The sequence below is a fragment of the Bidens hawaiensis genome, unplaced genomic scaffold (genome assembly GCF_021521415.1).
Source record: "Bidens hawaiensis isolate Kalapana, Puna unplaced genomic scaffold, B.hawaiensis_p1.1 tig00034763_1, whole genome shotgun sequence".
In the NCBI taxonomy this organism is placed as follows: Eukaryota; Viridiplantae; Streptophyta; class Magnoliopsida; order Asterales; family Asteraceae; genus Bidens; species Bidens hawaiensis.
Genome location: NW_027496045.1, coordinates 1 through 72,089, shown reverse-complemented (window position 1 = coordinate 72,089; position 72,089 = coordinate 1). Strand labels below are relative to the sequence as shown.

At 36.0% G+C, this 72,089-nt stretch overlaps 2 protein-coding genes across 2 annotated transcripts; both read right to left on the bottom strand.

The window, feature by feature from the left end:
* Positions 1 to 5,582: 5,582 nt before the first annotated feature.
* Positions 5,583 to 6,476, bottom strand: LOC143586673 (uncharacterized). Its single transcript, XM_077068157.1, has one exon. The coding sequence runs from the start codon at positions 6,474 to 6,476 to the stop codon at positions 5,583 to 5,585; it is 894 nt and encodes a 297-aa protein (XP_076924272.1).
* A 34,790-nt stretch (positions 6,477 to 41,266) lies between these two features.
* Positions 41,267 to 61,416, bottom strand: LOC143586675 (cysteine-rich receptor-like protein kinase 2). The gene is made up of 8 exons (XM_077068159.1): positions 61,037 to 61,416; positions 59,019 to 59,425; positions 58,776 to 58,895; positions 57,922 to 58,028; positions 57,603 to 57,810; positions 56,872 to 57,103; positions 41,965 to 42,118; positions 41,267 to 41,521 (listed from the first exon to the last, which is right to left on the bottom strand). The coding sequence occupies exons 1-8, from the start codon at positions 61,414 to 61,416 to the stop codon at positions 41,267 to 41,269; spliced, it is 1,863 nt and encodes a 620-aa protein (XP_076924274.1).
* Between the last annotated feature and the right edge of the window lie 10,673 nt (positions 61,417 to 72,089).

Genomic DNA, 72,089 nt, shown 5'->3' with positions numbered 1-72,089 from the left:
TGTAGATGGCGCTCTTAAGCTGGGCGTAGGTTCATTAACAGTTAATCCATCTTGTATGGCTTTTAAGTGATGACCTATCAAGTGCTTAGCCATTAAGGTTGAGCTCAACCATTACCCAATCAAAACGAAACCAATCACAGTCGACCATGTGTTACTTATGGCACTATGTGAGGAAAACGGTAAAAGCAGTCGGGAGCAGATCTGGTACCACCAGGAACACCACACCATGACAATGAGATGGAGCGGTGTGCGGTGGAGGTCATAACATCCAACCTTCGTGAGGGACTCCTTTCTTCCAAGTAGCTTACCCTTCACTTCATATTTCAATATGTTTATCTTATACATCCATTTGCATTCACTTTATTATTGTACATATAATATACCTGTTAGATCCATAACAGATATGTCGACTTAAGAAAACTTGTGATCTATTTCGATGTCTTAACGATAACTTCGATAGGCTGACCCAGAATTGTTCATTTCACTCATCGAAACCAAACATTATTGATCCACCTCGCGACAATATGTTACCCGTGATCTAAACCTCAGTTAACAACAAGATGCGTAGTTAAGTCAAAACAGCATAAAATTGACCTCATAATTTAATGTATAGAAATACATTGTACACATTTATAGTTCGTATTTGTTTCTAACTCGAGCATTGTTTAAAGGTGAGCGAACAATATCAATAGGACTTCAAGCATATGTGTGTATAGTGTGTTGCTGTGTATAGACACATAAAGAATATATTAATAGTAGCTTGAGACCCATGTAATACACTGAATCAACCAGTGAAAATAAGGAAACCATATTCACCAGCATATATATTATATAATGAACTCTAGGAAAATCTGTAACTATTACGAGAAACAAGAAGCAAAACTAGCTGAAGTTTAAAATTTTGGAACGGAAGTGATTTAACAAATTTAACATTAAGACCACTGAATAGTGAATAGTCAAATGGCATGCTTACATTATTGCAACCAAATATTTGCCATCCCAAAAACGCAATGAACCATGAGATGGAGACAGTTCGCAATATTTCATGATCCATAGCGGTTCAGAGAACCCGTTTCTACTTATCTGTGGTGAACTAACTGGTTGAACCATTTCTACTTACCTGTGGTGAACTAAGCCCATTGCAGCAGAAAAAATGAGGTAGCTTGACTCGCCCACAAACCCTGCAACAATGCCATGCACAGTTCAGAAATTGAATTATTTGCAGACAGTTTTCGAGCATATGATAATTATAAAAAAAGAACTAAAACACTTTTGACACGTTTTTTCTTTTTAGGTATGACTAGGGGAGTAAATGAACCAAGCTGCTCATGATCTACTCGAGATCAGCTCGCTAAAAAACTCGAATCGCGGAGCTTTATCGAGCTCAAGCCAGCTCGCGAGCCTGAATGAGCATTTTATTTATATAACTTTTATTTGTTATATTAAAAGTTATATAACTATTGCATATAAGTTATGAGAAAATAATTATATTATACTACATATAGAATTTATAAATATAAATTAATAAAAAAAGAAAATATATAAATAATTTAAGAAGGAACGAGCCAAGCTAGAACTTGGAAAACTACTCGCTAAGCTTTAGTTTTAGAACTATAGCTCTAAACTAGCTGAGCTCGAGTCTAAATGAACACGGACACAGCTCATTTACAATCCAGACATGACCCGTATAAATGCAATATTTCAAGACACAAAAAACTGAAAAATAGGGCTTACTTGCAATGTATGCCTTTGGTCCATTTCTGATTCCCCGTTTGTGCAGAGAAGTCTGAAATTATCACCCACAAAATATCACTAATAACTCTACATTGAATATGATGCCTTGCAAATACTACAAAATTAAGCTGGAAAAACTTTGAAGAAAAAAAAATGACATTAGCAGAAAAATCCAAGAGATATTTGGCCCAACTGTACTAAATTCAATAACTGCAACTTGTACCTGCGATAATTAGTTAAGGGTTTAAGAAGCTACATCTTAATGGTTACCTTTTAACTATTCAGACTTGAGGTTGTCTTTTAATCATTAAGAGGTTATGAGCTATTAAGATGAGGTACGTGGTCTCTTAATGACTGTTAAGAGGCTACCAAACAGCCCCATAATAATGTATAATATGATTATCTAATGACACCTTCTTAAAACTTAATTTGAAACTTTTACAACATCTCTGATAGAAATTGGATTGTTAAACAATAATATGGAAACGATTTCTTAATTAATCTGAATGTGATTGTGATGATTTTACAAAGGACCGGGGAGGGGTATTTATACCCTCCGATGACGATTATTTCCGGTGACGGTTATTCCGACGGTTATTCCGGCAAGGGACGCGACTGTTCATGAAACGTCGTATCGGTTCTTTTCATATTTACATTTTTCTCACAAACTATCACTAATTTACAATTTTGGCACTAAACTATACTAACGGTATTTTCTAACAGAGTTAGTTAAACTTAACGGGATCGATGATTAACTAACAATCACCCCCTTAATCTCGATCTTGTATTGTGAGGTCCTTGACGCCTAGTAGTTCGCGCATCTCCATGAAATTGATTCTTGGTAATGCCTTCGTTAGTATATCTGCCTTCTGTTCCTCGCCACTAATGTGCTCCACTTCGATTTGTTGCTTCTCCACGCATTCTCGTATGAAGTGGTATTTTGTACTTATATGTTTGCTTCGTCCGTGAAATACTGGATTTTTCATTAATGCTATTGCTGATCTGTTATCCACAAACAGTGTCACTTTCTCTTGCTTCCAACTAGTCAAGTCTTCTAACAATCCTTGTAACCATAAGGCTTGACATGCAGCTGAGGCGGCTGCCATGAATTCTACTTCACAAGATGATAGAGCAACTGTAGTTTGTTTCTGAGTGTTCCATGCAATCGGAGCATTACAGAAATAAAATATAGTTCTGGTTGTGCTCTTTCCATCATCAACGTCCATGTTATAGCTACTATCACTATAACCCTTTAGTATTTTTCTGCCTCCTTTCTTGTACTGAATTCCATATTCAATTGTACCTCTTATATATCGTAGTAAATGTTTCACGGCTTTCATGTGAGCTACCTTTGGCGAGTGCATAAACCGACTTGCATACCCTACTGCAAAGTTGATGTCTGGTCTTGTATGAGTTAGATACCTTAGACATCCTATCAGCTTTCGGTATTCCGTTGCATTTGCTTCAGTTCCTTCTTCATTCTTTGATAATTTTAGACCTGCTTTCATCGGGTATCGCGTAGGATTACATTCTAACATCCCAACGTCCTTCAATAGCTTCTTTGCATAACCCGATTTCTTTAACGTCATCCCTTCTTTGTTTTGTAGTACTTCGATCCCAAGATAGTACTTTTGTTCTCCAAGGTCACTCATTTCAAATGACTTCTTCATTTGCTGCTTGAATTTTGAGATTTCTTCTTTATTGTTTCCTGTTACGATTAAGTCATCAGCATAGACGCCTACTATTAACTTTCTTTTTCCTTTTTCACGTGTATACACTGCTGCTTCTCATGGACATTTCTCGAAACCAAGGTCTAAAGTATTATTCAATTTAATATTCCAAGCTCGTGGTGCTTGGCGTAGTCCATATAATGCTTTTATTAGCTTGTAGACCTTGTTTTCAGCTCCTGGTTTCACAAAACCTTTAGGTTGTTCTACATATACTTCTTCGTTTAATTCACCATGCAAGAATGCTGTCTTGACATCGAGGTGATGAACAGTCCATCCTTCATGTGCAGCTAGTGCGAGTAGTAATCGAACGGTTTCGATTCTAGCTACTGGTGCGAATACTTCTTCAGAGTCAATACCATGTCTTTGTACGTATCCTTTTGCGACAAGACGTGCTTTATATTTTGTTACTTCACCTTTCGCATCTTTCTTCAACTTAAATACCCATTTTAAACCAATGGGCTTGTGTCCAGCAAGTAGGTTGGTCAATGTCCATGTTCTATTCTTTTCTATCGAATCTAACTCGTCTTGCATTGCTTTGTCCCATGCATTACTCCCAGTCGGTTCTTTGTAATTCATTGGTTCGTCGTGCATCAATAGGAGTTCACTTCCATACATGTCAACTCCTTGAATTACAAATTCTCCATGCTCATTCATAGCTGGATCTCTTTCATATACTTCTGCCAAATTAGGTAGACCTTGAATTGGCGTGTAATTTACGTTAGGGTCTATCTCTTCACTTTCTGTGTTTTCATTTACTGATTCAATTTGTGAAAACACAGGAGATTCATCTTGACCTGGACTGGATGAGTTAGAGTCTATTGAGGGTGTACTTTGCCCTATCGACTGTGATCCTTGGCTTGGTGGGGTACTTGGGGTCTCTGGTTCGTCAGGATCTTCCCCATAGGTCTCATCTTGATTATCATCGGTTGTGGTTAATTCTCATTCGACCAAAAAGTCTACCCATTCGAGTCCTTCACCGGCGTTTGTGAGATGATTCTTCCAATCCCACGCCTTGTTATCTTCAAATTCCACATCGCGGCTCACCATTACTTTATTTGTGTTTGGGTTATATAACCGATATGCTTTACTTCCTGGTTCGGTACCAACTAAATGGCTCTTTCACTTCTATCATCAAGTTTCCTTAAATTTACTGCAGGAATCTTTGCGTGAGCCAAGCAGCCGAACACTCTTAAGTGCTTTAAATTCGGCTTTCGCCCTGACATTGCTTCGTATGGTGTTATGTTTTCAAGGGCCTTTGTTGGTGTGCGGTTTAGCACGTACACCGCATGTCTCACTCCTTCACCCCAAAAGTTTTGTGGGACATTCATACCTTTTAGTAGGCACCATGTAGTTCCGATCACGGTCCTGTTCTTGCGTTCTACCACTCCATTTTGTTGTGGAGTGTAAGGGGCTGTGATTTGTCGTAGTATACTGTTTCTTTCACAAAATGTCTTGAACTCGTTTGAGGTAAACTCTCCTCCTCTGTCGGTTCTCAAGGTCTTAATCTTATGACCTGTTTCGGCTTCGACTACTTCTTTGAACTTAACGAAAAAGTTCAATGCTTCATCTTTAGACTTTATGATATATACCCACATATATCGAGAGTAATCATCCACCAATAAACACACATATTTGTTACCGTATTGTGTTGTTGGTGAGATTGGTCCACATAGGTCACCGTAGACTAATTCGAGCGGTTGCTTTGCTCGAAATTGTGCTTGAGCTGGAAATGAGTGTGGTGTTTGTTTTCCAACTAGACATACATCGCATACTTGTGGCTGATGGGTAAAATTTGGTACACCCTTCGCCATATTTTTCTTAACAATCATTTTAGCATACTCGAATCCAATGTGTCCGAGTCTAGCATGCCACAACATTGACGTCTCGTTTGTTTTTGTAAGAAAACACATTGATTTTCCCATATCAAGCTTTACTTTGTAGAGACGATTTTATGATCTTTCCACCTTCATTAGGAGATCACCAGAGTCATCATATATCCATAAAAACTCGTTCTTCATTCGTATATCACACCCATTTTCAGTAGCTTGTCCTAAGCTTAAAATGTTATTTCGAAGATCGGGTATGTAATATACGTCGGTGATCGTCTTTTCTTCACCATTATTGCAATTTACTCGTATTGAGCCTTTCCCTCTTATCTTCACATGCAAACCGTCTTCGAAATTTTACTTCTCCATTAATGTCTTCATTTAATTCAGATAAGTGAGATTTAATGCCTGTCATATGGTTGCTTGCTCCGTTGTCTAAGTACCATATATCTTTGTTACTTGGTTCGTCTTCTGATTTTCTTGGCGTTATCTTTTCTTCATTGAGGAAAATTGCATCTTCTTGTTTGGATCTGCAACAAGCTAATAGGAGAGTTTTTATTACTTGTTCAGTCTGAACAATATTGGCTTCTTCTTTATTCTTGGACTTTTGATACTTGGATGCGTAACGACCAAGTTCATTACATTGGCAGCACTTCACTTGACTTCTGTCTTTATACTTTGACTGGTTCTTTCGATCATTTGACGTTGATCCTTGACCTCCACGGTCTTGTCTGAATGGCTTTCCGTACCCACGGCTCTTTCCACGGCCGTTATAATTATTACGATTTTGTCCTTGCTTAGGACGATGACCAGCTTGCTGCTTATGCTTTCCTTGTGAGCGAGTAAACAACAGTTTACTATCCTTTATACTTGAGTCGTCTTTTCCTTTGATTTGTTCTTCATATGCTTTAAGTCTCCCTATGGCTTCTCCTAACTTCATGCTGTCAACATCGTAGCATTGTTCGATTGTTGCAACGATTTGAATAAAGCGATCTGGCATGGAGTCAAGGAGTTTCCCAACCATGTCAGATTCAGCAATTGTTGCGCCAAGCGTTACGGCTTTGGAGACCAGCCCGTTTAATTTTCCCAAAAAATCATCGATGGTTTCTCCATCTTTCATCTTTAATGACTCAAACTCAGCCCTTAGAGTTGAGAGTCGTGCCTTTTTTACTCTTTCGACACCCATATTCCTTACTTTAATTGCCTCCCATATTTCTGTAGCTTGCGTATATTGGGCTACTTATAGTACCACGTCCTCTGGAAGTGCTTGATAAAGATAGGCTATTGCCATGTTGTTCTTTTTTAGGTCAACAGCTTGTCCTTCTTCTGGTTCAATTGCTTCCCATAATCCATGAACGTTAAAAATTGCTTTAATTTTTACCGCCCAAATTGTATAGTTCGTGGAATTTAATATGGGACATTACAATGATAACAACGTGTTATCCCTTAGGTGGTTGGGTTGGCTATTCTGATTTGTCGAGGTTTCTTGTCCACTTGACATCGTGCGATCTTTTCTTTAATCGCTATAAACGGGTCGGCTTGCTATCGTTTCTTCGATGCAAAAATTAATCTAGACGAAAATTTTCCCTTTCTGGTACTGCTTCTTGATCGGTATAATCCTTCGATCGTGCTTAATCGTCTTCAAAAATTTAAATAATAAAAAGAATTATTTAAACTTGTAATCTAAAACTTTAGATTTTAATTTGTTTTAATTTCCTTTATTATAGGAACTAAAATAAAAAGTTAATGACTTTTCCTTTCTTCACAACGTTTCCAAAAACCACTTTTAGGTTTTTCTTTTCTTCACCGGCCTATGGCGCCGATCTTTCTCTGGTTCCTCAAGCCACTATCTCCGGCTTCAATTAAATGCTCCCTCTTCATATCGCACCTCTTGCGATTCCTATTCAATCATACACGGCCTAATGGTTTAGCAATAAACCGTAGCCTAATTTAATCTTCAGGGCTTCGACGATCTGGGATGTTGCAGATTTCAATCTAATGAATTCACTGTCCTTCGGAATTTCGGTTTGGAACCGGTAAGCGTTTTGCCCTCTTTTGTCAATTTTAGGGTTAGTAAAATTGAATAAGAAACACTCGATCTTCTTCTTGTTTCTGTCTGCTCTCTCTGATACCAATTTGATAGAAATTTGATCGTTAAACAATAATATGAACACAAAATAACATGGAAACGATTTCTTTATTAATCTGAATGTGATTGTGATGAATTTACAAAGGACAGGGGAGGGGTATTTATACCCTCCGATGACGGTTATTGTCGGTGACGGTTATTCCGGCAAGGGATGCGACTGTTCATGAAACGTCGTATCGGTTCTTTTCATATTTACATTTTTCTCGCAAACTATCACTTATTTACAATTTTGGCACTAAACTATACTAACGGTATTTTCTAACAGAGTTAACTAAACTTAACGGGATCGATGATTAACTAACAATCTCACAAGATTTATGTACTTATTTTCACAAAAAAAAGGTCGTCTTAATGCATTGGTTCTTTGAAGCTTAGAACATGCTAAACATTCAAACATCTGTCATCACACTATTACAACTTTGAATATCAAAGTGCATCGAAAAACTGTACCATTAGCCTGTTTATTATAGATGATTTTCCTCATTCGGATTATTAACATCAAAACACGCACAAACGTCACGCTATCAGTTTTAGGGTGTTCTGGCTATTTGGCAATCCATAGTTATCTGACAGGAAAACTGGAGGTTAAATTTTATTAAGTTCATTTTCAATCGAATCCCAATTTCAACCCATGATTCATAATCCCAATCATACACTAAAATCAAATTTCTACTACTTGTTGACCATTGCATCTGCATACCTGTGTTATATTTGCAAGTTTGACGGGGAAAAAAACACTAGGTTTTTTTTTATCATTCGAAGTTCTATGAGACTTGTTATATTCTAACTTGTATCTTGATTACCTCCAAGATTTTACTGTCTTTGTCAACTGTTGATCAGTGTTAACTTGGCAAAGAAAATATAATCTTGAATATAATCTAAATACGAATTAAAATATTACAATGCTCATAAAACAATGAATGCTTAAAAACCTAGTTTTTTTTTCGTTAAACTTGCCCCGTATAACATGAAGATATAAAGATGCAAATGTAATGGTCAAATATTAGTAGTTAGTTAATATGATCTTAGTGAATAATAGGTTAAAACTGGTATTTGAGTGAAAATAAGAAAAATTAAACACGAACTCAATTCATTAACACAATTTGTAAAAATAGAAACTGAAAATTTGGGTTTTAAGAAAGACACCTTCTTTTTAGGGACGGCCATGAGCTTCATAGATCCACTTCCAATATGGAAAGAAGATCCGAACCCATAGTGAATTGTGTCTACGTCTCTCTCAGTTGAGAGATGTCGTGGATATACCTTTCCAAGACCGACGCGTAAGAAGCTTTGGTGTCTAGTTCTCACAATATCCGACCTGAAGAACGCCATTGTTGCACTAGCAAGAAATGGGACTAACTAGAATTTTCAAAAGACGGTCCTTAGACCATGGGTTTATCAAACTTGCTTAGGAGGGTAAGCCCCCGAACCTGGGTACCTACTAAAACGCTTGATTTACTTATAAAAACAGTTCTAAATACAGTAGAAACTCGATAAATTAATACTCGACTATTTAATAAACTCTCTAAGATAATATTTTTTGCCGGTCTCGACTCGGGGATAGGGTGCTAAATTAATAATTCGCTAAAATTATAAGATAATACATTTTTGATAATTTCTTTAGACCCCATATAAAATATAAATTAATAATTCCTTATATATAGCATATTACATGAATAATTTATGAAGGTTTCTTAAAAAATGACTCAATTCTCTTTTGTTTTTGGTTGAAATCAATTTCCTCTTGAATCTCTTCTCTAATTTTCCTTAGCATGGTAAGAACTTTTGGTGTTGTTTTCTCATAGCTCAACAAGAAATTGTTCAATGTGATTGCCGCTTTAATAGCTTCGTTTCGCGAAGGGGGCTCCATTGTAGAACTTTCATCATTTTCTTCATCGATATCATCTTTATTAATTCCAATAACGCTTTCAATAATTTCTTCATCAGTCAACAACTGTGCAACTATATTTTATTCTGGGTGAGTCAGAACATTCTACTATAAATTAATAAAATATTAATTAATATATAAATTATTAATTATTAATTTATCGATTAATTAATAACTCTTTTAATTAATAAATTTTGGTGGTCCCAAGTGTATTATTTTATAGAGTTTCTACTGTATTAGAGTGAATTAAATGTTTTCGCGAAACAATAAAACTTCAACCAAACATTACATAATCTCACTTTAAACAAACATTCAACATGCCTTTAAGATTCAAACATCACAAAACATCATAATTTCCTTCTTCATATGCTAGCTGCTTCATCATATTTATCTACGTGCATACTAAAAGTCAGCTACACTGAGTGAGTTCTAGTTTAACAGGCAACATATATACATTCACATACTTACGCATACGCATCCGAAAATACACATTACATACTTAACCTGTTTACATACATACGTACGTACGTACATACGTACACACATACATACATACATACATACATACATACTTTCATATCTTACTTACATTATTTAATAGTTACTTAATCATTCTATGTTTTAAAGAGCCTCTCACCCTATAACCTTCACATATATTATTGGGGTCTATCACCCTCTTTTAACAGAAATTTTTAGGATCTATCACCCTCTTATCACAGAATTATTAGGGTCTGCCACCCTCTTATCACAGAATTATTAGGGTCTGTCACCCTCTTATCACAGGATTATTAGGGTCTGCCACTGTAAGGCCCCTATCCCAGGAGCCCTACTTTGCATTGAATTTATTCATAAACACAGTTCTAAATTCAGAGTTAATTAAAATTTTCACGGAATAATTAAAACTTCATGCATTACATTACAAAACATCGATTCTTGTCTTAACAAAAGTTAATTCATCTTAAAACATAACATAAATGACACGTGAATCTTCTTTCCTTGACGCCTGTCTTCACTTTATTGCCACGTGCCTCCCTTCAAGCAACCTGTCGCGTTCTATTCACCTGCGTACATACTAAAAGTCAGTTATGCTGAGTGAGTTCTAGTTTAACAAGTTATAGGACTATTCTTACACATTAATTCATAAATATTACATGGTACCCTTCTTACATTAGTCTTACACTTTCTTACATAGCATACAACTATTCTTACATTCTTGCAAAGATATTATAAGGGTCTTGCACAGATATTATAAGGGTCTGCCACCCAAAATCTTGCACAGATATTATAAGGGTCTGCCACCCAAACTCTTGCACCGATATCATAGATTCGGCCACTCTATTCTTGCCCAGGTATTAGAAGGTCCTACCACCCTGACTCTTTCATTATATTCTTATTTGACTCTTACAATCACATTTAGTTATCAAACTAAACACATACAAATTCTTACCACATTCTTTCATTCTTGCATTAGTTATTCACCTTCAGCATATATGTATATAACTGTATGTATGTATATATATATATGTGTGTGTGTGTGTGTGTGTGTGTGTGTGTGTACTTCTAGTCTTACAAGTATGCGCACAGCCCCTAAAACATTTTAAGAGAAATGGGGCTAAAACTCATCTGAAGACAATTCCTCTTTGAGTTTATCGTAATTCCTTTCCTTAACTGTGCTCGGCTAACTATGTAACAAGTTACGAGTATCAATTATCCATTACTACTACTTCTTACATCTAAGTTAATGAAACCTCAACTAACGGGGGTCTGGGGGCAGCGCCCCTGGTTGCGGGGTCTAGGGGCGGAAGCCCCTAGCAGGGTCCAAGGGGCAGAGCCCCTGGCTAGGGTCCAAGGGATCTATTTTATTTTCATTAATAGGTCCTTTATAAAAAATGCATCAAAAAAATGAATCGGGTCACGTTTTACAACAATTTGAAAGAATTTACACGAAGAATTCGCTTCGCATGGCCATTCGCTTCGCATGGATCATTCGCTTCGCATGGCATGCGATGCGAATCCTTTTTGGGCGAATAGAATCTCCTTTTCTTCATTTTTACCATTTTAAAGCCATATTACTACTTGACTCTTCCTTAGGACCCGATTCTATCCTTTTTATGGGTTTTGGGTTGTACCAACTTTGTATACCCGCGTTTTACATAGTACGAACATCACCTTTTTGTCCAAAAACGAAACCATTAACACTCAGCCCAACAAGTTTACATTTTTCTTACTTCTTACAGCCCGATCTATCATTATATCATATTGCATGCCAAATCCAACTTTAAAAACTTAAACCTTTTTGCCGAACTCACCTTTTTGGTCTCTGGTTCGGGTTCGGATTTGGTCCACTCGTGGATCTGGACGTGTTCTTAGGGGTTTGATGGTTCTTACACACGAGATTTGTCCTTCCTTGGCTCAGATTAGAATCTGGGTTTGAGAGAAATATGTGTGTGTTCTTGAGTGTGTGTGTGTGTGTGTGTGTTGGGAGGAAGAGAATGGGGGGAGAAAATGGTGTTAGTGCATAATGTCAGTAGTTCATAGTCTAGTGTCTGTAATCGAGTCTGTAATGTTTAATTATGTTTTGTATGTTTAAGCGAAGTTACTGACAAGTTCGCTTAACAGGCGAACTTGTTAGTCAAGCGAAGTTATGGACAACTTCGCCTGAACATGCCAGGCGAAGTTGTCGTGTATAAATAGTCCTAGGTTACGGCTGTTTGTGGGAACTAGTTGTTGGTGTTAGGTTGTTCGAGTTGTTATGAGAGCTGTAACGTGTGTCTGTAATAGTGATATCGTATCACGTGTTTGAGTTATTATATAACGTGTGTTCTTTTCGTGTGTTCGTGTGATTCGTGTTCTATACTCGTAACGATCTACGCAGGGATTCCGCACCTGAGTAGATCGAGATATCTCGTGCGATCCATCCAGTGAACCTACAATTGGAGAGGAGGAATCGGTTATCATGAGGTTCCACCACCTTATAATCACAATTACACTTTTAACCCTAGTGTTCAGAAATCTGTTGACTTTGAGGTTGCTCGGACAGTACCAGTTAAAGTAACTTGTAAAGAACCAAATGTTAGTGGAGGCGAAACAAGTTCGCCTGTTTCAAGTGTTCAAATTTCTGATCCAAGTCCAGTCTCATCGGATTCGGATAAGTCATCCGAGTCTGGTAAGGCAAAAGAGGAGGTGGTATTACCCAATGGTGGAGAGAAAGAAAAGACGAATAAAAAGAGTACTCCACTAAACCCGTACGTCCCACCATATGTGAAACGAATGGGCGGTAATAAAGCCTCGACATCTAAAACACCGGTTGATAAAAAAGTTGAGCATAGGTGTTGTTTTAGGTGTAATCAATTAGGACATCTTGTTGCAGATTGCCCTCTGAAGCAGCGATTCAGAGGTGTGAGGCCTACTAAAACTGAGAATAAGCCTAATAGTAATTATCATACTGCTAAAAATGAAAACCATTCAAAATTCAAAAATGTGACTAATTCAGGTTTTCATAGAAACAAATCTCAGTTTTACACTGCTAATAACCAAACCACAAGCTATAATTCTTTCAATTCACAAAGGTTTGGAAGGCCTCACAATCAATCTACAAGGAGGTATACTAATAGGACTCACAGAAATAATTATACAGAGACTAACTTTGGAAAGCCAAAGTTTGGGATGTATAGATCCAAGACCAATTGGTCTTGGGTCCCTAGATTCTAATCTTTTGCTTTAATCGTGCAGGAATAGTTGAACAGGGCTGCCAATAATCTTTGGGTTGTGGATAGCGGCTGTTCCCGGCACATGACGGGTAACAAATTCTTGTTACACGATTTGAAACCTGTTCAAGGAGGGAGAGTGAGCTTTGCAAAAGAAAGTGGAGGCAAGATTACAGGAATGGGAACGGTGTCTAATGGAAAGATGACTCTAGAAAAAGTAAACTTTGTCGAAGAATTGAAGCATAATCTGCTGAGTGTGTCGCAGATCTGTGATAAGGAGTACACCGTTCATTTTACAAAGAATGAGGCGATTGTGTTGCAACCTGGTTTTCAGATACCAGAGGAGTGGATTGTGATGAAGGCTCCACGTGAGAGGAATACGTACATTATGGATATGAGGTCGACTGAAATGGCCACGGAATAATCATGCCTTATGACAAAAGCGAGCGAATCGGAGTCCGAATTGTGGCATAGGAGAATGGGGCACATTCATCTTTGGAAGATGAAGCACATTGTCAAGAATGGACTTGTGCTGGGCGTTCCCTTGAAAAGTTTCAATTTTGAAGACAAATGTCTACCGTGCAAGAAGGGAAAGCAGCACAAGAAATCCCATCACACCAAGAAGGTCAATTCAATTGCCAGTACCCTAGAATTGCTTCACATGGATCTCTTCGGTCCCGTGAATGCAAAAAGTCTAGGAGGTACTTCATACTGCTTGGTGATCACTGATGACTACTCACGATATTCGTGGGTATATTTCCTGAAATCAAAAGATGAAACGGCTCAGATGGTGAAGAATTTGATTACCAAAGTTGAGAACGTTATGGATAAAAGGGTTAAGTTCATCAGGAGTGACAATGGAACGGAGTTCAAAAATTTTGAGATGGAGATCTTCTGCCTTCAGAAAGGGATTGAACACCAATACAGCGCTCCGTATACTCCGCAACAGAATGGAGTGGCTGAGAAGAAGAATAGAACGTTAATTGAAGGAGCCAGAACTATGCTGGCTGATTCGAAGCTTCCTGTGGTGTTCTGGGCTGAAGCTGTTGCTACAGCCTGTTATATCCTAAATAGAGTCTTGACGGTTAAAAGACTTAATAAAATGTGTTATGAGCTTATGCATGGGAGGAAGCCCAACTTGAGTGGTCTTGAACCATTCGGGTCCCCTTGTTCGATTTTAAAGACAAATTCTAAATTTGGTGAAGTAGCCGATGAAGGAATCTTAGTCGGTTATGTTGTTGGGACACCCAACAGACGTGTCTTTAATACATCGACCAACAAGGTTGAGGTGGTGTGTAACACCGATATCACAAGTTACCAACCGCCAAAACCAAGCAACGGACCTGCTGAGTTTTTCGACTATGATAGACTTTTTAAGTCTTTTAACATACCGTTTTTGGATAGTGCAGAAGAAGAAGAAAGAGTTGCTACGAAGATGATCCTTGATGAGGAAGAAAATCTAGTCCAAAGACAGCTGTTTGATAAATGTCAACCTTCCTCATCAAATGCTGTCGATACCCCTGTGCCTCTACTGAAGAAGAATTTTTCAATCCGTTTCACTCTCAGCAAGAAACAATCATTGACGAGCTCTCTTCTAACTTGGAAGACAATCTGCATGTCGGTTCTGTTCCGACCACGAGAATTCATAAAGATCACCCTTTGGAGAATGTGATTGGTGATGTGTCCTCCGGTGTACAAACAAGACGTAGCTTGAATGAGCACACCTGTGTTTACACAAGCATTAAGGAGACATGCATAATCAACGAATGCTTGTACACTTGCTTTATCAGCCAGATTGAACCGAAGAACTATCAAATGGCTCTAAAGGACAGCTCGTGGGTCGAAGCCATGCAAGAAGAGTTGGCTCAGTTCAAGAAAATGGAAGTATGGGATATGGTTGAAAAACCAAAGAATGTGCATGCGATAGGCACAAAATGGGTTTTTAAGTGCAAGAGAGATGAGAAAGGGATTATTATAAGAAACAAGGCAAGGCTAGTCGTTAAAGGTTTTAATCAACAAGAGGGGATTGATTATAATGAAGCGTTCGCTCCTGTGGCAAGATTGGAAGCCATTAGACTGTTTTTGGCATTTGCTGCTTATAAGAAGATGAAGGTTTTTCAGTTGGACGTGAAGAGTGCGTTCCTAAATGGGAAAGTTGATGAGGTAGTGTATGTTGAGCAACCTCCGGGTTTTCCTGACCCAGACTTTCCTGACCACGTGTACAAGTTAAGCAAGGCGTTGTATGGACTACATCAGGCACCTCGTGCCTGGTACTCAACTTTATCAGATTACTTGCTTGAAAATGGGTTTGAAAGAGGAAAGATTGATAGCACACTGTTCTTCAAGAGAGAAGGAAGCGACTTCCTGCTGGTGCAAGTCTACGTGGATGACATTATTTTTGCTGCATCAAAAGTCTCCATGTGTCAAGATTTTGAGGCCGTCATGAAAAAGAGGTTTGAAATGAGTGCTATGGGTGAACTAACTTTCTTTTTAGGTTTGCAGGTTGATCAGAAGAAGGATGGGATGTTCATTCATCAGACCAAGTATGTCCATGATGTGCTCAAACGCTTCAAGATGGAGGACAGCACTCCATTTGATACTCCAATCTGCGTCAACCATAAATTGGGTGCTGATTCTGACAATGACGCAGATGTGGACCCAACTCAGTATCGGGCTATTATAGGTTCTTTAATGTACTTAACTGCTTCTAGGCCTGATATTATGTTTGCAGTTTGTCTTTGTGCTCGTTTTCAAGCAAACCCAAAGGAATCTCACATGAAGGGTGTGAAGAGGATCTTGCGGTATCTCAAAGGCAAACCTAAGCTGGGGTTGTGGTACGCAAAAGGAGGAGACTTGGAGTTGGTCGCTTACACAGATTCTGATTATGGAGGGTGCAATCAGAGTCAGAAGTCAACAACTAGAGGATGTCAGTTTCTAGGTGGCAGATTGGTGTCGTGGCAATGCAAGAAGCAGACTTCAGTCGCAATTTCAACATGTGAGGCAGAATACATGGCAGCATCCAACTGCTGCTCCCAGGTTCTGTGGATTCAACAACAGTTGCGCGACTATGGTCTGAATTTCTTACTTACTCCTATTTGCATTGATAACACAGCTGCTATCTCAGTAACTAACAATCCCGTGAAGCACAGTAAAACTAAACATATTGACATACGTCATCATTTTATACGGGATTGTGCTGAGAAGAAACTGATTGTGCTTGAAAAGGTGGATACGCTTGATAATTTCGCTGATTTATATACTAAAGCGTTTGACAAAACAAGATTTCAAAACCTTATTGAGCTGAATGGGATGATCAATCCCGAGTAACCATGCTTTTTATGTTCGTTTAAAAAAAACGTTACTATCGCTTAGAACTATGTCGGTTGCCTCAGTTTGAAGGACATGTCTTAGGATATGTTTGGTCCTCTTTTCTACTTGTAGAATATGAGGATAGCCATTAACCAGATGACTGAAAGTGACCGGGGCGGTTTATGATGAGTTTTCATTCTTTCGCTTAAAATTAGTTGATCATACTTAGTTAGAAGGACACATACTAGTATGTGGTCGGTCCAGCTGATCCATTGGATCTTCGGGATAGCCGTTTACCTGAAGACTTTGTTTTGGTCGGGGCGATTGATGTTAAAATTTTTTTTAAGGGAAATGAAATTATTTTTCAAGTCTACTACTTCGTAAGAAGTTCGTTTGCTATGTTTAACAGAAAATTGATCCAACCTTGGAAAATGATAGATATACTGATTCTGTATGCTTAACTAGTGAAGTTATTAGGCTTAAAAGGCTTTAGAACAGTCATTGTATGTCATGGTAACTTTTTATGGTGCGTAAAAGTAGATGTGATACAAACTAAATCTACTCGATTTTACGTGGAAACTCCTTAAGAGTTTTGCTTGTCTTCATATATATCTTTCCGAATGATAGGCAGAAAAGCAATTACCCAGTCATACACGAGCCCGTGAGTGTTCTGATTCCCGTGAAGATAGCGTTTCAAGAAACTGCAGTGATCCAGATTCGGGACTTGCAGTTGTTTACTACTCTGAAGTCTATGTAAATGTTTATCGTTAAAAAAAAATACCTTATGAGTTATTGAAACATTTTAGAGCTAACAATGTCAAGACTTCTCAATCATGAAGTACGAAAGAGAGCGGGAAGTAGATGAAGAGTACTTACAAACTTAATCAGACACTATGGGTCAAGGTCAAATCGGGGTGACTTGGGGAAAGCCAAATACGCTTTGAGAATAGATAGGAGGCATCATAATCTCTGAGTTGTTGCCCACTTAAATTTTGAGGCATAATTGAACCTAACTCGTATCACAGAAATGATGAAAACCATTTTAAGTTATTTACCTGCCTACAACCTGTTTCTTTATGTCATAATACAGCTAAACACGGATCTATGTGACAGTCACGTAATTAGTATGATTCCTGTTCGGATCTTTTCTAAAATGTAGTAGTCCCTTGTAAAGACTGAAATTTGATCCCTTAAACTTTAATTGTTAAAAGTTTTCTTTTTATGTAGTTGTATGCTTTTATATCTGGTTACTTGGACTTGATCGTGTTATTTAATTCTTAAAGGGAAGTTTAAAAGTTAATTGAAAAATGTTCAAATTATAAGGTTTGATTTTGTAAATATAGGCGAAGTTGTTAAACAGGCGAACTTGTGAATAACTTCGCCTAGGCGAAGTTAACCGTAACTTCGCCTGTATAACAGCGCCCCTATATAAGGATTTTCAAAGGTCATTCGTTCATTATTCTCAAATATCAGCGAACTTATACTCTCCGATTTACCAGCGAACTTAGCGATCTTACCTGTCGATTCATCTTTGTTATCTTTCTTCGATTTCAATCAGTATTCAAGGTGTGTTTGGGTTCTTATATCTGATAATCGATGTTCATGTTGTTAATCCTAGGTTATTTCGACAACCGGTTAATGACCTCGGATGATCGATCCTTAAACCCGATTTCAAAACTTGTCTTCACGTGGTCATGTACAACCTGGTCGTCTAGTTATCCTTAAAATCTTGTGTTTAAGAGTCCTAAATCTTCACATTAACCAGAAACATCAAGTTTTGGAAATTTGAAACGATCTTACTGTTGCCGTTTCAGATTCAGGCGAACTTATAGGTTTAGCGAAGTTATCCGTAACTTCGCTTGATGCTTAACTTCGCCTGAGGCGATGTTGTGGTGAGGTGAAGTTATCATTAACTTCGCCTAGACCTTTTTTTTTTACTTATTAGTTATTAGACGAACTTAAAGATGAAGCGAAGTTGTTCCCAACTTCGCCCCAACTTTAACTTCGCCTATACAGATTTTATCACAACTTCGCTCATGGTAACAAGCGAACTTGTGTTATGCCTTAACGTTTATCTAACTTGGTTCGTTTGTTGCAGATATGGCTGCTGTTGCCGGTGCTGGAGGAGATGACGGAGATAATCAGAGGCAGTTCTTCCCGGGTCACAACATGTATATCACCTTAGACCCGGAAGCGAGCGGTGTTGAGGATTACCGCGAGATAATCACATTCCTCCTTCGCTCGAGGATATTCCACGCAATCACTACGACTCTGCCGATTTCCTTACCCAATATTGAGGATTTTTGGCAGACAGTGGAATACGATTGCCGCGTTGAGCCCCCGGTTATGCGAGCAACCGTCAACAATCAAGAAGTTCAGTTCTCGTCTGAACAAATTCGGGTGGCTTTACGTTTTGGAGAGGAGACTAGGGATGACCCTACAGAGTTTGTTGCTCCGTTCCGCGATGGAGCATTTCTACGAATGGGCTATTCTGGTCCATTGGGCGATACACAACGGAGGAAGGGTTTCCTACTTGATCAGTGGCGCTTCCTCATGCACGTAATGATTGTCTGCATGTCTGGGAGGAAGGTGGGCACTGATGGTATGGGTGCGACCAGCAGTTAGCAATGACTGCTCTGACTTATAACAAACGTTATAGCTTTAGTCAGATGGTCTTTTATGAGATCGATAGACAGAGGAGAGCGATGGCTCGTGAAAGTTTCATCATGTATCCAAGATTCATTCAGATGATCTTGAATCATGTTGCTCCCACGTTGCCTCAAAGACGTCCAATAAGATACGTGGAGAGTGTGAGCAAACGTATCTTCGCTCAATGCTGAACATCCAGCGCGAGGAGCAAGCCTGAACTGCGTCCAAGGCATACTCCACTCTTTGGGTACTTAATAAACCCGGGGTATGTGCCAGCTCGTGGGGATGAGTTCAGAGACCCGGCACCACAACAGGCAGGAGCATCTCAAGCTATACGTGCTACTCCTGTTGTGTCACCGGAAGAGGAAGTGGACCTTGATGCAGAATTCGGAGGTCAAGGATTTTTTGATATGGACCGGTTTGATCCGCAAGAAGAGGTGCAGGTCTCTGCTGCACAGGGTCCGGATATGGATGCTACTAGAGCAGCTACGACGGTGGCTGACTCAGATTTTGATGATGTAATGGATGAGGCAAGAAGGATGTTGGTGACTCGAGAGAGGACGTATGGGAAGAGAAAGAGGACAGATGACGACAGTGAGTCAGAAGAAGAAGAAGATATTCATAAGTTGATCAGACGTTCGAGACGGGAAAGGACAGGTGCAGGTATGGGAGCAGGTGAGAGTTCTAGAGTTATACGTTTCGCTCCACCCGAACTGTCAGGTATGTCGATTGTCCCTACGTCAGTACAGGTTACAAGTTTAAGCGCCGCGGATGTTCCCGTGGTGGCTACATCATCTTCTTTCGGCATCCCACTCACTACTTTCCAGCTGACGACTCTGGAGATTGTGTCTTTACCACCTCCAACTCTTACTCCTTCAGAGGTGGTTGCACAATTTGTAGAGTCCACAGTCGTTGCAACTGCAGGGTTGTCGGTCACGATACCACCTGCGGTTACGTCCACAACTACTTCTGATGTCCCGGTTACATGTGAAATCCCACCTCAGTATTCTCAAGACATATCTCACATGAGGTTCGATTTCGATGCAACCCTATCAGACTCGGAGAGAATAGCTGCACTGGAACGGGTCGTGGCAGAGCAGTCAAGGGTGAATCTTATCCAGACCCAGGCTATTCAGCGCCTAGTAGCAGAAAATCAACTACAGTCGTCCCTCCCTGTTGAACATGGAAAAATTATAGATGCTATGAAGGAGTTCTTGGCATCTCAGGGGGAGACGAGCTGTAAAGGCGACGAGCTCAGGACAAAGAAGAGGAATGACAGAGACGATGATCCCAATGCATCGAAAGGTGCAGGTGGTGAGTTGCCAAGAACTACTCAAGCTCTTGGGACTTCCACAGCTCAAGGGGAGTCTGCAGGTGCGGCTGGCAGTTCTGGTGGTGATGAGGTGGTGATGGTTGATGATGAAGAAATGGGAGATGATGTGATTGATGCTTTGAAAGAATTAGATGATGATATGTTTAGTGATGATGTGTTGTTTGATGATGATGTGCTGCCAATTGAGGAGATTGAGAAGATTGGCGCACAGATTGTGATTGAAGAAGATGCTGAAGAGGGTGAGATAATTGAGGAAAATGTTGAACACGAGATCCCAGATGTTGAGAAAGCTGATATGGGTAATGAGATGGCAAATGATGAGACTGAATGGGAGGAGCAGCCTAGGTGGAAGGAATGCTATGCTCATTGGTTTATCAAAACTAAGAAGCCTGCTGTTCCAACCATGTTCAAAAAAAGTTATAATATCAAAGGCTACGCTGAGTCGAAGAAAGGAATTATTTGTTGGCTATATGATGAACAGCTAAAAGTGTTCGTGGTGAAAAGATATGATGGTATTCAATACTTTAAGAGGACGTTGAGATCTCTCAATACATTGCCTGAATGTGAGGTGAAGGATTTGGCTAGATTGGGGTTGATTAATAGAAGCGACGACAACATGGCCAGAGTTATTGGGAAGATAGTATGGAAAGAAAGTATTAAAGAAAAGAAGTTTGAGTTATTAAAGCCACAGAAGGGAAAGCTAGTGGAAGATAAAGAAAAGGGAATGAGAGCAGATGGCAAACCTTGGATGGTAATGAAGTACAAACCGATTCGGTGTCTTAAAGATGTGCCGATGAAGACAATGCCCAAGGATATGTTGAAGAACCTTAAATGGTGGTATGTTGATTTCCAGACTGCTGAAGCCGTGATGGAAGACGAAGATGAACAAGAAGTGCTAAGAGTGTATGATCCGATGCATCTTGTTAACTTATCGAAAGCTGATCTGCAGGTGTTAAATGAAAAGAAGATATTTTATATTCCTGCTTGGAAAGACGAAGCGAGGAAATATCAGCGAGTAGTCACGGTATGTGTGAGAGAAGGAGTACATGCATGAAGACAAAGAGATTGAAGGTTACAAGACACGTGCTTGAAGATCAAGACATGAAGCTACTGCCAAGGGGGAGTCTGTTGGTGCATAATGTCAGTAGTTCATAGTCTAGTGTCTGTAATCGAGTCTGTAATGTTTAATTATGTTTTGTATGTTTAAGCGAAGTTACTAACAAGTTCGCTTAACAGGCGAAGTTGTTAGTCAAGCGCAGTTATGGACAACTTCGCCTGAACATGCCAGGCGAAGTTGTCGTGTATAAATAGTCCTAGGTTACGGCTGTTTGTGGGAACTAGTAGTTGGTGTTAGTTTGTTCGAGTTGTTACGAGAGCTGTAACGTGTGTCTGTAATAGTGATATCGTATCACGTGTTTGAGTTATTATATAACGTGTGTTCGTTTCGTGTGTTCGTGTGATTCGTGTTCTATACTCGTAACGATCTACGCAGGGATTCCGCACCTGAGTAGATCGAGATATCTCGTGCGATCCATCCAGGGAACCTACAAATGGGATTTGGATGTTTGAGGTGGTTTATATAGGGGTTCCATGGGCCCTAGGGCCCATAACCTTCTCCTAACCCTTCCCAAGCCCGAACCCAACATAATCCAAACACTATCACACAGTTACATTAACGACACACATGAAATAATAAATTTTCTCTTATCTAATAATCTCAAAAATACGGATGTTATAGCCACCCTCTTATCACAGAATTATTAGGGTTTGCCACCCTCTTATCAAAAAGTTATTGGGGTTTTCCACCATCTTATCATAGAGATATTAAGGTTTGTCACCCTTTTATCATAGAGATATTAAGGTCTGTCACCCTCTTATCACAGAATTATTAGGATCTGCCACCCTCTTATCACAGAAATTATTAGGGCCTACCACCCTTCGTAACCGTACAACCATGCATACATTTCTTTATATAAATAAATATATATCTATAAACATCTTTAACCTTTCTATATTCATACAACATTCACATAACATACATTTACTATTTAAAGTGAGTGTATTAACTTATCACATCGAGTATGCATACAACCCAAAAGCATAAACAGAGAAAATTGGCTAAAAACTCACCTGGATCCTATTTCTTACTGAGCAAATAGTAACATCTCTCTTCAGCTGGGCATGACTATCTGTGTAACAAGTATACGTGTTAATCAACTATATTTTCTAACCAAGTCTTTCTATCTAAGTTAGTAAACCAAGTTAAGTTAGTCAATGGAATTACCGTTTTCCCCATCGCATTCGCATGTTACCAGATTTGCAATCGCATGGGTCCTCTAGATCGCAATCGCATGGGTCCCTTGGATTGCAATCGCATGGGTCCACGGATCCCAATCAAATGGGTCCCCGGATCGCAATCTCTTGGTTCCATGGATCGCAATCGCATGGGTCCACGAATCTCAATCGCATTCATCCCGATGCAATTTGCACTGGGTTCGTTTCTCGTTTCGGTTCAACCATTTTTTAGGAAAAAACAGAGTAAACAACAGAGTTTTGTTTAGTACTTGATTCCACAACTTGATATATCAAATTAAGCTTCGAACTTTGTTTCTGAATTGATAGTTAGATCAATTGATGGGATCATTTTTAGCAAGCTCTAACAATGAACATACTAAACACATTGATAGAACAGTAAACAACTAATCTAATCCTTTGAATGGATTAGTATCACATTAATTGATTTCATATTGAATTATGAATCAACTAGTATTATCAAAGTAAATTAACATCAGAAAGTAACACGCCATTGAAGTTTTCAAATGGAAGAACAACTTTTCATTAATTATAACCAAAGATTACAATCTACTGTTTCCCCTCAACCTTGGCTCATCATTCACTGATTTAGTACAATTGTACTCTGATTATGTGAATGTGTGATGTGTAAAGTGTTTATGAAGAAGAGACTCTCTTCTTCATTTTATACAAGTGTTAAAAACAATTGATGAGCATAAAGGTGAAAACGGCATCTAACTAATTCTTTTACGAACTACTGATGAACTAATCTAAACAACTATCTATTAAAGAATCATATGAAAACTACTGATCATGTTGAAACAATTGATGTTTAATCCATCAGTTGTTTGTCTTCAGTCTTTTGGATCTTCAATAGTTTGACGAGTAGTTTTTTTTTCTCCAGTTCATTATATTAGCTGTTTGTCTTGATCAGATGCTTGAGAGTAATAGTTTAATAAAACCATAATGGAGAACAACTGTTGTTTAACCCATCAGTTGTTTGGTTTATGACCATAAGTTATTTGCTAGGTCCAACATGCGTCAAGTTTTAGCTTGAATTGTGGATCAAAATATCAAAGAGTGGGTGGTGGTGTCGGTCGAAGGGAGGGAAATGGAAAGGGATAAAAATTTTTTGAAAATTTTACAAACTAATCCCTGTGATTTGGTTACTGATCAGGAGGTGCAAAAAAAAAAAAAAAAACTGTATGTAACGGTTGATTTCGTATATGTGCAATACTTTAAATAATTCATTAATGATCAAAAATAAATTCAAGAGTAATAGATTAAATTCATCATTTTATTATTAAATGAGAGGATCCGATTAGTAATGATACATTAAACAAATACATTATTAAATAGAGAAAAAGATGAATATCACACCTAAAGTGTTTAGGATTGACATCCGATCTTTACCTTCTTTACTACATTGTGACGGGTACATTTACCGATTGTGTATAGTTTAGATTGGTGATTCATTTTTAAAATCGTTTGTGTGAGTTTCATATTATTATATAATACACACATAATTAGCCCTTAAACTTCTTGTAATTGGCAATTTATCCCTTAACTTCAAACTTTTGACACTCTTTCCCTTAAACTTTCAGCTTTTTTACAGTTTAGACTTAAAGTTTTCAGCTAACAGTTTAGCTGTTGAACTTTTTACGACTGACACTATAGCCATTTTTTTAGCTATTGACAGTTTAGCCTTTAACAGTTTAACGACAGTTTAGCCTTTAACCTTTCAGCTTTTAACACTTTTCTCCTTGATCTTTCAGCTATTAACAGTTTAAAACTTATCCTTTCAGCTAATGCCAGTTTATTCTTCTAACTTTTAGTTTTTAAAAGTTTATCCTAGAGTTTTTAGCAATTGACACTTTACCCTTGGATTTCTAGATATTGATAGTTTAGTCCATAAACATTTAGTTCTTGACACTATAGCCCTTTAGCTTTCAACTATTGACACTTTAGCTCGGTGAAAACTCATCCAAACGTGTAACACCCCGACTTAGGGCCTAGGTGTAACATCCGTTAGTTTGTATCTGTTTTGTAAATATATCAGAGTTGCGGGTTTGTTTTAGCAGAAGTCTTTAAAATAAAATAATCTTTTATAAAACGTCGGGTTAGAATTACCCATTTGATATTAAATGATAAAATATAGGCGGAAGTCTAAATAAAATATTAATATATTGAAAACTTGAGATTTGAATACCTATTTAATATTTAAAATACCTGTCTTTTGAAAATATGAGTTTTTATAATATTCTAATAAAATATCTGAGCCCTTAGATAACGTCTAATGACTATATCACCAATTGTCTAATCTTCCTTGTTTGCCAAATCTAATCTTTCCAATTTCCCTGAAATGTGGGGGAAAATACGTCAGCACATAGCCGGTGAATGACGCTGACTCTTTTGTAAAATCTTTTCAATACCATTGTGTAATCAACAATAATACCTTTGTAGCAACTCATTAGTCACCCAACTCAATTGGGATAAAATTATCCTAAGTACACGTACAACTAAAAGATATACACAATATCATTTCTCTAAAAAGTCTAGTAGACTTCCAAGGCATGTTTGATTATATGCATGGCCTCGAGGAACTTCGAATCATCATGTAGGAATGGATCCAGACACATATATACTCTTAATCTGAGTATGCCCGTTTCTTATTATTGTAACACAAGGTTTTAACGATTCATAAATCCTATGCAAACAGTGTGACTCTAAAAGAGTTTGTAAAACTTTAAGGCATATTCACCTTTTTTATTGTAATCAGTTTTTGACACTGATTCCTGTTTATGATTTCTTATTCTTGATTAATTGATTGTTATCTCAGACCTATAGTACGAGAATCACCTTTGTATATATGTCTAGATCAACGATCTAGCTTCTGACTCGTAGTCGGTTTTGTATAGCTTTAACCTTGACAAATCATTTGTTTATATAAAACATTTGAACTTTTAGTCCTTTTGTTTATTCATAAATTATATGCTATGTTTCTTCTTCACAAACAAACATATATGCTGGGTTTCTTCTTCAAGAAGAAACATTACTATACCCTTTTACGTGTGAATATTTTATTTCTTAATTATAAAGAAATATTATTTTAACTATACTCTTTGTGTGTGAATTCTTACGTTTCTTAATTATGAAGAAACTAATAATTTGTCTATAACCTTTGCATCTGTAATCACGGTTTGGGCTATACCCCCGACTATTATCTAAGCCATTATAATATTAATAAAATAATACTTAAGCGTAACCCCTAGCTCACACGGGTAATTGGAGTTAGATGACTAAGAATGATCGAGCAGCACTTCTACTCTCTATCACGTTCTAGAACTTAGACTGTTAGAACTTCGGAGCTTGGCACGTTCTACGAGGTTGGCACGTTTCCTGAGACTACACGAGTGTAAAAATGGTGTGTGATTGGTGTGAATTGGACAAGCCGTTAACCCTCCTATTTATACCTGATTTTGGGTTCCTTCGAGTAGCGCGAAGGACAACGGTCTAGCCGATCGCTTCGCGCGAACCGCCAATACTTTGCTGAGTTGTCAGACGGTTTGCCACGTGTCACCAGGCATCCACACGTTTCACGCATGCAGATCTATTATGTAACACCCCGTAACCGCAGCGGAAACGTAAACGGGATGCAACAGACACGTCTGATATCAACAACATTGCTTATAAAGAAAACACCACTACATTAATTTACACCATATTACATTGTTCTGAGTTTAGTTACCGTCTAGGCGTTAGCACATAAGTTATATCAACATTACATTAACATATTTAATACAAAAAAAAATCATTAAGCTTCCACAAAAAAGCACGCATCGTCAAGCATGTAGCAATTAATCCAGTTTGGGGGTACCTAGAAAGCATGTAAAGAAAACGGGTCAACTACGAATAGTTGGTGAGTTTCACTAATTTAAATAAACAGTGAAAAATCATTATAAATATCATATATTAGCGATGAAATTATGCTGAGCCCACAAGTGAAACCTCTGACTATCCACATACAACCTCGTGGCATACTCCGCCCACGAACCTGCCCCAAACCGCTATGCCTAACATTACATAGCAAAAATAAATAACAACAAAATAGACATGTGCAACTGGCTGGGAAACATCAGCAAATCCATGCCGGACCAGTTGGGTTTGTCAGACCAATAGTACTATTCACACTCTACCGGCTTTTAGCTAATCACTCGTGTTACGGGGCCTTACAATGTTAGCAACTCAGACAATTACCATCTTAGTACATTTCCGTACGATTCCCGTACAATAAAATATATATAAATACACGCAAATCCATGCGTTCAGTATGTACTTAAACATTTCAATAGTAACATGCTTTCCGCCCTGGGAAAATATTTAAAAACAATTCAGAAAAAGGGGCTCGTGAAACTCACCTTATCGCAAGCAAGCAGGTAACACAGTACGTGAGCTACTAGTCCGGATCTGTAATACGATCCCTAAGTTCGTTACTATACAATCACTATTAATATAACTTTAACCGTGTTAACCGGTACATCTGGGGACACTGTTAACCCAGTACTGTAACCATTCCGGGGGCAATGTTAACCCAGAAACACTTCTCCGGACTCAGATCGTGATATCATTTAGAGTTCAATAGTTAAAATTACTATTAGTTCGTTTTCCCCGTTTTGCGTGCCTAGCACGGTTATCCGTTTTTACGTTTCAAAAATGAGTTTGGTCACACACGACCAAAAAAAAGTTGTTGACTGACAATTTAATTAAAGTTGTGAAATTAGAGCTCGGTTTAGACGCCCCGATTGGCCGCGGGACCCGTTTCCGTCTTTAGTGTACCGGAAACTGTTAAATCGGATAAAATTACCCAAATCATCCGAATTATTTCCGGATGATTTATTTTTACTTGTTTAACTCAATTATATGAAAATAGTTCATTTTTAGGGTTTTTATACACCAGTCAGCTCGTTTAGGCGAACTTTACCGGTTTACGCGTTTTTAACTTTAAAGGTTTGTTTTTACACAAATAATTATCCGTTTAATCTCGGATCTTGAAATTTTGCACAAATCACTTTTTGATAGTGGGGAATTTTATAAGAATATTTCCAGAATTAATTTTTATATTTAAAATTTATTTATCTATTTTTAAGCACCATTTAAACACTAAATATGTCGTAAATACCAAACTACCTTAGAAAAAATCCCAAATTTTTCCTGGATGACCCCTGCCATCCACATAGTCCCCTGTAATTTTTCCAGAACCAAAATCTCTTTTTACATGCCATTTTCACTAAAACCGAGCTAGAAAACCCTAGAACTCGTTTAACCGAAAAGCCTACTTAGACTTCTCCAACGGACCTAAATTTTTGTGTGTGACTTTTACATGTTATAAGAAGCTTATCTGGAATTTTCCAGAATTTTTCATGATATTTAACTATTTTTCACCATTTTTAGCCAAAACCGAGCATTAAATTCACCAAATATTCATCCTTTGTCCAAAAATTACCAAATTTTCACAGATCTCATATTTTCATGTGTAGATCATCTCTGTGAAATTTCGTAGTCTAAATCTAAACGTACCACAATCTGTTCAAAACACATACAACATATAAAAACCGAACTACCTTGTGTTTTTGGCTTCAAATCGCAAGGATCTTGCTTTCTAGCCTTTGTTAACAACTAGATACAACACCTACAAGCACAATAACACCACACCAAGCAAGTTACACCCACAATCAAGCCATTTCTTTCATGGTTTCGGTTATGATTTAAAAACAAAGATTTAAACCGTAAAAATTCGTTTTCGGTTCGTTTACTCCTTTCTTGGACCAAGATCCCTTGTATAACCCGTATACATCACTTGATCATGCAAGAATCAGTTTTCATCTTTGAAACCTCATTTCCTTGCAAATAAACTTGAGAAAAGGAGATGAAAACGTGAATAACTCGGTTTTTACCTTGCTTTTCTCGTTACAATTCTGAGTTTTTAGTTCATAATGTTGAGAGAGAAGGAAGATCTTGCTATGTTGTTTACAAAAAAAAAATAACAAGGCAATGGGGTTATACCCCTATGCCGATCGGAATCAAGGGGAGGTGGGGTGGGGCCCACCTTTCCATTTCTAGCCACACATTTGGATTTTGGAAATCCGGATAATGTTTTGGATAATCTGGTTCAGTTCGTTTTTCGGTTAAATGTTTATTTCGGCTTAAAACGAGGCTAAAACGGTCGTTTTCGGCTTAAAAATGAAATTTATATAAAACCAATTTAAAAACTTTAAAAACTTAAACCATGACATTTATTAACTTAAAACATCATATTATTAATAATTGCGTATCTTTTTCGGCTTGATCGATCGTCTCTTGCTCGGTTTGGTATTAAAGGTTTCGTTTAACGTACCGACGTACCATTAAATCGAAAATTCTTTTTCTGTGCTTTAATTCACTTATCCCGAAGCTTTAATACTTCGCAATCATCACTAAATATCATATATCTCGTCTATAATGTAATCATCGATTCGTTCGGGCTTCAATAACCGTTAATCGGTTAATCGTATTTCCAATACGATTAACTGTATAATCGAGTATAATCCGTACTGTGAATCATACCTACTCGTATAAACGCATTATAATTCATATATTCATTATTAAATAACACATAAATAGTATATACCGGTTAGGGTATACCTGATTTTGCCGGAATCGTTACATATTACTTCTCGTAGCGCGAAGGAATAGCAAGTTGGTACATCGCGTAGCACGAAGGAACTCAATGTCGGTTAGAATATTGTCTTTCACGTAGTGCGAAGACTTAAAACCTAATCCGTTCAAGTAGCTCGAAGGATCAAATTTCAAAATCTCACTTTTAGTACTTGTACTATCCAAAAATACTAAAGCATCCCTTATGCGGTTCTCGGAGTTGCAAGCGTGTGAAGTGCAAAAGGCTCCATCAAAATGCCACTTACACCCATCGACCGAGCTCGTACCCGTGTGCGTCGGGTGTTTCGCACCCTCCGCTAGGACTACGGAGAATGGTTAGCCACATAAGAATATTACTATCAAAACTCTTTTCCTTATAAAGATCTTACATTTTCATTCATCTTTCCATGTGGGATGAAAGTTTTCTTTCTTATTTATACATATGTTGAATGCTTCCACTTTCTTCCTTCTTTCCATGTGGGATGGAATTTTCTTATTTCCTTAAAATGATATGTCTTATTTTTCTTATATCATTTTTCCCATTACTTGACTTGAGAATATTTTTAATCCCTCATCTTTCAAAGTTGAAATTTTTAGCCCAAAATAAATATGGGATTTTCCAGGATGTTACCTCCTCCCCACCTTGAAATGAATCTCGTCCTCGAGATTCTCTGTCTTAAGTGTGGATGTTCTTACTGATTAGATTATATCTAATCTGGTTCCTCGAGTTTAACTTTGAATTCTGAATGATTGAAATTTTGGATCTGTTGTTAACTTTACAATATTAAATGATATAATCGGTCAATAGTTCAGAATATCATAAGTAATTGTAAATTGCTAAGCATAGTGGTCAATTGTGTTTAATGATTTACCTTACCTTTTGTATTCTAAACATTCACCGATGTTAGCTATATTACTCCTTGAATTCAGTCTATCAAATCTATTTCATCTCTTGATTTTGATCCTTGGTTTCCTTGTATTCTGGCTGTGCCTTTGTACTCTTGCTTAATCGTATTTGATTCCAATTTCTTAAATATTCTCAAGCTCTTTTTCTTTGACTTTTCAATCAACTTTGGTTGATATTCTATCAACTATATTTCTTGAATGTCTTGTGGTTGAATAAAAATTTCTTTCAATGATATACTGTCCTTGTATATTTCGATGTCTCTTAACATTTAATTTATCTTTTCCATTCTCTTTTTCCTTCAAGATGTTAAATTAAATCAACATGATATTTGTTTGAGTGTTGGATAACTTTTCAAATTTAGACACACGATTTTCTTATGCTAATATTACGTTTATAACTTAAGGAATTAAATATTCCTTTTCGGTTTACAAAATTTCTCGTTTAAAAAACCGAGTTACATATTAATGTACAAAAGTTAACTAATCCATCTGACATTCTTTTGGATATGATCTTGTTTGTTCTTGTCTTGATTGTTGTCAGATATCTCTTATTTTCTTCTACTCTAAAGTCTTGTCATATGTCATTCTTAATTAACTTTTCTTTTCGGGCAATCTGTTTAAAGTGACCCATTTCTTCACATATGAAACATACTCCTGATTTCTTTCTACATTCTTCTATTGTGTGCCCTGCTCTCTTGCAGTATGCACAATTATTTGTGCATTCTAATCGACATTTTCCAGAATGTTTTCTTCCACAAGTTTTACAAGTGGATTTTGGAGTAGTTCTTACTTTTTCTATTTTCTCCTAATCTTTCGTTTTCTTGGTTTCATTTTCTTCTTTCTTTTCTTCCTCTTGATTTCTTATTATATTATTGATTAAATATCCAGCTACTTCCATGGCCGAATCAGTTGTTTGCGGCATATTGGATCTTACCAAGTATCTTATATCTCTTGATAACCCATATATATAACGAGTAAATTTATTATATTCCGGGGTAACCGAATGTGGAACCAGTCGACAATATTCAAGGAATTTAGTATTATATTCCCTGAGATTTGTACCAACAACCTTGTGATTCCATAATTGAGTTTATATATGATCCATCTCGTGGAGTGGATAGAATTTCTTTATAATGAGATTTTTGAGTGCTTCCCAGCTTAGACTATACATTGTTTCTTGACCCTTATTTTGAATCAAGTTATTCCACCATTCAAGAGCTTCTCCCTTGAACAATTGTGATGAATATTGAATAGCGTTTTCACTTGTACATTTGCTAATGAAGACAATTGCTTCTTGTTCTTATAGCTATCTTAAAGCGGCTTAGCATTCTTATCTCCATAAAATTCCTTAGGTTTATAAGCTTGGAAATTTTTAAAATTGCATCATTTCTGAAGCTTTAACTTCTTACGGGGTTCTTCCCTTGAGTTATTATTAAATGTAGAACTATGATAAGCTTCTTCATTTATTGAGTGAACAGATTTACTTCGACTTTTCTTGTTAGATTTTGGTTGGCTTTGATTCATAGAAATGTCCTTGATTTCCTCAAGAACTGGGGTCATAGCTTCGTTGAGCATCTTTTGGAATTCATCTTTATATTGGGTGGAATTTCCTTGTTTTCATTGTTAACACTTTCCTTATTTCCAACTTTATTGGAAAGATTCTTTTGAGAGTTTGCACTTTCTTCTTTTGACATACTACAATAAAATTTTAAAGATATGTCCAATATTCAGAGAATTCAAAACATATCTTTTATTTATCATATTGTAGTTTACAAAAGCGCACAATATTATTATAGCTATGACGAGCGACCCGTAGGGAAGAAACTAATGGAATTAAAAGATATAAATACACTTGTGTATTTAACTAAATCTCATGGAATTAGTTGACTACGGGTACTCATGTCATTGTAGGTTGGAAAAGTCAAAGGATGTCGTTACTGAAACATGGGCAAAAACGACGAAGAAACCGGAGCTTAAACAAAAGAGATATGAGGAAAACAAGCAAGTGGAGACAAGTTCCACCGTGGCCCACGGTGCACACCGTGGACCACGGTCCAACGGGAATAAAGAAGTTAGAACCCACCATACCGTGGGTATTCAACCACCGTGAGGTGGACCGTGGCCCACGGTCTGGACCTTGGACCACGGTCCAGGTCGTAACTGCCGGATTTATTCTTGCTTATTAGGCCATTTTCTCTTGTTTTTTCACTATCTTTTCTATTAGAAATACTTGGGGAAGATTTGGAGAGTCTAGATCATTATCTTTGGTGATTGTAATCATTATTTGGTGTATTTGATTCGTTTGATGAAGACAATTGATGCTATGATAATCAACAAAACCATGAGTGGCTAATTTCTTTGGTATTTCTCTTGGATGTAGGTTATTTACAAGACACTTTATGTTAATTCTTCTTGAACATTGGATTGATTGTCTAATTGTTTATGTTAGTATAATCATGATGTTTATCTGATTGTTTGTAAATTGTCCATATCGTTTAACCCTAATTTCAATCTATACGTTCTTGGTGTCGTTGACAATTGAGATTTAGTAGAAGGAATTAGGGTTAGACTTATTGATTGATTACCAAGTAACAACCTCGCGTTCTAGGAATCCGAGTACTTAGTTCTTGATTAATCACAAACAATTATATTTACACAAAACCGAGATATTATGGTTTATCCATTGAACCTTAACAAGAGTGTTGCGTAATAACCCGAACTCCAAGAGGAATACTGTCACAGCCCCGACCCCTATACCTCGGGAGGGGAGCCGCGAACGTTGAGTGATGGTATCGGTGTTTATTAAAATAATTTGCAGCGGAATATCTTTACAGAACCGTAGTTAGGAAAAATGATTAGAGTTATAAAAACACCATAATTCTTATTTTATAAACTAGTATAAAACCCGTTTTTATACAAACATAAGTTTTATAGGGATAAACCCTAATTTACAAAACACGTTTCTTTATTTTGGTGACAAGCCACTTATTTAAGCTGGAAGCCCGCAGGCATCATTCCTTTATCTCTAATAAGTCACTTGAAACATGTTTAAAAATATTTGATCAGCAGGAAATACTTGTGAGTACATTCATTTATTAATGACACATTTTACAGTTACAGCATTAAGATGTTTTTACATATGCCTGCTTACAAATTACTGAAAGGTACTTTTCACTCAACCGTATCTGTGACTGTGGTCATATTACTTATTGGCTAACACTTGTCCAATAAGTAACGTGTAATAGCCCAGTAGGCAAGCCTTATATACAAAACCCCACAATACCAGTAGTAACCATCCCGTAAGTCTACATAGACTTAATCACTATAATGTAGTTTAAATCCTTTGAAAATATTTAAACTATCCGTCATGAGTTTGATGGTTTTGAAAAAGCATCATGACAGTGTTGGAAAATTAATTGTCTCACGCAAATGTGAGTTATGCAAAAATTCAAATGTCTCACCTTGCAAGTTTATATTTAACAAGCCTTCTGGTGTTAAGCACCTAGATTAAACATAATGTAGTATATCTCTATTAGTAGAAACCCATAATCATAACGATAATCAAGAGACATGAAACTTTACACGATGGCACAATGTCATACCTTGGTTAGGTAGAGCTTTTGGATTCGTGTTATAAAAGTTCCTTTCGGTCGGAGAGGTATCGTTACAATTACTTGGTATAATACTAGCCTTATATAAGAAAATTTTGGAGTGAGATCAAAAGTTTTTGAATGATTTGTGCAGTCCAAGATGCGTCCCTATTTATTCTTGAAATTGACCATCTTCACGTATCGCGAAGGTGCAAACACACTAAGGTGGCCCTTAATTAAGCGGCGATGCGAGCGTGCAAAGTGCGCCATCAAAGCGCCACATTGCGCCCTTCGCCCGTGCCCGTACGGGTGCGCGTCGGGTGCTTCGCACCCTCCGCTACAACTACTGGGTGTGATTTGTCACATAAGAATATTATCAGATGAACTCTCTTCCTTATAAAGATCTTACAAGTTTTGTAATCTAGCGATGTGGGACAAGAGTTAGAAATCTTATTTATACAATGGTGGAAGCCTTCCATTTTCTTTCCTCCACCAATGTGGGATGGAATTTTTCCTTTACATTTTCCATTCTTCCTTTTTATTTCTTCTCTTTTCTTTCTTATTTCTTCATTTCTTTCTTTGATTATTTTATTTCTTATTATGGTTTGTAATAAATACTTGCTTAATCGATTGTTTACAACTTATTTGCTAGTTTATTTTAGTTCATAAAATTCTATCAAAAATCAACTTGAAGATTATTTTTTGTCATTTACTTTTATATTAGTTTAATTGCTAAGCTACTTGATTAACACATATTCCACAAACTCTCTGTGTTCGACATCCACTTACTGCTAGCTATTTAGTTGTATTTAGTTATCTTTGAGTGAGTATTCGTCCTCACTTCAACTTACACTTGTTTACAACTACTACGGCTCTTATTGTTTATTTCTTCAGGCGAACAATCAATTTCATGATTTTACTGTACTTCTTGGTATTCTCATTTTTCTCCTTTTCTTCCATCTCTATTTCTTTCTGGAGCATTGCTTCAGCTACTTTGGTAACATCGATTCTATAACAAGTTGAATCATCTATGATGTGGTACATCTCTTCTAAGGAATTATATTCCATGATCAAGCGTTCATCTTAAGGGTGAGCAAAGTAAGGATCTTGATTTATTGGAAAATTAAAATATTCCTGTTCCTGAGGATTTTCTTTCGGATCGGTCATTACTTCTTTTCCCTTTGGCATTGTTGGTTTCTTGGATCTACTTGATCCTACTCCTTGCATATTCTGCTTTGGAATGATCTGAGCTAATAGGATGTTAGTACGAAGGAATCTGAATCTCCCTCTGTTGTTGTCTGATACGAATCTTCATCACTGGATACAGGGATTGGAAGTAAAGTTGTCCCTATACATACTTTTCCTTTACCTAACGGAGGTTGGAATGATCCTCGGCTAGATTGATTATCAGACATTTGTGCGATGTTAGAATGTGAATAGGATTGTGTTCATATCTTATCCGTAACAAATTTTATTTTTCAGTGATTGTATTTTAGATACTTTTAATCAAGTATCTCTTTTGCTGGAATCAATATTTGTATAATACGATTGAATCTTATCTGTAGCATGGTTAATCATTTAGTGATTGTATATGTTGATCTTCTCAATTGAATACAAATGCTTTTATCATAAACTTAATTCTAATCAAAGCCTAGGTATACTCAATACCTAATTCGCTAAGACCGATGGCTCTTATACCAACCTGTCACACCTCGACTTAGGGCCTAGCTGTAACACCCATTAGTTGGTATATGTTTTGTAAATATATCAGAGTTGCGGTTTTGTTTTAGCCGAAGTCGTTAAAATAAAATATTCTTTTATTAAAATGTCTAGTTAGAATTACCCGTTTTATATTAAATGATAAAATATAGGCGGAAGTTTAAATAAAATATTATTGTATTGAAAACTCGGGATTTGAATACCCATTTAATATTTCAAATACCTGTCTTTTGAAACTATGATTCTTTATAATATACTGAATAAAATATCTGAGCCATCAGATAACATCTAATAACTATATCTTCAATCTTCTAGTCTGCCTTGCTTGTCTGTTCTAATCTTTTCAGTTTCCTTGAAATGTGGGGGAAAATACGTCAACACACAGCCGGTGAATGACGCTAACTCTGTTGTAAAATCTTTTCAATACCATTGTGTAATCAACAATAATACCTTTTTGACAACTCATTATGCACTCAACTCAATGAGATAAAATTACCCTAAGTACATATAAAACTAAAAGATATACGCAATATCATTTCTCTGAAAAGTCCCGTAAATTTCCAAGGCATGTTTGATGATATGCACGGCCTCGGGGAACTCTGAGTCACCATGTATGAATGGATGTAGACACATGTATACTATTAATATAAGTATGCCTGTTTCTTATTATTGTAACACAAGGTTTTAACGATTCATAGATCCTATGCAAACAGTGTGACTCTAAAAGAGTTTGTAAAACTTTAAGGTGTATTCACCTTTTTTATTGTAATTAGTTTCTGACACTGATTCCTGTTTATAATTTCTGATTGTTGATTGATTGATTGTTATCTCGGACCTATAGTACGAGAATAACCTTTGTATAAATATCTAGATCAACGATCTAGCTTCAGACCCGTAATCTGTTTTGTATAGCTTTAACCTTGACAGATCATTTGTTTATATAAAACATTTGGACTTTTAGTCCCTTTGTTTATTCATCAATTATATGCTATGTTTCTTCTTCAAAACGAAACATCTATATTGGCTTTCTTCTTGAAGAAGAAACATTACTATACCCTATTACATGTGAATATTATATTTCTTAACCATAAAGAAATATTATTTTAACTTTACTATGTGTGTGTGAATGCTTACGTTTCTTAATATGAAGAAACTAATAATTTGTCTATAACATTTGCTTCTGTAATCATGGTTCGGGCTATACTACTAACTATGGTCTAACCCATTATAGTATTAATAAAATAATACTTAAGTGGAACCCCTACCTCACACAGGTATTTGGAGTTATATCTAAGAGTGATCTAGTAGCACTTCTACTCTCTATCACGTTCTAGAACTTAGACTATCAAAACTTCGGAGCTTGGCATGTTTTAAGAGGTCGGCACGCTTCCCGAGACTACACGTGTGTGAAAATGGTGTGTGGTTCGTGTGAATTGGACAAGCCGTTAACCCTCCTATTTATACTTGATTTTGGGTTCCTTCGCATAGCACGAAGGACAAACAGTCTAGCCATTCCGTCACGCGAACCGCTAATACTTTGCTGAGTCATCAGACGGCTTGCCATGTGTCGCCACGTGTCACACATGCATATCTATTACTTCGCGCAGTGCGAAGGAATCGCAAGTTGGTACTTCACATAGTGCAACGATCAAATTTCAAGTTTCACTTTTAGTCCTTGTATTATCCAAAAACACTAAAGCGTCCCTTATGCGACGATGCGAACGTGCGAAATGCAAAGTGAGCCATCAAAACGCCACATTATGCCCATCGTCCGAGCCCGTGCGCGTGCCCGTGCCTGAGCCCATGCCCATACGCGTCGGGTGCTTCGCACCCTCCGCTAGGACTATGGATAGTGGTTAGCCACATAAGAATATTACTATGGAAACTCTCTTCTTATAAAGAGCTTCCATTTTCATTCCTCTTTACATGTGGGATGAAAGTTTTCTTTCTTATTTATACCCATGTGGAATGCTTTCATTTTCTTCCTTCTTTCCATATGGGATGGAATTTTTTTATTTTCTTAAAATGAAATGTCTTATTTTTCTTATCTCATTTTTCCCTTTACTTTTCTTGAGAATATTTTTAATCACTCATCTTTCAAATTTGACATTTTTAGCCTAAAATAAATATGGGATTTTCTGGAATGTTACAAAATGTCTTGGTGGCAGCAAACCAGGTGCAAATTAGTTTCATCACCTACAAGCACCTTTTTTCCCTTGATTGTTTTCCTCTCTTAGTAGTTTGTTTTAAAACCCAAAATTATGTTCTTGTGGTTTCTTAGTTTTTTTTAGTGTTTTAATATTTTTAGTCATTTAATATTTATTTTGATTCTTAGTTTTAACACAAAAACGATCAAAAGTTGTTTTTAGCCGAGACTCAATAGAGGTTCAGTATCGAGAACCGTCTTTAGTGTCTACAAATTCGATATCCGAACATTCGACTTTACAATTTCATGACCGGTACACTTGTCATTGTGAGAGTTTAATTATGGTGAATTTCTTTTAAAATAAAACCTCACAGTTAACTCAATTAATATTTTTATATATAACAATGCAACCATCATTGCGATCCTTACCTTCATAACAACACCATTTATCACCGCCTTCAGCATTGAATACAACACATATCATTGTCAACTCTGCCCTCACGTACTAAAACTACTTCATTGCGCCACTTAACCCTAGCGCCGCTCACCACAAAACCCTATATCCATAGCGACCGCTACTGAACTATAAATAGTGTCGCTGCCACCAAAGGCATTCGCCATGAGTCCCATGACCCTCACACCAGTGTCACCGATATACAACAGTGGCTCCACCATACAACGGCTTAAGTGGAAGAGAAGAAGACTCAAATGAGGCGAATGAAGTCGACAATTGAGAAGAAAGGAAATGATGGCAACGATGGGAGATGCTCTCAGATGAAAGAAATAACCCATTTGATTCATTTGGGCTTGGGCATGTTTTGCTAAACATTCTCAACGACTAGGTCAAACGGCTTACCATCACATAAGGTGTGTTTGGGATTGCTTATTTAATTCCAACAAGGGCTTTTTTTTTGTGTCAAAAAGGACTTATTAACTTATGACTTTTATAAAATGAGTTTTTAAAAAAGTGTTTGAATTAGCTTATATGGTCAGTGGCGGACCCAGAATAATTTTTTCACAGGGGTCGAAAATTTTTTGGGTTGGTATTTAGTTGACTATTGGTATTTAACTTTTTTCGAACCGGTTCAGTCATTCGGGTCGGGTTAAATTGTATATAATGTTTTTTTCAGTTCGATTCGTTCGTTCCTGATGAATCAAATCAAGTGGGGTAATATAAAAGAAAAGGATAATCAAACAAAATATTATATAACAAAAAAAATACGGGAAACATAATTAAAAAGTGCATAACTAAAATATAAATTGTTCTCTCCGGATTTTCAGTTTTTGAAATATAACCATAACATCACCTAACTTGACATTCCTAAGCAAATCTTTCTTAATGAAACATATACAACTATTATTTAAATTCTCATCACCCATTTAATTACGCAAATCGGATTGCAAGTGCTTCATCGCCGAAATTTTTTTAGAGTTAGATGTCTATAGACAAATATTGAACAAATACGACTATTGTTGTTAAATTTCATGGCCAATTTATTTTTTCATTGAGATCAGAAATTTACAATTGTAGTAACGTTAATTTTTTGGTTTGAGATGGTTCAAATAATCATCTAGCATAAAAGTAAACATTAAAATAAATTAATTAAGATTAATATAATACAGCATCTGTGCATCACTAGAAAAACAAATAAATAATAAGGAAATAAACCACGGAAAACGAGAAGTTTGTTTAATATATATTAATTGCTATAGATAAAATAAGGGTTTTCTACAGCCACAATCCATTTTGCAAAAAAAACCAACCAATACGCCCCGTATAGCTTTTATACGGGGCTGTATTGGTTGGTTTTTCTAGAAAAAACCACCAATTTTGTCTTATTATGTTTTTTTGTCTAAAGATCAGAAGGGGCGTATAGCCCTATACGCCGTCTCTGATATTTATTTTTTTAATTTATTATTATTATTGTTATTGTTATTATTATTTTATTATTATTTATTGTTGTTATTAACATAACCGGGGTTCTAAAGATACGTTTGGACCGATTCCAGCGGCATTAAGTTCGTTTTACTTATATTATCATCTCAAAGTTTCAGGTTCTAAAATGCCGCTGGAATCGATCCAAACGGATGTTTAGAACTCCGGTTATGTTAAATTAAACGTTCAAGCGAGCTGGTACTGAACAGCGAGTCGGAAGTCGGGTTTCGGTCAGTAGCCTTACAATTTTGTTACAAAAATAAAAGTCTTCTAGACCGAAAGTTGGTTCCGACCAAAAGCATGAGAAATTGACTAGTCAAAGATGTTGACTTTAGCCTGTAGTTCCCGAAAATGCGATTTTTATTCTTTTTAAGCCATTTTGAATGTTTCTAAGGGACATTTAGCATAATTGAAAGTTATGAAATTATAAAATAAGTTAAACCAAGTTAAATACCAATAAATACAAGTTTTAAATAGTTCGAAAGATCCGAATTACGATCCCGAATCGGTTTAAACTTAAACTAATACAAATACGAAAAATCCGAGATGTTACAGCACCCTCATCGAAATTATAACAGTAATAATAATAATAATAATAACAAATAATAAATTAAAAAATATATATATCAGAGACGGCGTATAGGGCTATACGCCCCTTCTGATCTTCAGACAAAAAAACATAACAAGACAAATTTGGTGGTTTTTTCTAGAAAAACCAACCAATATGCCGTATAGAGCTATACGGGGCGTGTTGGTGGGGTGTGGGGGTGTCCCTAGCAGAACCCTACAATAAATGTACCTGACACGATTAATTATCACTTTTTAATAGCCATATCTTCTTCTACCTCTTGACTTTCACTCTTACCCGTTACCTCCGTTGTCTTTAACCGGTCACCGAAAATTTTCCAAAAGTTCAAGTTCAATCTTTTCTTTTCATCTTATATTCTCACCAGTTTCGCAGGAGTTGGAGTCAAAATTTCACAAGGGTCGGTAAAAATTTTAACACATATATAACACTAAATAAAATTTTCTCACAGGGGCTGGCCGACCCCTGTACAACCATAGTAGGTCCGCCCCTGTATATGGTGGGGAAAACTAAATGACCAAAAAGGTCATTCTCTTTTAAAAGGTGGTTGGGTTTTGAGGATTTGAGGAGTATAATGGGTAATTACCAATAATAATAATAATAATAATAATAATAAGTTAACAAGTCATAATCATTCATTAATTTATCAAAATCAATTTATTTACACTATTTCATATGTTAAAACAAAAAATGCTTATATGTTTGCCAAATAACTTATCAACTTAATAACTATCTAGAAAAGGTAATAAGTTCTAAGAAGGTTAAAATATGCAATCTCGAACACACCCATAGGCTTGGGTTGGGCGTTGTTGAAAAACTAGAAAATTGTCTTTTATATTTATATTTGGTTGATTTTTACATTTCATGCACTAAATTTGTAACATGATATACTATATAAACACCACCTTAAATAACCCTATTTAAAAAAAATGAATTTTCAGTAGTAAAAACTTGTATTTTGATTTCTTATAATAAAACACATTAAATTTTTGGATTCACTATTATACTTGATTCTTCCAAACCATATTTGCTTCAATTACAATCGAGCAAAGAAAACATAAAGTATTGCATTCTCAATTTCCGCCTATGTGAATTCTTCTATTTGCGTCAATTAGAGTAGGCTTGAACATCTGTCTTTGCTCCAATTTTAGCTCAGTAGTTAACATTAAGTAAATTTCAGACATGGATGGCCTTAAAGAAGCAGGTGACTGAGTACACATTAGAGCAATCTCTATAATATTCATCATATTTTCTTTTTCATATTCATTTGGATCTATAGCTTCGTCAATCAACTTGATATGTATCCGTTTCTCGTACAACTGCCATGCCTACAACCAAGATGTTGTTTGAAAAAATAGAAAGTCAGAAAAAAATAGCAACAAATGTCAAGCCAACATATGCTCCTTTATACTAACTCGACTTTATATTCAAGAATACCAATATGTTTACTAGAGTCCTATGACATAGATAAGCTATAAAGGATTTAACTTTTACGATTTTCAGAAAGAAAAACTAGTGTTACACTCATTTAAATATAATTGCTTTTAGTAAGTAGGGGTCTTAAAATTCGGATATCAAGCGTTTCAAATATCCAAATCTGGAACAAAACAATTTATTATTTAATATTTTTTAGAAAAATAATTTTTGATATCTGAAATTTATCCCAAAAATCCAAAATTTCTGATTAATATATATTATATAAAATTTTAAAATATATATTTTGGATAATTCGGATAAAAGAGAGAGAATGAATGAGAATGGTGTATATTACTTGGTCCAGGAGGTATTCCATTCTGGGTCCGCTGTAGTTGACATCACTACAACTCTTACCACTAATTACTTCAAGGGCTACGATACCAAAGCTGTAAGTGTCTACTTTCTCAGACAAGTGTCCACAAGTTGCATATTCGGGTGAAGTGTATCCCCTAAAATGTAGTTATTGTGAGTTATATTAGACAAATTGGATATCAGTAATCCAAACTATGGCCTCTTTGTATATAATAATTCATTCAACAATGTGACCAACGACATTCTCAATTTTCACTTTTGTTGCCAATGACAATTCTACTCAAACAAAAAGTAACTACGTCTGCTCCTAATGAACAATCAACTAGTCATGTGAACATACATTAGCTATTACTAAGAAATTTTGTTATATTTAGTTATTCGAAGTCTTTTTGATTAGTACATCTTGAAATCAAGTTAGTTTTAGAGCAGCTTTATGATAACCAACAAACAAAAAACATTAGTGTTGTTGGAATTCAAAAGGCACTAACTGTTTTTGTATTAAAGGAATCAAACATTGACACTTGGTATTTACTTCTATTAAAGCTATTATACTATATCAACAACTTGTATGTCAAAGTCTTACCCTTGGTATTTACTGTTGCTAAAGTTTTTAAACCTTAAGTAATTTTGTTATAGTTAAGATAAACAACTCGTATGCCAAGTTGTTATACTAGATATGATAAGAATAATAAGTTATATATATAGGAAGAGGGTGTTTCAACTTGTGCAAGTTGCAAGAGCATGTTTATGCAGTTTTCAAGCACTATGTATTAGTATTAATAGGCAGTTAACTGTCTTGTAAAAGTGAAAGTTAAAAGTGTAACCAGACACATTGCCAACATAATTCTTGGTTAAAAGGTTATAGTTTGAGTTATCAAAAATGTAAATTTTCTTTATATTATAACAAAATACCTAATGATAGAGCATAGACGGATCTGGATCTTGTGATGACATCGATGTTCACGTTGATTCATTATACGATTAGGCTAGGAATACGTTAGTGAGTGTACTGTGTGTGTTGAGAGGATAATCGGGCAGAGTAACGAGAGGAATGATGGAATAATAAGAACTGTCACATTAGAATAACTTACAGGGGGTATTTATAGGAGATGACCTCATTCGTTAAGATAGACTTAACGAATGAGTCATTCGTTGCACTTACTTAACGAATAAATAAGCTTATTCGTTAATACTTTAATGATAGCGAATAGCCTACATTCGTTATGTTCCATTCATTAATCTTGGTTAACGAATGGGATTTACATTAAGACGAATGTGACACATTCGTTACGGAGTAACGAATGTGCCTTACACTTAGGCATATTTACATTAATAACCCCTAAACTATTACATTATCTATCAATAAAGACCGAGACGGACAAAACATGTATCAACAAACTCCCCCTCATCTCGAGCTCTTTATCTTTCATCTCTGGAACATCTTGGTCTTCCAGTCCACACAACTATGAATCTTGTATGCGTAACAGACTCGAACGACCTTCTGAAACTGCATAGCAAGCTCGTAGTCATATACGTTAGCAAACCTAATCTGACTTGTAAATAACGCATCATTGTCAGCCTCAGATAAGTTAACCAGCCACACCGGATCAGTCACACGTATCGTCTTCGTGTTTAAACCATGACCAAATACAATAACCGTTTCACCTGTATGATTGTCGTAGTACCAATAATTAAACGAGGTGAATGGACTCTAATGAAAGATCTTCAGTGGAGCCCTCTTCATCGTCTTTGGCAGCTTCACTTGCAATATCATCTTTCTCCAGCCTGTGCGTGTATCAATCTCATCAATATACTTGTGAGTCGGCACCTGTGGCTTGAAGAACTTGAAACCGAAACGGGTTTCATGTAATAACTGCTTATAGAACCACCCAGCCCACTGATCGTTTTCACGATTCACGAACGGTCTGTTGGCTAGTGTTCTCACATCCCATCTAGGCATAGATAAGATATCGTGTGGGCGCTTGAAGTAATAAATACAATGTTCCCACTTCACGATGTATACTTTAAGTTCCGAATCAAACTGTCAAGCCACCAATCACCTTTCACATCTTTTACAGGCTTGTACTTCTTCATCTGGTATGCTGATGCTCGAGCCTTGGCCAATTTTACTTCCTCTTTCTCATGATATCTAAAGGCTTCGATCATCTTGTTCATTCTTTGCATATCATGCTCGAACATACCCTCCAAAGCACGCTTCTGTTTTCTTTCTTTCGCTGTGAGGTGACTTGTTTCAGCAGCTTTGTTCCACTTCTCAATCTCTTCACGCAATCGACGTTCTGCTGAATCAAAATGCTCAGTAGTGAAAAACGGAATACCTAAGTCGTTGTTGTCATTGTCGGTGTAGAGCTCAGGGTACTCCTCAGCAGTAACGTCTTCGACCTCTACCTCATCAAAGTCAGGCACATTCCCGTGTGGAATGCCTGTATTAGTACTTTCCTCTATTTCAATATCCACGTCCACACTCTTACCCAACACATCCACCTCATCTTCATTTAGATCCAGAAGCAAGGCAATTTGTTCTTTTGTTAATGAATGATCAACAAATTCACCTTCTTCGATCTCATCCGCGTTCACCATACTATACACTACTCTGTTCATCCCCACAAATAAAATCATATTTGCTGGAATGACATCTATTGGTTTAGCTCTCGTGTAATCCTTGTATGGCACAATCTGCAACTGACTATCTCCAGACCCACTACCAGCACTCGAATCAGTCTTATTACCTGCCGACGGTGCAGAACTGCCGCCCGGTTGCTGATCTACCCCACCACCTGTTCCATCCTGATCATCTTCATCGTTCTTTAATTTCTTCAACTCATCATCTTTACAGGTCAACTGAAGAATGATCTCATCCTGTTTGTCCAATCTCTCCTCCTGAGCAGCAACAAGGGCTCCAAGTTCCCTGTTTTCGAGTTGAGTGAACTGAATATGTCGCAACAAATTCCTTTGCGCTAGCTCATGGGCAGCTCTGTCAGCTTGCATTTGAGTCTGTTGTAGGTGCAACAGTTTCATCATATGAAACCATTGAGTTTGAAGATTCAAACCAAAGAAGTTAGGATGAACTGGTTGCAACGGACCTTGAGGGCGAGTAAATGTCAAAAATGAGTGCTCAGGTCTCGGCAACTGTGTAGGTGTAACAGGAGTCACGGGAGTAGTAGGCTGCGGTGAAGGCATACATGCCAACACAGTCTATAGAATGTCACCAAAAACAGGATCTGGTCGTGCAGTAGTAATCAAGGTCATAGACGAAGGTACCAGAGACACTGGCATATGAACCGGAGTCGGTGACCTTGGAATCTGTTGAGGCATAGGAGATGTGGAAATAGGATCTGAAACAGATACAAGAGGAGTCGAACGAACAAACGGTTGACTAGGAATCTCAATCCCTGAACCACGTCTAACCTGTTGCATCGTTACTTTATCACTCTTTTCCACCATCAATTATTTCCCTTTACGTTTACTTTTCTGCTCATAACTTAACTCAGCTTGTGGTCCTGGACCACCATCATCTCCACCATTTCCACCATCACCACCTTCACGTTCTGAGTTGGAGTCATCATGAATCCAACGATCATTAGGCAGTGCAACATAATCAATATTCACCAAATGACCAATCAAACTTTTGAACTTTGGTCGATCTACAAGACTTTGACCTCTATACGATCTCAAATGTCTCATTGTCTCGTCATCCATGTGCTTCAGCTTCATAACATCATCTTGATCTTTAATCAAGTAAGGCTGTAGGTCATTGATTATCATCTGTAGAAATCTTGGATACATTAGAAACTTATGGCGGCTCATCAAATTTTCCTTCAGGTGATAATAAACCAATTCAGAGAAATTGAATGGTTTATTTAACACTAAGGCAACGAAAGCAGATTGAAGCATAGATCGGCATTCATCAAATCCACATTTACGACCTCCGAGACAATGTATCAACACATGCAGCAAGTACATGTATTGTTCACACAAGTTTGCCTTGTTGTACATAGATCTACCCAAATCGCCATTATACTTTACCCGGCTGAATAACCCTCTAATCAACTCCTTATCGAATTCACATCGATCGTCAATAGTATCAATAAAGCCCAACGAGTCTCGAATCACTCCAACATCGATCACTACTCGTTTGTCTTGAATAACAGCCTCTATCTGATTCTCAGCTTCATTCAATCTAGCTGTATCCCAGAAAGCACGTATAATCTTCTAATAAACTACCGTATGAGTAGATATAGCTTTGTAAATTCTCGAATGAGTCAAGAAGCTGATCATTCCTCCAAAGATAGGTGTATCATCAAATTTTGGCTCAAGATAGGCACAGATATTATGACTATCATTCCATGACAATAACACTGGAGCTTGCTCGGGAGCAGGATTCTGAACGTTTTCGTCAGCCATTTCTGTTTTAAAAAACAATATCACACATTAGAATAATATCTAAATACTAAATTCTGAATAACGAATGGCTATCTCATTCGTTAAGTGATTTAAAACGAATAAGACATTCGTTATACATTAAAAGTTTACATTCGTTACAAATAACGAAAGAAACCTATTCGTTAACTTATGTCATACGAATCAAAGATTGAATCTTTAACGAATCAAACTAACTCGTTATTATCATTCGTTATATTCATTCGTTAACAAATCTTGTGAGCATTCGTTAACACTTAACGAATCTATCTTAAATATCATGTTGACAATCTAGAGTCAATTATTTACATGATTTTAACTTAAAGAAGTCAAAAGCGATGAAAAACATCGTCTAATCTGTTAACACACTTATGAAGTTTATCAATTAATCCTATCAAAGAAGATCAATAGTCGTTATTATGCACTAATGTATATAATCTTCTTGCTAATCGATTCGATTATATGGAGTAATCACTGATAACTGTTCGATAAGCATGCAGATATCAATCAATTCCTTAAACCCTTAACAGCCGATGAAACATCATACAAATTATATCATCATCATCGTCAATACCTGTATAATGCGGAAATATGAGTCAATTGAGCAAATAAACAGGTATAGGATTTTGAAAAAATTTTGCAAGAGTTCTTTTAGGAAGATGAAGGAATAGGAACAGGCGAATGAGAAACCATTCGTCTGTCCTTGGGATTATAAACCCCCAGATTTCACAACCCGAGGTCATTCGTTCAAATTTTGAACTAACGAATGGCCTCATTCGTTAACTTATTAATCCTGATTCGTCAATCCTTTTAGATGAATAAGGATTCATTCGTTAAACTTTAACGAATATACGTTATTCGTTAACATTTCTGACAAATGTAAGTGTCATTTGTTAAAATCTTAACAAATGATACATTAAAATCATTCCATTCGATAATGGTCACACGAATGTCTTCCATTCATTATGCACAACGGAAGCGAATGTCATTATAACGAATGAGAAATCTCATTCGTTAATCTTTAAATAAAGAAAGACTTTACATTCGTTAAACCAATTAATGAATCACCATTTTTCCTTAGCGAATGAGACAAAAATCTCATTAAGGAATTAAATAATATTAAAACCAATTAGAGTTTTAAACAAATAATAAAATAATCAATCACATCCAATTAGGATTTGATTGAATACATTAACTATACCCGATCAACCAAGGATCAAGAATGTTTAAATTAAACGGATTTTTACGTTAAATCACAACTGATACCAGTTGTAAATACATTAAGCACGATTAACTTAAAATTTTGGGGATCAATCTCTTTTTTTTTTTGAATTATTCGTTAACTTGGTAAATCGAAACTAAAGCAGAAGTGAAAAAGAAAGAAAAATCTTTTTGGATTTTCGAAGATTTTCAATGAACAAACAAAAATAGTAAACGTCTAAACTATCAAAGTAGTACATTTTTTGTGAGTTGAGAAGGGAATCATATTGACGAAAAGGTCACAAAGTAGCACTTCAATTTCGATGATTATTATACTCGTAACCCAACGATGATTGCAGATATAATTGTGCACTTAAACTTTCACAGACTTGTCGGAAACTTTACGATATACTTTAATTTGGTTCAATTAGGCACGAAACCTTATGTGGACCCCATCAATCAGATATAACATTTCTATCTCTTATACAGTGAATTTCACATGTACGTTTTTCTTTGATTTTTTCAAATTTTGATTAACTGTGACTCATGCAAAAATAATAAAAGGAAAATAAAGCAGACCGTCAAAATTTTCCCTTAAGATCAGTATTACTACACACAGATAAGGTTCCATTTCAACAAAATAAAAAGATAAAAATAAGTTGAAGTTGTACAGGTCTTAACCCCTAGTTCGATACATAACTTTCACACATTTGTGCTTATAGTATACGCGGAGAAGGTCCAAGGCTTGTACGAAACACCAAGAAAATAAAGCAGAATACTCAAATATTAACCCTCAGGTCGGATAATCTTATCGCACAAGAGAGGATCTAATATTTGAATAAAAATAAAGAAAAATAAAGTTGAATTTCTTAGCAAAATAAAATAAAAACAAAGCAGAATTTTCTTCAAAAATTAAAGCATGCACACACAGCAATCATTTTGACTTTTCTTTAAATCAGATATAGTATCAATCTTTCAAGATGTAATTCCACTAGGTTCGGCATTTATTATCTTTGTATCTTATCAGTTCCTATATAGTCTGTCAGGTCTATCTTTGCATATCATATTGCTAGCCTTACGGTAATTTTTAATCTAGTTTGTTCATGTACTAGATCAATCCCGTCAATGTACTATCATTTTCCCTTTTTTGCTTCAAAACTCATTTTGAGGAGCATTTTTCAATGTTTTTGAAATTTTTCAATATTTGAATGTTTTTGGAGTTTTTAAGTTTCTCTGTACAAACTGAAAACACAATATTTTTTGGATTTTATATTTTCTCCCCCTAAAAATGACAAAAAATTGAAATAAAACAAGAAATAAAATGATTTAACCAAGCTTTTGAATATCTTTTAAAGTTTTTAAACCATTTATACCCAGCAGATATTGAAAACGTGTTTTGTCAGCCTTTTGAAAATCCGTGTGAATTTTATCAATTAATATTAATTTCTTTTCAAAAAATCACGTATAAAGTGATAACGGATTTCAATGTGTTTGGTTTTCGAATGGTGAGCCGGATTTTTGGTGATTGAAATTGCAACAGAATTATTAATATAAATGGGAGTCGTAAGAAACTTCAAACCGTAATCCCGCAAGTGTTGCTGGATCCAGAGAACCTGTGAGCAGCAACTTGAGGCCGCCACATACTCCGCTTCGGCTGTTGAAGTTGAGACCGTTGTCTGCTTCTTACACTTCCAGGAAATAAGCCGGTTTCCTAAGAATTGACATCCCGCTGTTGTAGACTTGAAGTTGATTTTGCGTCCTCTGTAGTCCAAATCAGTAAAAGCGGTGAGATCGAACTTATCGTCTTTGGGGTACCATAACCCGATGTCTGGATTTCCCCTTAGATAATGTAAGATGCGCTTTACTGCCGCCATGTGAGTCACTCGGGGACTCGATTGGTACCTAGCACATAAACAAACAGCAAACATAATATCAGGTCGCGATGCAGTCAAATACATGAGAGATCCGATCATAGCTCGATACAGGGTTGGATCTACGGTATCCTCCAATTCATCCGGTGATAAATTGTGACCCACAGGAAGAGGTGTCGAAGGAATGTTGCCGTCGGATATCTTGAATCGGCTCAAGACATCGTTCACATATTTTGTCTGATGGATAAAGATCCCAGAATCAGACTGGTGAACTTGCAATCCTAAGAAAAAGTTCATCTCTCCCATCGAGCTCATCTCGAATTTGGTTTGCATCGTCTTTTCAAAATCTTTACACAAGCTATCGTTCGTCGAACCAAAAATGATGTCGTCCACATAGATTCGGACGAGGAGCAAATCATCACCCACGTTCTTATAAAAATAACGTACAATCCACAGTCCCTCTCGTGAAACCACTTTCTATCAGATGGTTAGCCAACGTGATGTACCAGGCTCTCGGAGCCTGGTGTAAACCATAAAGAGCCTTGTTTAATCGGTAAACACGCTCTAGAAAGTCTAGATCCTCGAAACCGGGAGGCTGCTTCACATACACTTCCTCATGAATAGCTCCGTTCAAAAACGCCGATTTCACGTCCATTTGATAAACCTTAAAGTTTTTATATGCTGCATAGGCAAGAAAGATACGTATAGCTTCCATTCGTGCAACCGGAGCATATACTTCAGTGTAATTGATGCCTTCTTATTGATTGTAACCAAGAACGACCAATCGTGCCTTGTTTCTCACGATTACCCCATGATCGTCCTTTTTGCACTTAAAAACCCATTTGGTCGGAATAGCCTTTTTCACACGGTCGGGTTTATCAATTAAATCCCATACACCCAGTCAAACAAACTGTTGCAGCTCCTCCTACATTGCTTCAACCCAAGACGGTTCCTTGAGTGCCATCGAGACACTTGTCGGTTCTATCTGTGATAGGAAGCAGGTGTATTGTGCAATACTGAGGATACCTGAAGAGTGCAAATCCGCATAAGCACAAAATATCGAATCCTCAGTAGGAGATACATTACTATCAACTTGATCATCACATATATTAGCTAATTGGTGTCTTGTACGAACCCCATCGTTCACATCACCAATTATCTGTTCCTGTGGATGATTCGAATGAATCCTTAAGGAAGGATTAGCAGGGACAGATACGTTATCACCCAAATTGGTGATATTTTCCTCCGCTGTGTCTAAAGAGACAGTCGGTGATTCATCAACAATTAGAATAGGCTCGTTTGTCTCTGGAGCGTCATCCAAAAGAACTGACGATAAATCCACAAAATCAGCATCATCGGAAGATTCAGAAACTTCATTCGATGTTTCTGATATATTAGGAGAGTCATTTACATCAAACGAAGAAGACCTTGGAATCCGAAGACATTGTTCTTCCAAATAAGATCTAATGAGATCTTCATGTACTTCTTCAACCACTGACGTAAACGAATTAAATTAGCCGTCGTAATCGAACATCCAGTCGGGACCTGTACCTGTTGGCGGAGTAGTATAAATTTGGCAATCAACGTGATACCATTCTTCCACACAACCCGAAGAGATATTGAAGATTCGTTTCTTAGGTCCCAAAAAATAACCCTCAAACGCTTTTTCATCAAACTTTCCAGCATCTCTCTTCAAAACAGTACACGGACACCCGAATGGTTCCAAATACTTTAAGTTCGGTTTACGATTGTTCAGAAGCTCGTAACTTGTCTTCTTGAACTTCTTTACTGTTAGTACGCGATTCAGAGTATAACATGTTGTGTTCACCGCTTCGTTCCAGAATTGAACGGGTAGCTTTGAATCAGCAAGCATCGTTCTCCCAGCTTCAATCAACGTACGATTCTTTCTTTCAGATACACCATTCTGTTGAGGAACATAAGGCGCACTAAATTCCCGATGAATTCCTTTCTGTATGCAGAATAAATCCAATACATTATTCTTAAATTCAGTTCCGTTGTCACTACGAATTCGTCTCACTTTCAGTTTGTAAAGTGATTCGATCTTCATAATCAGATTCTGAATTAAGATAGGTGTTTGATATTTCGATCTCATAAATAACACCCATGAGTAACGTGAGAAATCATCAGTCACCACCAAGCAGTATAAGTCTCCAGCAATACTAGCATGATTCACTGGACCGAAGAGATCCATGTGAAGTCGTTCCAGTGGTGTAACAATCGTGTTGAGTGACTTGCTTGGATCTGATTTCTTCTTTTGTTTCCCCTTCTTGCACGCACGCAATTATCATTGATCTTGAAATTCTTAAGGGATACACCATCCACCAATTCATTTGTAATAAGAAAATTCATCTTGCATATGTGAATATGTCCCATGCGTCGATGCCAAAGGATAGACTCCTTTTCGGTAGCTTTAGACACGAAACATGTATTTGAGGGTGAAACATTTACATCATAACTCATATCCAGTACATAAATATCATTCGATCGAGATGATCTCATGACAACCATATCTTCAAGAATTGTGTATCCCGGTTGAAGGATAACACATTCCTTGTCTGTGAAAACGGTGGTAAACTCTTTATCACATTGAGAAACACTCAGCAAATTATGATCCACCTTCTCACAATAATTTACTTTTTCAAACGTCACTTTCCCGTTTGAAACTTTTCCCTCCTTTGTAATCATTCCCCCATTGTTACCAGCAAACGCAACATAACCTCCTTGAATATCCTTAACATTATTCAGAAGATCTAGGTTGCCAGTATTATGCCTAGAACATCCACTATCCAAAATCAATTTGTGAGTAGACCCGGACCTGGATGAACTCTGCACAAACAAGTAAATGATTTGTTCAAAAAGGCAGCCCAAACCTCAGTCTTGGACTCTCCCTTTGATACTTTCAGAGAAAAGGATAACTTAACACTAGTATTCGGTACTTGAGAATAGGTGACCGGTTTCTTGTTTTTCTTCTTTAAGTACCTGTCACGTATAATTCCCGAATCAGTGTTTGAACAAATTGGTTAAGCACGGTCAACACATTTGTTTGTTACATTAAATGATTCAATCCTAACAACTTTTCTTGGATTGATATTAGAATACATTATAACACTCTCATCAACTTGTTTTTCTTTTGGTTTTACATTCAGTTCAGTCTTACATTTTGATGACACTTTGATCTCATCAACCTTTGCTCTACATCTTTTAGAAACATGTCCCGGTTCACCACAGTTAAAACATAAGCGTGAATCTAAAGACTTATGTAGCGAACCACTTGGTTGACTTTCATGCACGGGTTGAGCCTTAGTCTTGGATTCTTCAAAAGACACTTTCTTTGTACCAGCAGATTTAAATCCTTTTTTATTTTGGAAAAATTCTAGGTTGGTAGAATTAGATGAATTCTCCATCCCAGATGATTTGACAAATTTTATGGGTTTAAATGTGGTGTTCTTTGCCTTTTCTTGAACATTTTTGAATTTATATTTGTTAAATTGTTGTTCAAGTTTAGTGGCATCTGAAGTGTCATCCTGAAAGACACTATCAAGTAATTCTGGATTAAGAAGATTCAGAGGAACTTCCTTATCCGAAAAAATCTTTGAAAGACCTTTTAATTTAAATATCTTCCCGCTTGAAGATTTTGGTTGAGGATTTATGAATCTCATCAACTCCTCATCAGACACCGAAGGTTTGTCTGATTGAGATACATTAGGTGATACCTTAGGAGTTTTAGAAGTTTCACCCAAAGATTTTGAACCGTAGACTGCCTGTTCAAATTCTTCAGGTTCACATAAGATGTAATTGTCAGCAGGAATATTCTTGTTTTTGACAATCTCATCTTGTTCAACTAACTCCTCAACAGAACCATCTAATTCACTTTTGGTAAAAACGGATTTACTTTTGATGTGAATCGGTTCTTGAGTTGATTTGTTTTGATCAAAAATTTCATGTTCAACTGTAAGCACTTCAGAACGTTGTTTAATATCTGGAATGCTACAGTAATCTCCTTTAAAGGGAGAAGGAATCTCAACAAACCCTAAACCTGTTTTCCCAATTTTTCTTATGGGAATTGTTTACTTCAATTATTTCATTTAACAAAAACGAGGAATCTCGAAATTTTCCAAGTTTATTTTTCAATTCCAGGATTTCATTTTCCAATTTATAAATGCAGGTTCGGAGTCTGAGAATCTCCTGAAAATGTTGTTCAACCACAATAATCTTACACTGAACCTCAGCTTTTAGATCATGATTGCTTTCAAACAGATTTTGGATTTTTAAAGTCGATTGTTCCAGCAATTTAGATTTCTGTCTATAGCACTCATTGATCATAAAAAGCTCTTTTGTGAGAGAGGTGTTCTGAGTTAAGGCTGTTTCTAGTTTGGATTTGATTTCAGCACATTCAGTACACTCTAACACAACAGTTGAGGATTCAATTACATTAACTTGAGGTTTAGGACATACCTCGTCGATCTTAGCCATGCAAGCATAAGATTCAATGTGATCAGGATTTGAAGTGTCAGATTTGGCTTGCATTGATGAGTTATCAAACGAAATATGATAAGAATCAGTTTCAGAGTCTGATGTATCGCTCTCTTCAGATACTTGATCACTACTTACATCTTCAAATTGATCAACTTGTTCAAATACAGCAAGGTTGGTCTGATTCCCCAACAACTTTTGCGACCAATCAACCCCTTCGTTAGCGACAAGAGCTTGATTGTTGTTTAACTTATTCTTCTCTCCTTCAGAAGAACTCCTTTTGCTTTGATCGTTACCCGATGAATTCTTTCCTTGTGATCTGTCAATATTGCGTGGACCGGAATATTCTTTTCTTGGCTTGTCACATTCTTTGGCAAAATGACAAAGTCCCCACAGTTGTAGCATTTAACCTTCAATTTATCAAAACCAACTCGTTTATTCAGAGTTGGAAGGTCTTTTCCTGTTCTTTGCATGAACTTCTTGACCTTTCTAACAATCATAGCCATATTCCATTTGAGATCCATCAATTCAAGATCATTAGGATCAATTTGATCATAATCTTCATCGGTTAACTCACTAGTGGCAATTTTGCTACCCACCAATTGTTCGTATGATTTCATGAAAGCACATACAAAAGCAAACTGTTGTTCGGCTTCTTGAAGGTTTACTTTTGGTAATGAACTTGAAGCATTGGTGGTAGACTCAGATTTTGCGCCTGATGCCATAAAGCATACATTAGGTGAGTTGTTTACATTAGGAGTCTCATCTTGAGCTTGAGTGAAGAAAGCAGTGATTGGAACAGAACTTTGACTTGAAGAAGTGTTTGCTGGCATTGCTCCACCATAAATTGAAGTATTCTGGTTTTGATTGTCCTTCAATGATGTTTGACACTTTAACTCAAATTCTCTTTCCTCATTTTGTTGATAAACAGCACTGCAGTAAGTTATGGGTTACGAAAGAAACCGTTTTCTTTCAACACAAAGAGAAAAGTGGAATATGACGAAGGCAATGCATTTTTCAACGTATCGATCTTGTCAGTCTCAATTGGCTCAAGGTTAACACTAACCATTTCAACCACTAGATGACTAAAACGATTTATCATCTCTTCAACCGTTTCATTCTTCATCAAGTAAAGTTTCTGAATTGAAACTTCACAAGCGTTTCTTGCTCTCTAGTGTATTACCCAGGCTTCTTCTTTTCAAGGTATCGAATAATGATGCACAAATCTTTATGGTGCTGTATTGATGAAATATTTGTTCAGGTAATGCCATAGTGAGAGTTGAATAAGCCTTAGTCTCACTCTTAAAATCTTTCAACTCTTGAGTTTCATAATTCTTGAATTCCTTAGAAGTCCAGCCGATATTGTCACTTCCAACCAACGGTGCAGCATACACAACATCAAGATAACGTACACTACTTGGATGAACGGATCCCAAGTGAGCATGAAACCTCAGTTCCCACCGAGCAAAATCGGATAATTTCAGCAATTTTGGACACTTGTTGCGGCTCCTAATTTCATTGTCCATGGTAAGCATTTGCTGCATTAGAGCATTTTGGGAAGCTAAAGCATAGAACGAGGCGTTCTGAGAAGCCATGATAACATTTGTTGAAACTTACAGGACTAAACTTGTAAAAACTGAAAACTTATGGTTACTGTTCACACGAATGGAGGAACAGTAACGAATGTGACACGAAGGATATTCGTTAAGGATATTCGTTAATGAGAATACTGTTAAGACGAATAGGTTTAACGAATGAACTATAAAGTGAATGAGTATCACGAATGGAGAATGAATAGCGAATGGGGTGAACGAATGAGCTTTGAAGCGAATGTGGTTTATGTAACGAATGTGATTTTAACGAAAGGAGTGAATTAACGAATGTGCTATTTGACTTTTAGCGAGTGAGTCAACGAGTGAGCAGTTCATGATTAACGAATCAGAACTCATCAGTTAACGAATGAGAACTCATCAGTTAACGAATAAGAACTCATATTTTCAAACTTTTCAAAAACTCAGATCTCTGTCTAAACTAGTCTGAAATCCCTAAAATATCTATCAATCAACTCGTAAATCAATTTCGAACCTTACAATGCTCGTCCGTAATCTCAAACCACTACCAAATCTATCAATTTCACACTCTGTATTAACCAAACCAGTCCGAATTCAAACCGGACTAACAATAGCTCAATTCAACCTCAATTCAATCTCAAACCTCCATTACTCAGTTACTTAATACCTTAATACTGGTTCAAATTGCTTAGAACAGTTCAATTATCAATGAAACATCAGACTCTGTTTTATCAGCATCAATTAAACCTCAATTAGATTCAATTCATCATGAATTTAATCCAATATATGATGGATAAAACGATTTAAACAATGAGAAGCATCGAAGATCAGATCACAGGATCTGATACCACTTGATAGAGCATAGACGGATCTAGATCTTGTGATGACATCGATGTTCACGTTGATTCGTTATACGATTAGGCTAGGAATACGTTAGTGTGTGTACTATGTGTGTTGAGAGGATAATCGGGCAGACTAACGAGAGGAATGACGGAATAATAAGAACTGTTATATTAGAATAACTTACTGTGGGTATTTATAGGAGATGACCTCATTCGTTAAGATAGACTTAACGAATGAGTCATTCGTTACACTTACTTAACGAATAAACAAGCTTATTCGTTAATACTTTAATGATAGTGAATAGCCTACATTCGTTATGTTCCATTCGTTAATCTTAGTTAACGAATGGGACTTACATTAAGACGAATGTGACACATTCGTTACGGAGTAACGAATGTGACAAACAAAACATGTATCAACACCTAACAAAGTAAATTGACAATAATAAAGGGTGCACAATAAAGGTGAACTTACATGGTCCCAGCAAATCGGGTGTTAACATGAGTTTGACCCTCAGGAAAGAGCCTAGCCAACCCGAAATCCGCAATTTTCGGTTGAAAATCATTATCAAGGAGAATGTTGCTTGACTTTATATCTCTATGAATGATTTTAACGTGAGACTCTTCATGTAAATGGGCAAGACCTCTTGCAATACCTAAGATAATGTCATACCTTTGTTTCCAATTAAGACTCCCCTTTTTTTCACCTATACATGATGTCTTGTAAATGAAATGTTTGGAACACAAAGTTTATTTTCTAATTAAAATTATTTAATAACTCAAATTATGGCCAGTTAGCTATAATCAGTACCAATAATATGACCAATGATACTTATACATTCATTTTCATTGCAACGATAATCTCAGGTCTCTCTAATGAGAAAAAGTACCTCTTCTTTTCTTTTAATTCTTAAAACAAAAGAATTATTAAGGGTCTTGACAAACAAAAATATCATAAATAACAATTTACAATCATCTACAATTTACAACCATTTGGTTGGGATAATTTGTTCACTAAGGGTAGACAAATTTCTTATTTATTTATTGGTAAGAGTAAGTTTGAATTTGGCAATGTAAGTGAAAGTTAGGAGTGTCATTGATCAAATGACAGTATAGATTATTATTGACAAGTGAGTTTTATTTTGAATTATTAGAATTCAAATTGCCTTTTCTAGTTATATGTATATTTCAGCATCCTTAGCTTACCCCATAAGAACTTGTCTAGGCTTCCTTGGGGCATGTATTCTAGAACAAGGAGTAGGTCAGGTCCATCAATACAGCATCCGAGTAGTAGAATAAGATTGCGGTGACGAACATTACTGATAAGATTAAACTCATTTTCAAATTCTTTTTTTGCTCTACACCCAACATTAAGTTTCTTGACTGCCACTACAATCCCATCGTCTATAATGGCCTGCGAAACCATAAATGAACAATTTCCCATATATGATTCTAGATCTATTATTAAAATCCCCAGAAACATCCAGACATTGTGTATGCATGTTAAAAGTTTAGTTTTTCTTACCTTGAACACTTTGCCAAAACCTCCTTTTCCTATTAGATACTCTTCACTAAAATTGTTTGTTGCTAATTTAAAATCTCGGTAACTGTAACAACGGGCACCTTGGAACTCTAATGCATCACAGGGTAGACAAACAACAATCCATTTGATTAGTAATTGCAACTGAAGAAACCAAACATGAAGATTTGCAATTTTGTAAGTATCATTGAGATGATAAGTAATTCATTAACATATATAGTGTTATGTGTTATATTGTGTAATTCGAAGCTTACTACCTAAGGATTATTAAATCTGGTGTCACCACATACACAAATGCGTGCATATATATAGGTTATGTGTTATATTGTGTAATTCGAAGCTTACTACCTAAGGATTATTAAATCTGGTGTCACCACATACACAAATGCGTGCATACATGCATAATCATATATGATTAGGGGGTTAGAGGAGAAATATATACAGAACACTATATATTGCGAGGACAAACAAAACAAAATAAAATAAATCATTTATTTTTGAATCTCACTCGAAAATATATTTCAACTTTTCAAGAGTAAGTCATGTGTAGGTAAACGATCAAAAGTTAATAATAATAAAATATGATCAACTAGTTTAACGGTTTTTGTAAGTACATGATACGCATTTGTATGTAAAATACTAATAACTTAAAAGATGTGAACCATTTAAGTTTATCCTTTTCATTTTCAAAATTATTTAGTGTTTTGTAAGGAACCGAGTATTTAGGCATGAACGTACAACAGTCGTTGAGGCCTGACATTTGGTCGCCAATGTTTGATGAAGAGACCGGCAGCTAACATACTATCTATACAGTAAACGACTTGTATAAAAGGGATCACCTTTTCCAACAACCTTGGACTTGTTCCATTGACGATACCACAAGAATAAAGCAAGGATAAGCAAAACAAGACCAGCACTGCTGCAGACTTCTATGATTATGCTAGATTTACTTGAACCTCCTGCACAAATCACGAATTAACGGTTTTCTCTCTAAATTTTCCATTTTTGAACAGATTAGAAGATCTTAAAGATGGAAAACAATGAACTAAAAACATTGAATCGTAAGAACTAAGAAGCCTCACCTCTACCTAGTAAAGGTATGAGATTGATTGTCTGGTTATTCTGAAAAAATGGAAACTCAGAATACTTCATAAAACATCCCACATTGACGGCTCTTCCTTCAATGGCTGGCACACAACTGTACAAGTTGTCATAGGCTTTACTCAAGCAGTTCTTGCAAATGGCCTGGCTTGCATTCTCAACACACTGAGCAATTGCATAGACTGTTGCATTTGTCAATTGCCTCGTAGATGCAATGTAGAAATTAGAAGTTCTTGGTGTAGCAACACTGATATCTGATAATAATTCTTTCACTGCTTGGTTAAAGGTTGTTATTGGTTGAGATCTTGACTCATTACCACATATTGCAAGGACATCATCATCCAAATTACCTTGTGGGTCATCGTAGAACTGATCGTAATTCTCAAATCTTAATTAACACACAAGACATAAGAGGCAAACTTTTAGCATGATACTATGATTATATATGCCTATTTACTGTCAAGCTAATTGAGAGTGTTCAATGCAAATGCCAAGAAAGTTCAACAGTTAATAATTACATCGCAAATACTATAAAACTAAAGAAGTAAATGAAGCATGTGATACAACGGCATGAACATTAGTAGATTGACATAAAACGTTTTAACCTAGATTTTTTGCAAACGTCTACAAAAGTTCTCGTGCTTAAAACTTCTAAATTTTGTCAAAGACACACCCAACCAGTTTATACTTGTGCTATGAAAATAGATTTTTAAATTAAAAAGTTAAGCGGGTTAAAAAGATTTTAAACTGGTTAAAGCTATACTTTGCGAGGGACAGGGTACAACCCGAAAACCAGCCTGAACCTATTTAAACAAAGGGGCATTTACATATATCTCAACCTTAACTTCCCTTATTACATATTTTCCAAATACTAAATCTTAAATTACATATTTCCCAGCCCTAAACCACATTTATTACATATCTTCTCATTTCATTTAAATTAACTAACTAAATGACCATTTTACCCTTAATGAACAAATTTACATATATCCCTTCTTAATAGTAACAATTACATATATCCCCAATTTAAACCCAAACCGAGTTAATTTTAAGACGAACATATCAAAGCTAATAAATTCAATTGGGGTCGATTTTTTTAATCGCTAAAAAAATTACGTAGTAGTTATGTAAAATGCACTGATATGGTTATATAATATATAAAATTTCAACTGCTTTTCCATATGTAGGTTATGAAAAAAAATTGATTTTATTAATTACAATAAAAAAAACATTATAAAAAAAGTATCAACGTCAAAATGTCAAATTACGTAAAATTCACTTGAGCTCAAATAAATATAGGGGCATTTACATATAGTTGTAAAAGGGTAAAATGGTAATTGAAGATTAGATGGGAAAATATGTAATAAAGGAAGTTAGGATAGATATATATATAAAAATCCCTAAACAAAACCTAAGCTGGTTTAGACTAAATCACTAAAGGCAAACATGTTTATTCTTAATGAACTAAAACCACTAATATTACGTTAGGATCATGCCGTGTAAAAAATGCACATCCTCGTATAGTTCACAGCCTTTTGCTACACATAGTCAGGGCATTATAAAACTTAAAAAATGAATATTGCAACTAAATATTTGTTTGACATTTACTTAAACTTATTTTTGTGAAGCATTACCTTGTTTTCTGGTAATCATGAAAACATATTTTCTTAATGGTTGACCATTAATAATCGCGTTAATGGAGTCAATGTTTAGTGTTCGGGTCAACGTTTGTTGGTGCGTATATGAAGCATCAAAACAATAATGAACAAAAGATATATTATCCAATAAATTTTTATATTCTAACAATTGTAGTTGATTTTAACTTAAAAAATAAATGGCGTGCAAGACAAAACTTACAGCAAACACATTCCTAAATTCGTTAGTAAAATGTTTGATATACTATATGGATTTCCAGTTTGTGTTTCTTTAGAAAAACATAGATATTTCATATATAAAAAGACAATCTCGGGTGACCCTATTGAATTGAAGAAGTAATCACCTGAGGAAGCAGTTATCCAGAAAGACATGGGCACCATTGGCATCACCACATGGTTCAACTGCGGATACAGCCGCATCAAAGCAAGCTAAACACTCGATCGATACAAGGTAGTTCCGGCACTGCGCAACTCCATATACAGCATCTCCATTAACCATGTTCTGGGCTCTGGCATAATATACACCAGTGTTGGACAGTTGACTTCTGAGTTGAGAAAATGTAGAGTTAAGGTTCCTGGAAAAACTTGTTGGGGACATTGGTTTGTAGTTTCCACACGAAAATTTAAGGGGCGTGTTAGCATAAGTGGTTTTGTTGCTCGATTGAGCAACTCCGAGCTCCATTAATACCGATAATACAATCACAGCCACCACCAAAGATGACATTCTCTTTATAGTTGATCCTGTGCTCTCTCAAAATAACAACATAAAGAGGGTATTGCCTAAGTTGGACGGTTTGTATACTCATTGATTAATAGTTGGGGTGGGTGGGAAATAAACTATGAAAGTGAAGTCCTCTAGATAACGTGTTAGTTTTTAGATTAAATTGACCACAAGTTTTTAAAATTTATACAGAAAATAAATTCGTAAGGATAAAACAATACCCCGTTGCTCACGGTATGTGATATATGGACATTATGTTAGAGACGGATCAATTGTTTCTCAATGCTTGATCTCCTCTTCTATTCGTTCCCAATATATAATACACTTACAATCTTATATTTTTAGATAAGATCCTAACCATAACCATTTACCATTCTATATATCAACTACAATATGTGACAATATGTGTTATATTTAAACATATAATAAGTCTATTACACCCCCGCAGTCGAAGCGAGAGGTGAACGGATGCTGAGACTGGAACAAAAATCTTCAAATAGAATCCGTGGAAGACCTTTGTGAATATGCCAGCAATCTGGTGAGGAGATGGAACATGAAGAACTCGAGCATGTCCCTTGTGAACCTGTTCACGAAGGAAATGCCAACGGATATCAAGCTCACTGTGTTTCGTATACTGGTGATTAATAGGATTCCCCAAGAGATAAATGGCACTGACATTGTCACAGTGACCAGAAAGAGGGCGATGAAGTTCAAGAAATAGATTTCGAAGCCAACATATTTTGGCGACAGCATTTGCAACTCCGGATATTCGACTTCGGCACTAGAGCGGGAGATAGTAGGTTAGCGCTTGAAAGACCAGGGAATAAGATTACTCCTGTAATAAACACAGTAACTGAATGTCAAGCAACGAGTATCCGGGCAACCAGCCCAATCAGTAGCGGTATAAGCAACCAATGAGCGTGTCACGGCTGAACCAAGTGTGAGGCCATAGTCCATGGTTCCTTAATATAACGAATAATCCGTTTTAGAGCATCCCAATGTGTTGACCAGGGGGATGCATGTGCATGCACACTTGTTGTACTTCATAACTAAGATTAGGTCTAGTAAATGTAATATATTGTAGCGCATCAGCCATACTTCAATAGAGTGTTGAATCTTTAAATATAATTCCAGAATCGGCACTAACTTTACCGTCAGTGTCTACAGGTGTTGCAATCGGTTTACAAGACTGCATACCAGCCCTCTTTATGATGTCATGAACGTAAGAACTTTGTGATAAAAACATAAGTGTTACCGGTTTGGGTAACCAAAATACCAAGAGAAAAAATGAATTGACCAAGATCTTTCATAGAGAATTCCGAGGCTAGGTTCATTATTAACTGCTTACGAAGTATGTCCGAGGAGGATGTGAGTAGTATATCATCGACATATAAAAGAAGATATGTCATATGAGACCCTCGGTGCAAGATAAATAATGATTTGTCACATTTATTTGTTTAAAACCCAAGTGTAGAACAAAATGTGTGAACCGTTGATATCACACTCGTGGTGCCTGTTTGAGCCTATATAATGGTCTCTTAAGACGGCATATGTGATCTGAATATGTTTTTCTATGAAACCCCATAGATTGATACATATAGATTGTTTCGTTGAGCGTGCCTATAAGAATGCATTCGTAACATCCAACTGGTGTATCGGCCATGACTATGATAGTGCAATAGATAAAACCGTGTGAATAGTTACCGGTTTGACAACCGAAATAAAAGTTTTCACACAATCAATACCAACCTGTTGTTTACAACCATCACAAACTAACCATGCTTATAACTCTCTAATGTACCATTCGAATGAAATTTGTGCATAAACAACCACATACTCTATGTTACATTCATTTGTGGGTGACAAGGTACCAGTTCCCAAGTGTCATTTTCAATAAGAGCATTAAACTCGTCAAACATGGCACCGTGCCATTCCGGTATTAACATGGCGTGGGTGGGATTTTTCAGGATGGGAATGATAATGGTGGTCGAGAGATTGAAGAGTTGTTTTGGTTTTGTATTGCAATCCATGGCTCGAGTAGTGGGTGGAGGGGGTAAGGGGATGGTGGATGAGGCTGGTGTCACACCCCAACCTAAGGTAGAAATGCCGGGGCGTGATCCGATTGCTCACAGCTAGAAGATACTATCATACATAAAATGTGACAATATCTATTAAGTTAATTATTTCCAAATACAGTACACAAGTATTCAAACCACAAATAGATAATTTAATACAAGTAATCCAATCAAGATTTAAATAATAATTGTCTTCATTAAAATCCTAAGGTCTTTCTAAGTGTCCATACTTTAACTCCAATTCAATGTCAACCTGCATATACGTAAAAAACAGATTTTGTCAACAACACATATTGAGTGAGTTTATCAACAGTTTTTTACGCTAAAAATAATGTTAATATAATAAATAAAAGAAATAAGCAAAGCGTAATAAATGCGGTAAATGAATCAAACCATGAGCAAATAAGTTGTCAATTAACCATTGCCTAGCGAATCGGGCGCCGGTAAATCAACCATGAGCAAATAATAATAAGACCGCTGCCAAGCGAATCGGGCGTGTGTAAATAATATGAGAACCCTATACAAGGGAATATGCTGGACCTCTCCGAATGCGAATGTCCACATAAACAAGTAAGCACGTAGCAAGTATATTTTATCAATCACACAATTATATGTTCGCTAATTTTTGATATATATATATAGGGGTGGGTTAAAATAAAAAGAGATAGTTTTCTAGGAAGACTAGGAATAAATCATAGCCATTGGATCATGTTAATCAATGGTTAAGATTTAAAATTACCAAAAACCGACAGAGTTTCCTAAAATTACTCTTTCACCATTATAACAGACATAGTTTCCTAGAATTATTCTTTTACCATAGGTTTTAATGCCAAATGTCAAAAATCTATTGGTTCTTACCATTTCTAGGAAACTCTTTATTCTTATTTGAACCCTTTTCTATATATATATATATACACACACACACACATACATATATATATATAATATGAAATACGCATATGTCCCCAAAACGTTGTGAAAATTGAGTAAAATAGGGGAATGATAAAACTCACCTTAGATGGAAGGCAAGTGATTAATAAATATGATAAACGAACTACGATTTAAACGAGTCGTCCACTAACGTGTCGAACGAGATAACAATCAAAACCTGAAACTTTGAGATATGATAATATAAGTAAAAAAGAACTTAATGCCGCTGGAATCGATCCAAATGGGCTTCTAGAACTCCAGTTATGTTAAATTAAAGATTTAAGCGAGCTGGTACTGACCAGAATCCGAACAGTGAGTCGGAAGTTGGGTTTTGCTCAGTAGCCTTAAAATTTCGTTACGAGAATAAAAGTCTTCTGGACTGAACGCTGAATCCGATCAGAAGTATGAGAAAACATTAAGTCAAACAAGTTGACTGTTTTGCCCTTTATCGGGTTTAAAGCAATTGACCAGTCAACACCCTTCAATATCAGACATCGATTGAAGGTTATTGACTAGGGAAAGTTTATGAACGAAAACTCAGTTTACAACTTACCCGGAAAGTGAAAGAATAGGGAGATATGACGAGTCAATGGTCCATACGCATGCAAAGTCAAACGTTTAGGAGTATGTCTTCAACAAAATAGCAAAAACCGTGAGAAATTATGATGAACAAAGGGTAGGACGGCTGAGAGGAGGTTCTCTAGGGTTAATGTAAAGTTTTATGGTATAGATTATGGGTTGTTTATATAGGAATAACAAAAACGAACCAATTGTGGACATATAACTTATTTAAGCAAGTATATATGGTTTTAATGAGAAAATCACTGAAATAACCGAAAGATATGATCTTGATCAGTAAGAAACGAATATATACTTATATTTTAGTTATAATTATAATACATTTTCTTGGACCTTAACCACTCAATAATGCTTAAAATACACGATTTTTATACCAAAAACGAGATAGGAAACGAAATCGGTTAAGGTTTCTGTGCAGGTCACTCAAGGCAACGCATGATGGAAATTTCATTTTTGTCACAATTAGCCCTTGAAGTTTGTTATTTGATCAAATATTGAACTTTTTATGAAATAAGTAAGCTTTGAACATCCTTGAAAGTATAAGGGTATAAATTGAACCTAGGAAAACTTAAATACTCATTAATATTTGATTTTCAATAATAATAAAGATCTAAAAAATGTTTCAGGTCGGGTTAAAGGTACATGAATGCGGGTTTGAAAGGTCCGAGATGTTACAGCTGGTAAGGTGAACGTTTGTTGTTGGGTTGGTAGCGTTTGAGAGTGGGCCAGAGATTTGGCTGTGGGTGAATGTATCGAAGTGGCGGGGTGGCAGAGGGAGATTGGGCCGAGAGAGGTGAGTCGGATGGTAGCATTGAAAGTCTTGAGTAAATTCCTGCAATTTTCAGAAAAAATAATAATTAAAAAATATATAAGTAATAAATTAATTACATAAATGTAAATTTTTATGTAATTCTAATATTAAAGAAGTGATAGTACCCGATTGGCATACACAATTGTTGAAAAATGAAGCACCATGTTGAAAGGGATTTAAAAAAAATCACGTAGAAGCATCATGCTGCACATCAATTTGACTATAATAAATAGATATACCGATTGTTCTGACTTTGAGCTCTAACTTTTGTTGAACCAAACTGTTTTGACTTTAGAAAGTAAAACCTATAAATTAGACCTTTAATCTAAGCCAAAGTGTGCATGATAGCTAAAGTAAAACAATGGAATACAGACAACAGACATTATCAATAACCTATAAATTATAACTTAATCGTAATCTAAAGTATGCATAGTAGCTTAATTAAAGCAACATAACCAGATGGTACACCATGAAAACAAACATAAATTAAGCAACATATTTTCCTATCTATAAAAATAATTTAAGAACCTAAATCATCACCATATTAAGGATATTAACAAACTATCTTATTCTACATCTATGCAAACCGAAACGAACCTGTCAAAAGATAGAAGTAAAAGACCCACATTATACTGGATTAATAGACATTGCTCAGAATTAAATAAACATCTAAATCATTCTCTCATATGTTCATCATCAACATGTAATATCCAAACAAAAGTCGGTGTGAAAAAATATTGAATCGAAACTTGAAACCTTTCATATTCAAGAAACACCCGCAAAGCCAAACATCAAATAAAGAGCATAAATGAATTAGGGTGAACTCTAATTAACACAAAAGGTAACGTAGTTACGAACATACCTTTCAGATGTTCATGTGATTGAAGGTTTGATTGATACAATCAACATAGAAGGTTTAAGGTTCCCCTTAATTTGTGTTGCAATTGACTGCATATTTTCCAACAAAAATACTCCACATGTTTCCTATCACCAACTTTAAGGTAAATACAATAGTAGAAGTAAAAATGATGAAACTACAAAAAAAATAATAATAATATGCAATCACAAAGAAATAATTAGCAAAGATATACTTTCCTCTCACAACACTATATAAGATACATCATATCATCACCATTAAAAAGATCATGTGACAATTTGAAAATGTCATGTGGCAATTTGAAGACTTTTGATGAAAAACCTATTGGTTTATTATATAGGTAGATTTAAAGATGTTTAATTCTAGTTCTCATCATCAATAGACAAAAAATTATAATTAACATTATGCATCAGATTAATAAAACTTTTTTTATATGAGAACTGAATTAAAAAGATGGCCTGCAAAATCAATGCGGAATATAGGTCCCAATTTTTTTTAAACAAAATACTACATACATGACTAAAACCTTAAAGTAGAATTCAAAACATTGATATGCATCACTAACTTAGTTTATAACAAAATCTTTTTATAACTGAATCGAAATCTTTTCATAATCGAATCAAAATCTCTTTTGGGAGTTAGTACATCTATTAGATGCACTATGCCTTGGTAATTTTTTTTTCATTCACCATACAAGTCATATGAACTTATAGTCCGTTAAGATAATGAATATCAAAAAAATAATCTCATTTTTCTCACATCTTCATCTAGAAAATGGGCTACTAAATGCATAATAAAGGATACAAATACTCACATTAGTTTTACTCGCTATATAAATTATCCTAAACTTTCATGTATTCGTTAGTTTTTTCATAAAAATTTAATTGAGGCATTTCATCGAGCACCTTATGTGCATTTAATTTAAGACATCTAATTTTGTTGGTAAAAGCAAAGGCTTAATCCTCCAAACTCAATTCTTTCAATCCAGGTAATAAAAGTATGTTCTCAAGTTAAGAAGGTAACTAAATTCTCATAAATCAACAATTTCACAAAACCAAATCAAAAGACCTAAAGTAAACAGATTTTTGCAATGAACAAAATAATCAAATCAAATTAAGTATTAACCATGTGTGCTGCAAATGGAGAACAAAGAATGATCTAAATCAGCAGCGAGCGTGGGGATGAACGGTATCGGGCGTGTAATTGGAGAACAAAGGAGGCAAATAGCAATCAGGTTCTGCAACAATGATGGCGACCTTGGGCTTGTAATAGGTGAGGTGTTGATCCAAATTGGCAGTGGCGGTGGGAATCGAATATGGAGGATGATGATGACGGAGTTATTGGACCTGTAAATGTTCAGAGAGAGAGAGCTTGGTTTCATTCAGTGGCGGACTCAGGATTTTTTGTCAACGGGGTCCCAACTTTTTCGGTTTACAAAATTTTCAGGTCGGTCGTTATTCGGGTCGGGTCGAGACGAGTAACATAATAAAACACGGAAATATGGTGTCATTGGAAACGAGTAAGTAGAAAGAATCTAGATTAGAAACTAGATAGAACATACATTTTTAATTCATTTTTATTCATACTCGAAAAACATAAACATAAACATAAACTATATATATATATGGTCTTACATAATAAGATAATTAATAAAAGAATATGTAAAACCCATGTTGTTATTATATATGTTGGATTGTGATAATGACTATATGAGAGAAACTAAAAAAAACACAAATACCCTAACTAAATAACTAATATTGACTAGGATATAAAAAAACAACAAAAACTGAGTATGGAGAGGCTTGAACCTGCAACCTCTCAAAGAAAAAACAAGGGAATTTCCACTATACTAGTTTAGCCTTAATAGTATGGGTTCCAAGTATTAATTTTTATGGGGTCCTTACAAAATTTAGTATACCGTCTCTAAGTATTTTTTTAAAAACATTGGTGTCCCGGGACCCCGATGGGACCTATGTAGGTCCGCCCCTGGTTTCATTGTGTTGAAAAAAAACATTTGGGCTGTTGTGTGGGTCGGGTAAACCCCGTATCCGAGAATATATTGAAAACAGGTGAAGCTTTGAGAGAGTGGGTGAGAAGCTTTGAAAGAGTGACACGTGGGTGAATATGGTATTCTAGATGGATTGGTTGATAGAAAACATTTTTTTTGCCTTTTGTGGTCCCCACATGCTAGGTTATATTTGCGTGTTGGTTGTGCTAGATTAAGCTTGGCCCATGAATATGGGTTATTTTCTTAAAAGGCTTAAAGATCGATTTTTTCATTCACAATTTCAAACCTTTAAACACCCATAAACCAGTTAGTCTAAGAGGTTGGGTTTACACATGCACATAATTCTTAAACTTCAAATTTTTATCGTAGTAGCAACGGAAACATTACAAGTCTTCATTTTGTTGTTTTCTTTTTCATTTTGTACCATAGGTTCTTGACCGTGGAGAGAAGATTGAGATTCTGGTAGATAAAACAGAGAACCTACGCTCTCAGGTCAGCAAATTTAAAGCAATTTTATTTGATTATTCCGTTGCCTTTAGTTACAGTTCATATGATTTCAAAATGGGTCCAACTGTTGTAAGTTTTTTAGAGGTGATATAATTTTAAAATTGATATGTATGGTTAATGTGATGTTATGTTGTAGGCGCAAGATTTTAGGACTCAAGGCACTTAGATGAGAAGGAAGATGTGGTTGCAAAACATGAAGATAAAGCTGATAGTTCTTGGGATCGTAATCGCCTTGATTCTCATTATAGTTATATCAGCATGCGGTGGTTTCAACTGTGGCAAGTGAAACCACATTCATCGATCCGAAAACTATTCTCTGTTTCTTTTTCATTGGAATTCTTATTTGTTCTTTTAGGCCGGATGATACTAAAGTTTTCTATTTGCAGACGCCATGTGTGTATAGCTTGTACTTTTATGGAATTTTTGATATATACATATTAGGAAATCTCGGTTTTGGAACAATTAAACTGGGCTCTGTTTTTCCCTTTTTTGCTCTCTTCTTCACACTTGTTTGCTTTCTCTCTACCCGTTAATAGTAGAAATGAGATGGGTTTTGCGTAGATTGGAATTATATCCTGTGACTTGCAAGTGTATTTAAGCTTCTTAGATGAGATAGAGGGGAATCTTAGGTTTCATAAATTGTTCAAACCAACCGAACAGCTTATACTGCACTAAAGCAAGTCAGGTCGGTTTGAGATCTAAATGGTTTGGCTTGGTGGTTTAGCTGTTTCATCCGGTTTGGTACTTTGAATGGTGTGGTGGTTTAGCTGTTTCATCCGGTTTGGTACTTTGAACAATGTGGAAAACAGAATTGTCTTAACTTTTATTGTTCATATTTTTCTTTTAAACATGTAGTTTGTATATGAACCATAATCATGCGTCATTTCAACACAACCAGATGATTTTGAAAAATCGGTTCAAACTGAAAAACCATCAAATTGGTAAAGCCAGCCTGCCAAGCTGAACCATCCAACTCGACCTGCTTGGTTGCCGTTCTCCAAAACAGTAGCGATAATTTTTGCCAAAACCTACAAATGATGATCGTAAACCCCCTAGAAACCAACAAACTGTTTTGCCTTGTCATCGATATGACCAATTTCTCATTTCTTCTCTGTTTCTGAGTAAACTAAACCACCTTAGTAAAAGTTTGCACCTTAAGAAAAGTTTGAAGCACAACATAGAACAAAAAATATAACACAATATTAAGTAATATAACAAAATGTCGAGGAAAATAATACACAATGACAGAAAAAAAAATGAAACACGCACACACAATAACAAACACCTTTTGTTGTTTTCTTTTCCATTTTGTTTTTCTTATATTTGGTTTAAACCATCTTGGGGAAATATCTTGGGTGGTTTAGGTTCCTTTTGTTTATGAAATTCTTTTAATTTTTTCTGATAAGGTTTGCGGTTTGCCTAGGAATCGTCTCTATTCAAAAAAAAAAAAAAATCTTGAAAAATTATAAACCCATAATAAAGTTGAAATCGGTTGCCTTATTGAAGTAACATCGAAGCAGATAGAAGATTGATAAGAAAATATGTAATTATCTATTATTAGTATAAATGAGAACTTTGATGTCAAAAAACTATGTTATTTTTGTTTTTTATATTTCTACATAGCCATTGGTGTTGATTGGATAGTTTTCTTGAAAAAATTAAAAGTTTGGGACCCAAAAGAAAAGTTGTTTAAGCCCAAAGTTCTAATCTGTAATGGAACATTGTGTTTTTTTTTTAACCCAAGTTCAACTCTCTAGGGGAATGTTGTTTTTTTTATGCGTGAGAATGGTTGTTTTTCAATATTAACTTTTGTGTGGGCCGGATGGTGTGTTGTTAAGTGAAACCGACCGAATTCGATCACCGATTTTGTTTTAGTTTCGGTACCATAACAAACCTAATAAAAACCGACGGAATTCCAATTTTGTTTTAGTTTCGTATAGTAACAAACATGACAGGGACTGACCAAATTTGCTTAGTTCCGATACCATGACGCGCGTAATCAAAACTGACCGAATTCACATCGACTTACCGTCTCAAAACAGGGATCGGCAACGCTTGAGTTTCTATCAACCAGTTTTTACCAACCTGACTCGGCGCAACACGCCGATTAATACACTAGTACTCGTACGATTAATACACTAGTACTCGTACGATTACAGAAGTTAATACTTATATTGAACTTCATTACTTCAAACGACTATTATGGATGCTAATCTTATACACCAACTGATCAATCTACACGGATCACTAAACAATAAAGCGTAGACGTAAAATCATATAAATTTGTAACAATCTTTATGTTGCGTGTTTAAAGTTTGTCGATTTTAAAATTAAATTAGAAAACAAATAGAAACATCGTAATTGATGAAACTGATTCGGTCTTCAGTCTTCTGAACCGTATATGACAACATTTGCAGAACATGTTTATCGAGTAAGTATTAAAAGAAAATTGATTTTATATATGACTATAATTTTGGTGACAAATTATAACTATTAAATTTTTAACATTCTGAATATGTTATGGGTAATTCACAATTTGTACTTATTAAATGTCAAACCTTTGCTAATAATATGACAATAAATATGGTGACAGTATTTAACTTTAGAATTATTTTATTCGATGGGTGTAACTTGTATATGAATTTTATTTCATTTCAAATTAAATTCAAACTTTTTACTTAAATATGAGTTTCATTTCATTTCAATTTAGATTTAACACATACATACCCTAATTAATAGGTTAGAATTCGTATAAAATTATATATATGTGTATTTGACGATTTCTATATTTCCGCTAAGCCAAAAGTGCATTTGGAGTTAGAAGACAAAATAAATAAAAGGGCTAAGGGATTGTTGGAAGCTTTGAATACCGAGTCTGATTTTAATGAC

What these genes read in the sequence shown, in the direction of transcription:
- LOC143586673 (XM_077068157.1), bottom strand. Translation starts at nt 6,476, where the DNA reads ATGGGTGTCGAAAGAGTAAAAAAGGCACGACTCTCAACTCTAAGGGCT.
- LOC143586675 (XM_077068159.1), bottom strand. Translation starts at nt 61,416, where the DNA reads ATGTCATCTTTGGTGGTGGCTGTGATTGTATTATCGGTATTAATGGAG. An exon ending in CTGGATAACTGCTTCCTCAG is followed by an intron (nt 59,426 to 61,036) that starts GTGATTACTTCT and finishes GTGTTAATTAAG; the next exon opens with ATTTGAGAATTACGATCAGT. An exon ending in TGGAATACCTCCTGGACCAA is followed by an intron (nt 41,522 to 41,964) that starts GTAATATACACC and finishes TCTTGGTTGTAG; the next exon opens with GCATGGCAGTTGTACGAGAA.